This window comes from Choloepus didactylus, chromosome 2 (assembly GCF_015220235.1).
Source record: "Choloepus didactylus isolate mChoDid1 chromosome 2, mChoDid1.pri, whole genome shotgun sequence".
Taxonomy (NCBI): Eukaryota; Metazoa; Chordata; class Mammalia; order Pilosa; family Megalonychidae; genus Choloepus; species Choloepus didactylus.
In genome coordinates, this window is record NC_051308.1 from 115,212,892 (window position 1) to 115,283,675 (window position 70,784).

The window sequence follows — 70,784 nt, forward strand, 5'->3', positions numbered from 1 at the left end:
AAATTTAAACTATCTTTGGCACTCATGGCCTCTTTCTCTGCTCATCTTTCATTTCCGCTACGTGCTCTCTCCTCACAATTTGAACAATTTCTATTCTTCGGTGTACAATTTTTTAGCCTTCAGAATGCTCTCTCTTTTGTGTCCTACTGGATCATAACCAACATCTCTTATCATTATTATTATTAATAATTTTTTAACTTTATTTATCAAAAAAATGAAAAAACAATAAAAAATTTTAAACAAAACCAAAACAAAGGAATAAGAAAAACAAATAACCTAAAATAACTACATTGGTTCCAACATGTTCCTACCCTACCCCAAGAAAAATAACAAACCATAACCAGACAAAGGAATAAGAAAAACAACCTAAAATAACTACAATGCTTCCAACATGTTCCTATCACAGCCCCCAAAAATTAACAAACCATAGTCATTCCTGAGCATTCCCATAACATTAAGATTACCCTCCATAATTTAACTGTTATTAGATTATCGTTCTCCCTTCACTAGTTGCTATCGCTAGGTCCCCTACATTCTACAATATAAACTATTTATTTTACATTTTTCACAGAGTTCACAGCAGTAACATACAATATCTCTCTTTTTGTGTCTGGCTTATTTCTTACAGCATTATGTCTTCAAGATTCATTCATGTTGTCCTATGTTTCACAACCTCGTTCCTTCCTGCTGCTGGGTAGTATTCCATCGGGTGAATATACCACATTTTGTTTATCCACTCATCTGTTGAAGGACATTTGGATTGTTTCCATCTCTTGGCTATTGTGAATAATGCCACTATGAATATTGGTGTGCAAATATCTGTTCATGTCACTGCTTTCAGATCTTCCGGGTATATACCGAGAAGTGAAATTGCTGGATCGAAGAGTAATATTTATTTTTAATATAATCTTACTGAAATATATTCACATACTATACAATCATCCAAAGTGTACAATTGCCAACATCTCTTCTAAGACCTGGCTTACAATATTTCTGAGAAGACTTTCCTGCATTCATTCACCATACACTGTATGGTTACACCTCCTATATTAATTTAACTAAACTCCTCTGTTTCCTCAGCAATTAGACACCATTTGTTCTACATTTGTACATGCTACATGTTTTTAGCAGGTGTTTTCAAGCTATTATTCTTTATTCTGCCATCCAATTAAACCCTGAAGCAGTGACCCTCTTTTCGTCCACCTACTGTACTGTACCAGTAACAGTAGAATGGTACTATAGGAGTAATTGGTACTCTCTCTCCATCCTCACAAAACCCTGTAAGGCATTAATATTACTGCATCCACTTTGCAGACATGCAACCTGAGGTTCAAAGAGGATAAATCAATCATTCCAAATCAAGCAGCCTGGGAGTGGCAGGAAGGCGGCATCCACGATCTGGATTCAAATAACTAGCCTTCGGTGTAGAATATTAAGTAAGGCTGTACTAAGATTTGGGGAAGGAGGTTCTGAGGAGGGAGGAGGCTCTCAAATAATAATGCTAACCAGCAAACACACAAAACCCACACCAAACGTCCATTTGCAGGAGTGTTTTTATTTGTTGTATTATATGGTATTGTTTTGTTTGAAAGGAGGGATTGTGCTCTTCAAGTCTTTGTCATTTCACTCACCTCTTCCAACCTGGCCCTGTCCAGCCCCTCCCGGGAGGGCTCGACGTCCGGAAGCTGGAGGCCAAAGGCTGCCCAGGCAAGTGGTGACCTCGGAGGCAGAACCGCTGCCTCGAGTCGGGCGGCTAACGGCAAGAGACTGACGTGGTTGGGTCGTGCCATTCCCGAAGCGATAAAGGGCATAATCTTGGCGTCATCCTTAAAGATGACTAGGAAATGGGTAACGAGGGTGCCTATCTTCCCTGCCGGTCCTCCCTCATTCACCCCTCCCCTCTAGATCACCAGCGTCTATCCTACGACCTGACTAGCTTGAAAGTAGTGCGGAATAGGGGAGGGGGTAATGCCATGGAGAGTAATTACAGTAACTCGGTTGCCTACTCAAACGGGCTCATTTTCATACAATTTGCACGCTTATGTACATGTGGAAGTATGCAATATATCTCTTACTTCTCCTTTAACAAGGTACCCATGCCCGCTTGCCAGCCCCGCAACTCTGTGCTCACCATCGGGAAACCTTACCCCTTATTCTGCAAATTTACTTCCCTCTCGGCTTCCTTAGCCTCTGCAAACGCAGTCTCTTAGGTCCGCCTCACAGGGATTGGCCCCACCTCTCATCCGTAGGCTCCTCCCTTCGCCCTCTCCCCTACTCTAGGCTCCAAATATCTCTGCCCCGCCCCCTTTTCTTTTTCTGAACAGGCACGTTCCGGGCAGCTCACCCGACTTCTTAGGTTATTATGGGATCGGTAGGGTCCTGAGCATCGGGGCAGCAGAGAAGTATATCCCGGAAAGCAGAGTCTTGGACTCAGGAGAGGAATCTCACATCGAGACCGGCTGGGATTTTTCTTTTTGTCTTGGTTTTGCGGAGGGAAGAAGAGGAGGTTGTGTGGCTCGGTTGAACTTGAGGCAGCGTGAAGGCCCCCTCAGGCAGCGCCGAGGGCAGCCGTAGCCGGGGCCTGGTGCGGCCGCCGCGGCCGCTGTCAGGGAAGCGGAGGCGGCCAATGGATCCCGGGAGCGGTCGCTGCTGCTGAGGCAGCGGTGCCGGCAGCCCGACTCCGGCAGCCCGACTCCGACTGCCCGCACCCCCTCCGCGGGAGTCCCCAGAGGTAAGCGACTCTTCTCCCGTGAGTCTTCCTTACCGTCTGGTGGTGGTGGAGGGGGTCCCTCTCATATCCTGTCCCGCACAGCCTTCCCCCAACCTGGGTTCTACTACAAAACTACCCTCCTGGTGGCAGCTGCACCCCGGGTTCCTTCTCCACCCTTTCCTCTCAGGCCTGGGGGTCCTCCTCTGCTTTTTGGCTTCCTCTTCTGTTTAGCTCCTCCCCCTGCCCCGGGGATCCCCCCCACCCCCATCCCTGTTGCCTCGGTTCCGAATCATTATCTTTTACGTCTTGAACCCTTTCCACGTTAGGACGCCTACTATATATAATACCCATCCTTGTTTGTCGTTCCTTGTCGTCTGTGCTTCTGCCCAAAACCTTTCCCATGGACCCCGCTTTTATTCCTATTCCTGTTTTGCCCCTTTTCTCCGAAGTCGCTGTATAACCTTGGCATTGGGTTCCCATTTGCCTGAGCTTAAAATTGTGGCCCTCTCTTCCTCTGCTTCTTCTGATTCCATTACCTCACCGCCACCCACCACCCAATTCCTGGCTTCCAAGAGTCTTCTATTCTCCTCTCCTTAAGAGATCTCAGGTCCTTATCATCATTCCCAAAGTACCATTTGCATTCTACTTTGACCGTAATCCTTACCCTTCTTTGGGGTGCTGTATGACCCCTGTAACTTTCTTTAGCTTCACCACCCCCACCTCCGCCCCTAAATCTCCCTTCCTCTGGAGGTTTGTGTTCCTTACGGAGAGAGATCTGACAACGCCCCTTCCTGTTCGGGTTTCTTTGATGCCTTCTCCCTCAGGTTTCAAGGATTTTGCTGATCCTTGTGATACTTGGTTCCGTTTTTCCTGTGGTCTCTATGTAGTCTATGTCATACTCTATCTTCACATACCACTTATTTCAGGATCAAATAAGAAGAAAATGTGTTGGGAGGAGGGGGAGCCTCAGCTTTCTTAGGGTTTTCAGGACAGAAGGGTCTTTGAAGGATGGAGCAAATTTTGAAGATGTCCCTATCATATTGCACTTTGTTGATTATTCAGGAGCAGCCAGTAGGAGGAATGCACGGGCTCAGATGGAAACTGAATGAGGTGGCGAGAAATTTTGTTTTGGATTGTATAATTTTAGGCTTGTTTTAAAGGTTTCACAGAATAGAGTGTCTTCCCACCCCTATCGGTGTCCAAGAGGAATAAGTTGAGGTGTCTGTGACTTACTAGCATAGTTTTGGTTGATTCCATGAGAATACAGGCCAGAGATGGGGTTAGGGGTAACTGGGAAAAGGAACGTGAGACAGTGGAAAGAACTTATACATTCAGAATCAGGACTCCTGGGTTCAGCATGTGACTTCCTTATTTGACCTCTAGAGTTACCTTCTTGGGAAAATGGCCCACTCTTTAGGCATCAGTGCAGTAGTGGCAGGATGTGGGTTGGGGGAAAATTTGACTTGGTTTATTTGTAGAACGTTCTGTGTATTAGTAGTGGTTTAATAGTCCTAAGACTTCTCCTTCATCTTGGTCTGTCAAATCTTTCTAGTCTACAGCCATGGGAGTAAGTCAGTTTGAAAGACAAGCTCCAGTCCTGCTTCTTTCATCTGCTTTGCTTTTATCCCACTGCATAAAGCTGCTGACCACCTGTGGTAGTTCCTCCCCTGCTTGATCCATAGCTCCTGATTCTATAGGTGGAAAGTATGTTTGTGGGAAAGCCTTTTGAGGAAACTGACTGGAAAAGAAAACTTGTAGTGAGCTAGATCTTGGGAAAGTAGTTGCTGCCTTCTATGCTGTGTCTCTCTCTTGGCGTGTGAAAAGGGCATGTGAAGTTCCATTCATCCTCTGACTCTAGGCCTGTTCTGAAGTAGCCTTGTCCCACTTCTCCCTTGTCTCCCTCCTCTTTAAGAGTGTAGTCTCCTCAATTCATCTTCCTTTTTAGGAACAACTTCACTGCTTGGAACCATCCCCAACTAGAAATCATATTTCCTCTAGTTTGCCTGCTTTCTCCTTAGAGCTGGGTTCACACCTCGTGGTGAGAACATATTTGCTGAATACCTTGCAGAGCCACAAATTGAGATTCTTTGATTTTGGGAAGAGGTTTGGGAGGAATCTTTCAAGAATTATCATGGGACAAGGGAGGACCTAGCCGAAGTGCCTTTGGGGTTTGGGGAGGGAATGAGGAACAGTTCAGAGACAGGTGAGCATGCAGGTTGCTTTCTTTGCCATCTGTCTTTTTCAGCAGGAGCTCCCAGAGCTGGCTTGGGCTGTCTGGCTGGAATCTGCTTATACCAGCTCCATGGCCTGCATGGAGAGCTCTTAGACTGATTCAATATTGACTTAACTACCCTGAGACCACTGCCCTGCTTACCTTCCTGCTGGTAGTTTAAGAATGCCCTCTCCCCTATTAATTCTGCCCCCTTCCCTGGGGCCTTGGGAAAGCATTTATCTGGTTCCTGGTGGACCTTGGAGCCTGCTTGACTGCTTCCCTGAATTTCTACAAGGAAAAAGGAATACTCAAATCTCCACCTTTACCATTGAGGACAAAAGGGAAAGATGATCTGAGACCTCTTTAAAGAAAGGTTTGAGTTAGACCTTAAGACATGAGGAAGAACTTCTCAACAGCAGAACAGGCAGCCTAGGGTGATACGGAGTCTCTTTAGTATTAAACGAATACATGGTAACAAATCCAATGGTACTTAAGAGTTGATGAAAAGCAGCAGTCCCTTTCCACTCATCCTTACTCCTACTCCCTCAGAGTTAACCTCTTAATTATCTCAGGGTTTAGTTCTGAAAGGTATCACCATTATTTTAGATAAAATGCTTGTGTTTCCATTTCTTAGTTTATTGTTATATAAGAGGATTTAGCTTTAGAGAATTAATACTCCCTGTTTATAAAATTGTCTTTATTTTTATTTCTTCTACTGGATACCTATGTAATTTCAGATAATATATTTGAACCTCCCTTTCTTGTCCATTAACCTTTTTTTGTGGTAAAATATATAACATAAAATTTACCATTTTAATCATTTTAAGTGTACAGTTCAGTGACATTAATTACATTCACAATGTTGTGCTACCGACACCACCAAAACTTTTTCATCACCCAAAACAGAAACTATTTTATCTCCTATCCCTCCTCCCCCAGCCCCTGGTAACCTGTAATCTACTTTCTGTCTCTGTGAATTTGCTTATTCTAAATATTTCATGTAAATGGAATCCTACAATATTTGTTCTCAACTACCCACTTTGTAGGATGATGATATTAGCACCCCTATCATTTTTTCCGCCCCACATGATCCATCTCATAGGGATCTTTTTTTTTTAATTCATTTTATTTAGATATATTCACATACTATGCAGTCATACGAAACAAAGTATGCATTTGATTGTTCACAGTATCATAGGGATCTTTTAAAAGGAGAAAAATTGAACTCATCTGTCTGCTTGGAAGCAGATCTCTAGATCAAATGATCTTTCAAAGACCATTCTAAGAAAATACATATAAAAATATCAGGGCTAGTTAGAATCAATCCATAGTCCATGGAGAAAGATTTGAATAAGAGCATGGTGATTAGCTGGGTGAGGAGATTGATTTGGAGCTCATTACCATCCTGTCCTAACAAAGACCAACCTAGTAAGTCTTTTCATGGAGACCATGGGAAGACTGGTTGCTTAGAATCTTCCGTGATGGTAAGTGAGGAGCTAGATTAAGTGATAGCAGCCTCCTCTCAGAGTCTTTCCCTGCAGACAGGTACTTAAATGCTCAGTCACACAAAACACCTGCATGCTCTTTATGCTCTGTATGCTGTCCAACTGCTTCTCTACTCTGCTCTGACCTGTAACAAACTCCTGTTGCTCAGGCCAGGATTCCCTACATTGCCCAGACATGAACATGGAGCCTGGTCAGTCGTCAACACTCCCACACCCCCCTTTCTAGGAGCCAGCTGGTAGGCTCAAAGCAGGGAAGGCGCCATCAATATCCCAGTCTTACTGGAAGGTCAGTTTAGGCTCCCAATATGAAGTGTGGAGCTTCTTTGGGCACAGTTGTTTGAACATCCTTGTTAGGGGGTGAATGGAGGGTAATATTACCTGTGAGGGTCACAGGAACCATTTGATATTAAATGTTTGGATTTTCTTCTTTCACTTTTTTTCTTATTCTTCTCACAAGGGGAAGAGTGGTGAATGCAGAACCTGTTCCTTTACTCTTTGGCTTTCTAGCTCTTTCACTTTCTTGAGAATGCTTACCCGTCAAAGCTATACTTTTTTCTGCATTTGAAAATGAATTGATGTTGACCGTATCTGAGTTTAGGTTTTGGAGAATCCCTTTCCTATTTCTTCCTGTCTAAATTGCCAAAGCCTCCTTAATCCCTTCAGCAATCTTCCACCCCCGCCCCCCACCCCCAATAACTTACTTCAGATGAGGGCAGTCCCTGAATTCCACAGAGGCCAGGAGGGAGGCCCAGCTCCAGTTTAGTGGTTTCCTGTAGCAGAGGAGTCTGGTTGAGCTGCATCTTCTGGCATTGTCTGATTCCCTGGGGCGTGAAGGCTGCTGAATGGGTGGGGTGGGGGGGTGTCTTTTCAGTGGTAAAGTTCCCTGAATATTGTGATATGGGGTTCCTAACTGAGCTCTGGGAGGTTTTCTCCTTTCGCCTATGGGATAAGAGAGGTGACTTCAAAGTTTCTGAAATAGAGGAAAAGGGAAGGATATATCAAGTGTAGAGAAATTGAGACAAAAGAGAGTTGATTGTATAGAACAATTGAGAATTTTTGTAGGCTATCATGATTTTCTAAGCAGATCTAAAAGGTAGGTAGTCCCAGTTGCATTACAATGACTGGTGCAGAGTGCCCTGCAAAGGTGTGGCAGAGAATGATTAAAGCTTCCTTATTAATCCTTTGCAACCCACAGTTGCAAGTAGAGACAGATCCACCTAGGCAGCTGTGCTGTTTCTACTGCTCAGAGGGCACTGCCTAAGTTTTGGAGGGAGCATAGTGAAAAGGTTGCCACCTTCATACTGATAACCAAGCTCAGACTGCTTCAGGAAATTAAATTTAAAGATGAACTTCTTGCTTGACAGATTTGAGAGAGAAAGAAATGGGAATACACCATTTAGTGATCTGTGAGAACAGAAGAGTTCATGGCAAGACTTGGGTGGTAACTGATGGGAGGGAGGGAACTGGACTAGATGTTGGTCAGATCAGACTAAACTCTTAACATTTCAGAGGTACAAGAAGAGGCACTGGAAGGGTGGAAAGGGAGGCTTCCTAGAGATAATGAGTGACTGAATAATTCATATCTTGAACCTCCTTCCACCTACCCAAAATATATGCACCCAGGTCACCAGGGTCAAAGGTTATTACACTAATGGTTGAAAATCCCCTTCAGTCCAACTCTCCAAAAGCTTCCGCCTTGCTCTTGCTCACACTCTTGTGTGTGTGTGGTTGATGAGACGTTAACAGTGTGCCTCTTCCAGTCTCTGCCTTGAAATTTCCTCCTGTACTGCAATGATTCTCCTCATCTGGATCACTCTAAAATTTCCTTCTCTTCAGTACTAATTCTCCTGATCTGAATTTGGTGACACTCTTAAGAATAGTTCTTGGATGGCAGGGGCTTTTGTCAGCACTGAATTTCCTCCCAAGAGCCCCTCCAGGGAAGAGTTCTTAGTCTTGTGATTCCTGTTTCTCCCTCTTCTTTGGAAGTTCTAGACTCATGAGTCCCAGCCTGATTTCTTCTTGCCATCCCAGAGCCCCTCCAGTTCTTAGACTGTATGTGTATAACAGTGGGAAAAGTAGTAAACAATATTTATATGGATTGCATACACATGCACACACTGCATACTGGCCTTTTAGATGATTAAGATTCAACTAGCATTTATTGAGTACTACTATTGCCAGGGTCTGTGCTAGATCCACTATGTACATGAAGATATTTATTCCACACAGCAACAATGAGAAGTAGAAATGTTATTCCCAGTTTGCAGCTGAGGAAACAAACTCAGAAGGTAAATGACTTGCATAAATTTATGCATCTCATAATGGCAGAGCCAGAATTTTGAACCTCTGCCTGTCTGACTGCAAGTCCAGGGCTCTTTCCATTATACTTCAGCTGCCACGGCACTGGAGAGGGAAGGTATGACGTTATGAAATCAGACAAGCAGAGGTATGGCACAACTTCAGCAGAGTTGATGATGGTTGTTTTAGAACTGTTCTCTTCTAAGTGAAGCCTGCCATGGTGTTTGCTGGCCCTTATTCCCTGGGAACTTTGAGTCTAAAAGGCAAGGTAAGAATGTGTCTAACTAGAAAAAATACATCAAGATTTTAATGCTAAATTAAGATGTGGTGTCCAGGGCCTGTTGTGTAGGGTGTTATGTGAGTAAGGGAATACAGTTTAAAGGGGAAAAGAAAAAGGTTATTGCAGGCATCTAAAGGGAGACATGGGAAGGGCAAGAAGATAGAAATGTATCTGAAGAAGGACAAGGGAATAAGACCAGAATTGCTTCCCAGTGTGTCTGAAGAATTTGTAAATCTGTATAAACGTAACATATAAAGCAACCTTTTGCAAACACAAGAACAGAGGCTAAACTGAGTAACTAAGAACAGAAGGAATGAAGAGTAATGACAGTGATCAGAAATGGAGGTAGTCAGGGAAAACTTCCTGGGAGGAGAAGACTTGTCATCTGATTTTGAGAGGAGGTGCCTGGGAAGGCTTCATGGAGAAGGGAAGACCTGGGGATGGCACCGCTAACCAGTGTGTGTATGTGTCTCCCTTTCTTTTCCTTTCTTCCTCCCTCCTTCTGCAGCTTGGACGCTCGAAGTCTGGCTGTGGCCATGGGAGACACAATAGTGGAGCCCGCCCCCCTGAAGCCAACTTCTGAGCCCATTCCTGGCCCACCAGGGAATAGTGGGGGCTCCTTGCTAAGCGTCATCACGGAGGGGGTCGGGGAACTATCAGTGATTGACCCTGAGGTGGCCCAGAAGGCCTGCCAGGAGGTGCTGGAGAAAGTGAAGCTTTTGCATGGAGGCATGGCGGTCTCTAGCAGAGGCACCCCACTGGAGTTGGTCAATGGGGATGGTATGGACAGTGAGATACGTTGCCTAGACGATCCACCTGCCCAGATAAGGGAGGAGGAAGATGAGATGGGGGCCACGGTAGCCTCAGGCACAGCCAAGGGAGCAAGAAGGCGACGGCAGAACAACTCAGCCAAACAGTCTTGGTTGCTGAGGCTGTTTGAATCAAAACTATTTGACATCTCCATGGCCATTTCATACCTGTATAATTCCAAGGAGCCTGGAGTACAAGCCTACATCGGCAACCGGCTCTTCTGCTTTCGCAATGAGGACGTGGACTTCTATCTGCCCCAGTTGCTTAACATGTACATCCACATGGATGAAGACGTGGGTGATGCCATCAAGCCCTATATAGTCCACCGGTGTCGCCAGAGCATTAACTTTTCCCTCCAGTGTGCCCTTTTGCTGGGGGCTTACTCTTCGGACATGCACATTTCCACTCAACGACACTCCCGTGGGACCAAACTACGGAAGCTGATCCTCTCCGATGAGCTGAAACCAGCTCACCGAAAGAGGGACCTGCCCTCCCTGAGCCCAGCCCCTGACACAGGGCTGTCTCCCTCTAAAAGGACTCACCAGCGCTCTAAGTCAGATGCCACCGCCAGCATAAGTCTCAGCAGCAACCTGAAACGAACAGCCAGCAACCCTAAAGTGGAGAATGAAGATGAGGTAAAATTCTGGGGATGAACAGAGGGGCAAGGTGACAGAGAGCTGCATGGAGACAGGATGTCTGGTTATTCTGTCCTTTTCTCTCCTTCCCTCTGTTTCATTTCACTGTGATAAAAGCATGAAATGTTAGAATGGAAAAAGACCTTATAATTCATGTATTCCAACTGCCTCATTTTACAAAGGAAGAACTTGGAGACCCAGAGAGATAAAGTGACTTGCCCGGGGTCATATAGCTAGTTAATGACAAGGCTGATACTCCTGGCTCTATCCATTGTTTTTACTAAACTCTTCTGCCATTCTGTTAATTTCTTACTAAGAACTGTGGCAGAGACTCTCCCTGACTTGACCTGGGATATCTACCAGAGCCTCTTAGAGCAGCAATCATGGGGGAGGAAAAGAGACTGTCATCTTTGTGTGTGTCGGGGGAGGGAATATTAAATAGAACATCCGCTTCATTCTCCTGTCCACTCCTCCAGTAATCCATTTCTCCCAACCCCCACCGATGATCCTGCTTTTTGTTGACATAAGGTTAGGTAGGATTCATTCCCTATAACTAAGGTATCTGCAGAATGCCCTCCTGCATGTCTTTCCTCGTGGGAGGGGTGTCTTGCTGATATCTTTCCTATTTCATTTGGGACAAGGACAAAGAGAAGGAGGAAGCAGTCTTGGTATGGAGGAAATCTCAGGCATGCCCAGTGTACCTAGTCAAGGATCTGGTGGCTGGGAAGAACTGGAAGCTACAGCAACAGTTGTGGGTATCCACTTTAGGATACAGAGCAGGGAGCAGATGAGCACATCAGTAGATTACACCCACCCTCCACTCCACATCTGGGCAGATAGCTGAGGAAGTTGCCCAAGGGACAACCAAGTGTTGGTGACCTGGTGTCCCAGCTAGACAGTGGTGCCCCAGTCCTCCCCTCTGACTCAACACTGGCCAGGCTCTCATCCTGGCTGCCAGCCCAGCCTAGGAAGGAAGGGAGAAAAGCCTAAGGAATTTGCACTTGTTGGAAATCGCACATAGCCATGGTCCTAGTATCTGCCTCTGTGGGGCACATAACCCACCCACTTTTCTTGTACAATGAAACTTCTTTCAACAAGGGAGAGGTCAGAGTAATCAGGGAAGAGAAAAGGCAGGGAGGGAGAATACAGAGTCTGCACTCTCTGGAAATTAGGTATTTTATTATAATTTAGTCCAGTTGTTGACCTAGACTAAGAATAATAGTAAAGCTAAAAGAGTCAACATTTACTGAGTACTTATTATGTGCTGGGCATTGTGGCAAGTACTTTACATTGAATCCTCAACCGTAAGAGACAGATATTACTTTACCAATAAGAAAACTGAAACTTAGAAAGGTTAGGTGATTCCCCCCCAAATCTCTCAATTAAAGAATGTCAGACAAGACTCAGGCTCAGAGCTGGTGCTCATAGTAATTCAGCTGGGCTGCCTTGGCTGTTTCTCAGCATCTGTTTGCCCAAGTCCTCCTGCTAAGTTTTTCTGGGCCTCCTAACCATAAGAGGCCATTTAGGGAGAAAAGGCCCAGGCCTTGGCCATCTAGACTTTCACATCCATGCACAGGCAGAGCCAAAGCTGTCCTCAGAACTAGAATGGACCATTTCTATGTATGGTTGAACTTGGCAGGGGAAGCCAGGGTCATGAAGGTAGTTGGTTGCAGAGCAGGAAGAATCATCCAGATTCTGATGAAACTAATATCATGAAGGGTTTGGGAGCTGCTTCCTCTTGCCTGCAGCAGTGTAAGTGTAAGCAACTGGATGTGAATCCCTTGGTGCCTCTTGTCAGACTTGACTTTTCTCTGTATCTATCTTGTAGTTTTCATCTTAGGACTGGGAGAGCTGAGGCCTTAGAGCTTTTCTTAGGCTGTAATGATGTCCTTGGTCCCTCTTCCTCACATCTTAGTCCTGCACCTGGATGGGATTATGGAAGGCACTAAGAGACAGGTACTCTGTGAGTCCTACCATCTTCTAGGGTGTGTTCTCCAGCTGTCATTCTTGCCAACTTGGCTCCTGATCTTGGATCACTGTATCCAAGAAAGGAAGGAGATAGCACATCCCCAGGCACTCATCGGTTATCTGATGCTGGCAGAACTAGAAACTTGAATCTACTCTGGCTACTCAGGAAATGTGATCGTGAGAGAGAGAATAATTATAAATATCACTAGGAATCTAAGCATTGGAATCTTCAGCACAGGAAGGCTCTCTGAACCCCTTTGGAATTTTGAGAGTATGTTTGTCAAGGCCTCTGTCCCCCAAATACCAAGGAGATTTGTTTTCCTTCTACTCCTTCTTCTACTCTATCATGCAGCATTCATTCATTCTACAAATAGTTATTGAGCTTGTTCAGTGTGCAAAGCCCTGTGCTAGAATCAGTGGAGAATGGAAGGGTAAATGAAGCAGTACCTGCTCCTTAGGAACTTACAAGGTGATAATGGAAACACCGTAAACTAGGGAAGTGTTTAGTTTGTGATTCCCTTGAAAAGCTATTTCCTGTCCCTAAGCAGGAAACACACATCTTATTAAAACAAAGTACATAATTTTCTGAGGCCTGAGCAGAGACACTCTAGAAGGAGACTCTCTGGGTGAGACTGATGCTTGGCTCCCCATCTCTTGCTTTCCCTTTAGGTTCTGAGTTTAAACCTACATTCCTACCCTTGGTGGAGGAGCTCCGGGAGGATGAAGTAAGAACTCAGGGAAGCAGCCCAGGGACTGCTTGTACAGTTCTCTTCCTGCCTAGAGTCTCCCTGTAGAGCTCTTTTCTGCCCAGATCTCATAGAAAGTCTGTTTTCTTTCAGAGAGGAATCCTTTACACTCTCCCTCACAGAGAGCTCCAGCATGTATTTCTCCCATCTTTTATCACCCCCACCCCCAAAGCCTGCCCCCCTCAAAGTAGTTTTAGATCTGCCTAGTCAGGGAACTCTGCTCAGGTACTTTTTCCTTCCTATCTGTAACCAAATGGTAAATAGTTTGGCATGGCGTAGGGGTTCAGGCAACAGAGAATGATTTAGGTAACACCCCCACCCCACCCCTGCATAATAATCTCTTAGTAGATTGACTTTGTCTTTTCAGGACTATCACCTTTGTACAGAGGAATCTGCTGCATATCACACAGGAAGCCCCAGTGGGCCTTCTAGCCTGATATGATGTGACGTCAGCTGCTTGGTCTCAGATTTACTCCATGGAGCTGACTTAGTATGAGTGACTCAAGTCCAGGGATAAGGAGCAGGTCATGACATATATATAGTCATGATATACCTCCCTTCCCTGAAGGCTGTTAGTGAGTCAGACAGGGGTCCTGTCTGTGGAAGAATCAGCTGGAATGTTGCTTACGAAGCCAATGTCCTGCCTGCTGTTCCTTCCCAACCAACTCATGGGTAGAAATTGAACTACTAAGTCACAATAGACCCCGGCATCTTCACTGCCTCAATTTTCACTCCCACCTCTGCCCAAAGTGAAAGAGCTCCTCAAGGAAGGACCTAACTATGGGACTCTAGATAGAACAGAAATTAAATGATGGCATTGAATTAAGTAGATGCTTGAAATGCTGATTCCAGAGTAGAAACTCAATAATCACTTCCCTCCTGCCCTGGGAGCTCTCACGACTTTGTCTAGGTCCTCCTTTCCTGCAGGTTTGTGCACACATGCCGTTTCTCTCTCTGCCCTGGTAGACCTTATTGAACAGAGCCCAGCCTAGGTCCTGTGCATGAAGGCTACAGCAGAGCTGCTGAATGAGAGCTTGAACACCATCTCTTTCTCCTAGTAAGGCACAGGGATGGGGAGATGGTTAGATACATCTCCTGGGCTGCGATGGGGCCAGCTACTGGCCAGCTATTCAGTCTTCTTAGATGGCTTTAACTAGGACCTAACTCCCCAGCTTATGTCAAAAATTATAATTTCTTGTATGCCATATGAAATAGCCTGATAGGAAGCCTTAAGGAGGTTTAGTAAATATGAGATTTGTTCACCCTTTACTCCCACCAGCACCTATGCCAGAGGTTCAGGTTCATGGGTCTGGGGTGCCCTTTGTCACATAGGTTCTTTTTTTTTTTTTTTTTAATTCCGTTTCATTGAGATATATTCACATACCATACAGTCATCCATGGTGTACAATCAACTGTTCACAGTGCCATCATATAGTTGTGCATTCATCACCCCAATCTATTTTTTTTTAATTTCTTTTTTTTTATTAAATTCAGTTTTATTGAAATACATTCACACACCATACAATCATCCATGATATATAATCCACTGTCCACAGTATGATAACATAGTTATGTGTTCATCACCACAATCTGTCTCTGAACATTTTCTTTACATCAGAAAGAACCAGAACAAGAATAAAAAATAAAAGTGAAAAAAGAACACCCAAATCATCCCCCCATCCCACCCCATTTGTCCTTTAGTTTTTATCCCCATTCCTCCACTCATCCATACACTAGATAAAGGGGGTGTGATCCACAAGGTCTTCACAATCACACTGTCACCCCTTGTAATCTACATTATTATATAATTGTCTTCAGGAGTCCAGACTGCTGGGTTGGAGTTTGGTAGTTTCAGGTATTTACTTCTAGCTATTCCAATACATTAAAGCCTAAGAGGTGTTATCTATATAGTGCATAAGAATGTCCACCAGAGTGACCTCTCGACTCCATTTGGAATCTCTCAGCCACTGAAACTATTTCGTCTCATTTTGCATCCCCCTTTTGGTCAAGAAGATACTCTCAATCCCACGATGCCGGGTCCACATTCATCCTCGGGAGTCATACTCTGCGTTGCCAGGGAGATTTACACCCCTGGGAGTCAGGTCCCACGTAGTGGCGAGGGCAGCGAGTTCACCTGTCGAGATGGCTCAGTTAGAGAGAGAGAGGGCCACATCTGCGCAACAAAGAGGTACTCAGGGGGAGACTCTTAGGCACCATTACATACAAGTTTAGACTCTCCTTTGTGGTAATGAGCTTCATAAGGGCAAGTCCCATGCTCGAGGGCTCAGCACATCAAACCGCCAGTCCCAATGTTTGTGACAACATATGCTAGGGGATCAGCATCTCAAAGTTTAGAGATAGGCCTTACACTTCAGGGATAGAGTTAACTGCTGTAAGAGCTTACGATCTAGGGACTATTACAATTATTGTGTCCACGTTAGGCTATGTTCTAAGATTCAATTCTGAGTTTACACATTGTAGTTAGTCCATATTGGTGAGGCATCATCCCTCTCACCATGTTTTCTCCAACACTTTTACTCCTATATATATATTTTCCTACAATTTTATAGAGTTATATTCACATACCATACATTTATCCACAGTGTACAATCAGTTGTTCATGGTATCATCATAAAGTTGTACACTTATCACCACAATCAGCATTTGAACATACTTATTACTACAAGAAAAATTGTTTTTTTTGTTTTTTGTTTTTTTTTTTTAGCAATAAGAAAAAATGATAAAAAGAAAAATAACATGTCATACAATACAATATACTACTAAGGACAGCAAATAACACCACTACCAAGAATCCCATATTACTCCCCTATATCCCCTTCTCATATACATTTAGCATTGGCGTATTGCCTTTGTTACATTTAATGGAGGTATATTACAATGTTACTGTTGACCATAGACTCCAGTTTGCTTTGATTATGTTTTTTCCTGAATACCATCCCTTTTTCAAATTTCTACATGGTTGACATTCATTTGCTTTCCCACATGCAAAAACATTTTTATATTTGTATATTTAGTAACAGTCATTGGCCACTCCAGTTTTTGCCACGTTATACAGTCCCAGTCTTTATCATCTATCTTTACCTCTGGTGTCATACATTCTCCTATCCCACCTCTTTCAGCTTTACTCACAGACATCTTTGTTCAGTGTACTTACAGTACCGTGCTACCATCACACAGTATTATCCTGTCTATTTCTGGATCTATGCAATCAATCTTAAACATTCTGTAGTCCTTCAGCATCAAATGGCTGATCTCTGCCCTCTTTCTATCTCCTGGTCGCCTGTGTTGTCAGCTTTTAACTCCCAAAGTTTGTTCATTAATGTCTGTTCATATTAGTGAGACCATACAGAATCTGTCCTTTTCCCAATCTATTTTTGAACATTTTCCTTACACCAGAAAGAATAAAAGAAAGAATAAAAAATAAAAGTAAAAAAGAACAGCCATATCACCCCCCCATCCCACCCTATTTTTCATTTAGTTTTTGTCCCCATTTTTCTACTCATCCATCCATACACTGGATAAAGGGAGTGTGTCACGTAGGTTCTTGGAGCTGGGCCTCCCAGGGTAATAATGAAGCTGATGAGAGAGGAGAAGGTAGACCTGACACTGAAAGCTTAGCTCTTCTGCTTTCTCCCTGAGGTTTCCAAAAAACCAGAAGAGGATGGGGTTTCCAGTATGGAGGTCATGCAGCTTGTTAAATTCAATCTCTCTATGGTGGTCCCCACAGAAAGAGTTTGGTGGAAAGCATGTGAGTAGATAAAAAGCAGGGAAACTTGAAAGTGCAGAGCTGCTCATCTCTTTAGGGACCCAACTTTAGGGTTTTATCCTAGAAGGAAGACTCAGACAGGTGAGAATAGAAGGGAATAAATGAAAAACAGACGCTGTTTAATCTCTTCACCCTTCTGACTTCAGAGTCTGAGCTGGTCTTCCAGCATCTCCCATAAGTGTCGGCAATCTGGGCAGTTGGTGTTTCTGGGTTGGCTTTTCTTGCATTAGAGCAGGAAGGTAGAGCTAAACAAGAGAAGCAGTTATAATCCAAGTTGGAGCTAAATTCTTTGCCTTTGTCTCTCTCCCCCTCCCTTCCTGCCCCCTCCTTCTCCCCTTGCCCTCTGGCCCTTTCCCAGGAGCTCTCCTCCAGCACCGAGAGTATTGATAATTCATTCAGTTCCGTAAGTGGGGCCAGGCTGGGACTGGGTGGCAGGCTCCCCTCATGGCCGCATTTCCTCTCCGTTCCCAGGTCTTCTGAGCCCCCAGGTCCAGGCTGGAGTTAAAAAGCCTCTTTCCTTCTTGGCCTCCCAAGCCTCCCTGACCTGGAGGAGTCCCCTGCTTTTTGCTGCCATTGCCCTGATTCCAGGCTGAGTTGGGTTCAGTGAATCCTTCTCTCAGAGACAGCTGAGATGCAGTGATTCTCGGCCTCTCTCTCTTGGTTCTCTGGAGCAAACACCTAGGAGAGAGGTGGAATTTACCTCTGGATTGGAGTCAGAAGCTGGTTGGCAGAAACCACCAGGATTCTGTTTCTCCCACCCAGAACCCCTTCCCACATGGCTTCTGCCATCAGACTATCAAGTGTTTATTCAGTGTCTTCTAAATGCTAGGTTCTGTGCCGGGTGAGCTGACTCCAAAAGACAGCAGGACTTGGCCTGAAGGAAATATTTATTTCCCCACAGCCAGTTTTCTTTTTTAACCTAAACCACATTTCTTCCAGGTCTGAGTTCTTCCCTTTTCCCAGCTTATTGCCCAGGATGTTCCTTAATCCCCATTCTCTTTTGTGTTCCCTCTGGGTAACCTCTAGACTAACCGTAATCCTCTGGTCCCACAGGGTCTCGGACCTTGTTGCTGGGCAGAGACGTGAGAGGAAATGCTGGACCCTCTGGGAGTTTGGATGATTTTTTCACATTTTATTTTTTATTTGTCTACCCAGTCAGTTTTCTATGTCCTGTGCTGATCCTGTTTCAATCATGATCCCTATCTCCTATGTGGTAGAGCTTCTCTCTTGAGGCCTAAGATCACATTTCCAACATGCTCACATAACTTGGGGCCCCAAACACAATTGCTCATTTGAGGATGGGAAAGAGTTCCCATCCTCAAATGATCATTTGCCACCTGAGGTCATGGATTGGGGGATCAGGATGAAGAAGGAGTGAGTCTCCAAATTTCCTCTTCCTTTCCTTCTGTTCTCTGTTAGGCCTCTGGGGTATTTCCAGGGACCCTAGAAGCCTAGTTCTATTGTTCCCCTTTCTTAATCTCTTCAACCTGTCTCCCCAAAGTATTCCTGACTGATTCAGACACCCTGTTTCATTACTTGTGTGGGGCTCTGAGCCAGCGCTCTGTGGAATAGTCTGAGAGGTGAACTGTTCCTCTGAACCCTGGTTCTTTTGCATATGCGGAGGAGGGTCTGTTACTGCCCAGCTTACAGAAGCAGCTCTTTTTTTGCAGTATGAGGGAGTGAGGGTAGAAATTCACAATCAGGAAACTAATCAAGACAGAGAGGGAAAGAAAAGCCTGGTGAGTGAAAAACTATTTCTGTAAGAGGAGGAGATATTGCTCTTGTCTTGCTGAAGGGAGATAGGATGGGGAGCTGGGTGGCTATCTTGATTAAAATGCCCTTTATGGTAGAAGTATGTAGGCTTCTTCATGTCTAAGTCCATCTTTTTCCCCACCCCTACCTTTCTCCCTAGACTGACTTTGCTCTTTCTCGGGATGACTGAAGTGCCCAAGTTCCCAGCGGGAAATGAAGATGGGGAGCATAGTCCCTGAGAGGACCCAAGGAAAAGTCCAGAAAGAGACAGGCCTTCAACAAGGGCTAAAAGAAGCTATTCTTTTTACATCCACCTACCCCAACTTGCTCTCTCCATCTTCCTTTTCTTTCCCTCTCAGTTGTCCCTTTATTAACGCAAAGTCTACTCATCCTCTTCTCATCTCCTGCATGTGCATTGATCTCTTTTAAGAGATTGTGGGGTGGGAAGGGGAATTCCACAGAAAGTAGCAAGTCATTGAATGAAGAGAGTCTTCCCTCTTTGAAAGGAGCAATATTGACCTGGAGCCCCTATCCCTAGCCTCGTAGGCCCTGTAGAGCTCCTCCGCAGAGGTCTAGCTGAGGGTTCAGGTAGGGAGAGGGACAAGTCTGTGAGATGGGTAAAGCACTTCAGATGTAAGCAGCTCTTCTCTCTGGGACCCTGGCTAACCTGTCTGGATGCTGCCCCTCCATCCATTCTGAAGCCTTGAGACAGCCTCTGAGGAACTCAAGTCTAAGAAGAGGGTGCATCTCAGTGACCTAGCCTAGCTGGATTCATAGTCCAACTTACACTTGAGAAATATCCTGTGAAGGATTGTGCTGGCTGTTCTACCTGTTCCTAAGAGGGCTGGGGTGGGGCCTCCTACTAGGGCCCAAAGGTAGTTCTTCTGGCAATGGGATCCCTGGTCCACATGGCCAGGAATAACTGAGTGGGTGGGCCAACTTTTTCTATGGTTTCTTCACCCTCTTCTGTTTCATCCCAATACCCTGTAGCCCATCAGACTGGCTCCTGAGCGAGAATTCATTAAGTCCCTGATGGCGATTGGCAAGCGGCTGGCCACACTCCCCACCAAGGAGCAGAAGACACAGCGCCTGATATCAGAGCTCTCTCTGCTCAACCATAAGCTCCCCGCCCGAGTCTGGCTGCCCACTGCCGGCTTTGACCACCACGTGGTCCGTGTGCCCCATACCCAGGCTGTTGTCCTCAACTCCAAGGACAAGGTAGGTGGGATCTAGCCCAAACCCTGTCCGTGACCCGACTCTACTCCCATGACTGTCCAGGGTTTGCGTATATGCCCAAGGATGCCCCCGCTAATATCCTAGACTTCCTTAATAATTCATGGTGTATGTGTCAACCATGACTTTCCCTTAGTGCTGTTGTGGTTTTGAGAGCCCACCTGTTCCCCTTCTTGGGCTTTGGTTTCCTGGACCAAAACAGCAAGCTTGCCTCTTGCTGTATTAGGAGAGAGTTGCTCTCCACCTCCTTTTTACAGTCATTTTGATGGCTCTTCTCCAGCCCTTCTGTAACTCTCAGACTCTCCAGGTACAGCAACATCAATGTAGAGAAATACTCTGTTTGTTTCTAAAACCTTTTCTCATTAGAATGGGCAGAGAGAATGAGAGAAGGGTGTGTGATTCACATTGAGAGAATTAGCTGAATTGTCTGCTGGTTGTAAAAAGCATCAATGGTTCAGATTCTTCTTACAGAAGAAGTATGGAAGGATAGAATTGTCCTTGGGACCGTTCCCAGCTTTTCCCCATGCTTTCTGTTCATGGCAGCTGTCTGGGCCCTGTCAGCCCACAGAGGCTTCCAGGCCTTTTGTATAGGCTGTAATTGATAGATGGGAGTGATTTCGTCCAAGTGCATCATCTATGCATTTGAAGCTCAGATGAAGTGTTTTTGAAGACTTGTATACTCTCTCACACAAATTCTTTATATAGGTGTTCATAGGACAAGTTCCTGCCCTAAAAATGGTATTCATAGTGTCAGGGGTCTGATGAATGAGGGTTGGAGCTAGGAGGGGGCAGCAGGACAAAGTATGTTAACAGGCTTGAGATTTGGGTGATAGTGGTGGAGGTGAGCTGCAAATACTGTTCTCACTTTTCCTCCAGGCTCCCTACCTGATCTATGTGGAAGTCCTTGAATGTGAAAACTTCGACACCACCAGTGTCCCTGCCCGGATCCCCGAGAACCGAATCCGGAGCACTCGGTCTGTGGAGAACCTGCCTGAATGTGGTATCACCCATGAGCAGCGGGCAGGCAGCTTCAGCACTGTGCCCAACTATGACAATGATGATGAGGCCTGGTCAGTGGATGACATAGGCGAGCTACAAGTGGAGGTGAGGGAGCTCCAAGGAGGAATGGGGGCAAAGTACCTAAACTCCAGAAGCTTTTGATAAATTTGAGACAAGACAACATACCCTGAGGCAGGCTAAGGCAAGTGCCCAAATGAGTAGGGTAGGTACTAAAGGTTATGAAAGGGAAAAGCTTGGGACAGCTCTAGTCTGGAATAGATTCAGGTGGGTCTTTTCCTACAGGAGGAATTCAGGTTAAATATCAGGGGGATCTTTCTAGGCATGAGGAGTGGAAGAAATTTAATCAAAATATTTACTGAATATCTACTATTTAAAGTTGTGTTAGGATAAAAGACAGTGATCAGTTATACATTCACTGATTAAAGAAATACTGTGTGCCAGACCTGAGTACAGTGTGTCGGTGAATAAGGAATTCAAGGAATTTGTGATCTAAGAGGAGAGAGAATAAGACCGGTAGTCAGGTAGTTGCAGTGTATGTTGTATGATCCATGTTGTAATGGAGAGGATGGGGCATTATGGGAGCACCTGAGGGTGGAGGTAACACTTAATCCAAACTTGGGGTGGGAGTCACAAAAGATTTCCTGGAAGAAGTAACATTTCAGCTGAGGCCTGAAGGATGGGAGGGATTAGCTGGGCAAAGAGTATTTCAGGTAGAGGAAATAGCATGTGCAAAGATTGGAAGGTAAGAGAGAGCTTGGCACATTTTGAGAACTGAAAGAAATTTTGTATGGCTGCAGTGTTATTGGTTTTGGGGTGGGAAGTGATGAAGAAAAAGGTTTGTGAGGTTAGCATGGGCCAGATCATAGGAAGGGTCCTGTAAACTGTGGAAAGGAACTTGGATTTCTTGTTTTAATTCAATTTTATTGAGATATATTCGCAAACTGTACAGTCATCCACAGTGTACATCAGTTGTTCACAGTACCATTGTATAGTTGTGCATTCATCACCACAATCAATTTTTGAACATTTTCATTACCACCAACAAAAAAGAGTAAGAATAAAAATTAAAGTAAAAACGAACACTCAAAACATCCCATTCCCCCCTCCCTCCCTATTATTCATTTACATTTTGTCCTCATTTTTCTACTCATCTGTCCATATACTGGATAAAGGGAGTGGGAGCTGCAAGGTTTTCACAATCACACGGTCACACAGTGTAAGCTAGTTACACAATCATCTTCAGGAATCAATGCTACTGGGTTGTAGTTCAACAGTTTCAGCTGTTTCCTTCTAGCTATTCCAATACACAGAAAACTAAAAAGGGATATCTACGTAATAGGTAAGAATGCCCTCCAGAATGACCTCTTGACTCTATTTGAAATCTCTCAGCCACGGAAACTTTGTTTCATTTCTCTTCCCCCTTTTGGTCCAAGAAGGCTTTCTCAATCCCACGATGCCAGGGCCAAGCTCATCCCTGCGAGTCATGTCCCACGTTGCCAGGGAGATTTACACTCCTGGAGTCATGGCCCACGTAGTGGGGAGGGCAGTGAGTTTACCTACAGAGTTGGCTTAGAGAGAGAGGCCACATCTGAGCAAAAACAGAGGTTCTCTGGGGGTGACTTTTTTTAATACAGTTTTATTGAGATATATTCATATACCCTATAGTCATCTACAGTGTATAAGCACTCATTCATAGTACCATCATATAGTTGTGAATTCATCATCAAAATCAACTTTTGAACATGTTTCTTACTCCAAAAATAAACAAATAAATAAATAATAAAAGTAAAAAAAGAACACTTAAAATATTCCATCGCCCCCCATCCCACCCTATTTTTTTTTAATTAAATTCAGTTTTATTGAAATATATTCACATACCATACAGTCATCCATGGTGTACAATCAGCTGTTCACAGTACTATCATATAGTTCTGCATTCATCACCCCAATGTATTTTTGAACAATTTTCCTTACATCAGAAAGAATCAGAATAAGAATAAAAAATAAAAGTAAAAAAGAACACCCAAATCATCCCCCCATCCCACCCTATTTTTCATTTAGTTTTTGTCCCCATTTTTCTACTCATCTGTCCATACACTGGACAAAGGGAGTGTGAACCACAAGGTTTTCATAATCACACAGTCACACCATGTAAGCTACCTGGTTATGCAGTTGTCTTCAAGAATCAAGTTCAACAGTTTCAGGTATTTCCTTCTAGCTATTCCAATACACTAAAAACTAAAAAGGGATATCTATATAGCACATAAGAATGCCCTTCAGAGTGACCTCTCAAGTCTATTTGAAGTCTCTCAACCACTGAAACTTTGTTTTGTTTATTTCACTTCCCCCTTTTGGTCAAGAAGAGTTTCTCAATCCCACGATGCTGGGTTCTGGGGGTGACGCTTAAGGCACAATTTTAAGTAGACTTAGCCTCTCCTTTGCAGTAACAAACTTCATAAGGGCAAGCCCCAAGTTTGAGGGCTTGGCTTTCTAGATTGGTAGTTCCTGGTGCTTGTGAGAATATCATTAATTCCCCAGATGGAGAACTTTGATATTTCCACATTTTCCCCCAGTCCCTCAAGGGGGCTTTGCAAATGCGTTTTTATTCTCTGCCCAGATTACTCTGGGATGTATCTGAGCTTCACAAACCAACCAGATTTCACTCCCTATTCAAAGTTCCATGTAATTATGGTGTTTGAATAAGCTGACCATACAAGTTAAATTATATAGTGTGTTACAAAAAAATATAGATTTTGTGCCTTTGGTCTCACACAGAAGTTGAAGTTTTAAAACACTGTCAATATCATCCTTTACCCTTTAGTCTGATTTACCTTAGTCCTAACCAAGTCCATTTCATTCATACCTCTAATTGAAGTCTGATCGCTTTTTTCAGACTCTTTAACATTTGCTGTATGGGGTAATGCTGACATTCATAGCTGCCAGACTCTGGCTCTGAGTCTGCGGTGTCACACAGATACCCAAAGTTTTAGGGACTGACCAGGTTATACACAAAGAGCTCAGCATCTCACAATTTAGAGATTAGAATTTAGAAATAGGCATTACAACTCAGGAATAGCTGTAACTGCTATAAGAGCTTACAATCTAGGAACTTTTACAGTAAGCCTTCCCCTGAAAACCTATGCTCTCAGATTCAATTCTCAGAGTTTGCACATTATAGTTAGTCCATATTAGTGAGGCATTATAATGTTTTTCTTTTCATTTCTCGTTTATTTCACTCAACATCCTGGCCTCAATGTCAATTCTCCTTACAACTTCTTTCCTTCTGGTAGCAGTTCAATATTCTATTGTATGTATACACCACAGTTCACCATTCCATTCATTAGTCAATGTACCATTTGGCCACCTCCATTCACTGCGAATCATGAACACTGCCGTCATAATCCTCACTGTGCAAATGTCTATTCTTGTTCCCATTTTCAGTTCTTCCAAGTCTATACCCAGTAACAGATTTGCAGGAACATATGGCAACCCCATGCTTAGCTTCCTGTGGAACCACCACACTGCCCTCCACATGGGCTACACCATTCTACTTCCCTGCCAACAGTGGTTAGGTACATCCCTTTCTCTGCATTTTCTCCAGCACTTGTGTCCCTCTGTTTATTTTTTAGATGTTTTGGTTCACACACCATGCATTCCATCCTAAGTAAGCAATCAGTGGTTCCCTGTGGTGGTTCTCCACCACCATCTATGTGAAGACATTTTCATTTCTTCCACAAAGAAAGAGGAAGTGGTGAAAAAAGAAAGAGAAAGAAAAAAAATGATGACTAAAAAACAACAAAATTAAAAATAAAAATAAAATACAATAAAAGAGTCAGAAAACAACAGCAACACCAAGAATCCCATATCCCTCCCTTATATCCTCCTCTTATAGACATTTAGCCTTGGTGTATTGCCAAGGAAATTGGATTTTATCCTGGGAGCAGTAGAGCAGGATTTTATGTCAGGCATGTACACAACCAGATTTCAACTTTGTGAAAAGACAGAATCTCTATCTTTGAGCTTACAGTCCAGTTGGGGAGATTGGACACAGATATTAAAAACAGAAAAGGATTTAAGATATGTAAGACAGTATGTAATAAGTGACAAATGAATGGAATTGAGGAGAAATCCTCTGGTACAAAGGTAGGAGAGAAGGAGAGTCTAGCTATGAGCCTTGGGGTTTGATAGAATATTCTGTCATTTGAGAGATGGAGGGGAGGTGGTATGTGTGGATGGCCTAGATTGAAGAACTGGCCAGAGCAGTCTAGTCTGGAGAGGGTTCTGGACCCTACGGAAGAAAGTATCCCTAGCTTTGGAGAGTTCTCAGTAAGAGGCTGATGTTCAGTTTTCTATCATGGCCATTGTAATGGTTTGCAAACTTTAGTGTTTTGGACATCTTCCAGAGAACTTGTGAAAAATTCAGATTTCCAGGTCCCATTCCCAGTAATTTGAATTGAGATTGAGGATGGGGCCTGGGAATCTGCATTTCAGCAAGCATTCCAGCTAATTCTCTTGCAGATGGTTCACACTTTGAGAAATACTGTTACAGGGCCTATTAAGTACCTAAGCAGTTTGGGGTCCAAGTAGTCAGGATGGTGTGTAACCGGGGAGGTTTTCTGAAGCAGTTGGGAAGGGAGGGATGAGCATGATGTGGAGATGATAAGCAAGCAGGAGGTAATTGGAGGAGGTAAAAGAAGTGAGACTGTGCTTGGCGCTTCTGACCCGCATTCCCTTGCTCTCCCTAGCTCCCTGAAGTACACACCAACAGTTGTGACAACATCTCCCAGTTCTCTGTGGACAGCATCACAAGTCAGGAGAGCAAGGAACCCGTGTTCATTGCAGCAGGGGACATCCGGTATGGTCAGATCAAGTCGCACTCAGCTTTCATCCATCCTCAGTCACTGTCTGTCTCTCTGTCCTCTTCCTCTCTCTTTTTTTTTTTTCCTTTAATTTTTTATTAGAGAAGTTGTAGGTCAACAGAAAAGTCTTGCAGAAAATGCAGAATTCCCATTGACACGCCTGTTGTTAATACTTCACATAACTGTGGTTCACCTAAGAATGGAAACACATTTTTATAGTTGTACTATTAACTATAGTTCATGGTTTACCTTAGGGTTCACTGTATGTATTGTACAGTCCCATGAATTTTTTAAAAAGTTTTATTCCAGTAATACACAATCTAAAATTTCCCCTTTTAATCACATCCAAGTACATAATTCAGTGCTGTTAATTACGTTCACAATGTGCTACCATCACCGCCATCCATTACTAAAACTTTTCTTTCATCCCAAATAGAAACTCTGTACAATTTAAGTGTTAACTCCCTATTCCCTACTCCCACCCTGTCCCCTGGTAGCCTGTATTCTAGTTTCTGGCTCTGTGAGTTTGTGCATAGTTATTTCATGTCAGTGAAATCATACAATATTTGTCCTTTTGTATCTGGATTATTTCGCTCAACAATTTCAGTGTCTTCAAGGTTCATTCATGATGTCACATGTATCAGAACTTCATTTCTTTTTATGGCTGAATATATAAGATTTCATTGTGTGTATATACCACATTTTGTTTATCCATTCATATGCTGATGGACACTTGAGTTGCTTTCATCTTTTGGCAATTGTGAATAATGCCACTATGAACATTGCTATGCAAATCTGTGCTTGAGTCCCTGTTTTCAATTCCTTTGGGTCTATACCTAGAAGTGGGATTGCCAGGTCAAATGGTAATTCTGTTTAACTTTCTGAGGAACCACCAAACTCTTCCACAGTGGTTGCACCATTTTACATCCCAACCAACAATGAATGAGTGTTCCTATTTTTTTCATATCCTCTCCAACATTTGTTTTTTTATGTTTGTTTACATAGTAGTCATTCTATGGGGTGTGAAATGGTATCTCGTTGTGGTTTTTATTTGCATTTCCCTAATGGGTAATGATTTTGAGCATCTTTTCATGTGTTTTTTGGCTATTTGTAAATCTCTTTTGGAGAGATCTCTATTCAAGTCTTTTGCCCATTTTTAAATTGGGTTGTTTGTCTTCTTGTTGTTGGGTTGTAGGATTTCTCTATTTGTTTGGGTATTAAATCCTTATCGGATATGTGTTTTCCAGATATTTTCTTCCATTGGGTAGACTGTGATTTTACTTTGATGATGAAGTCCTTTGAGACCCAAAGTTTTTAATGTTGAAGAGATCCCATTTATTTAGGTCTTCTTGATTTTTCTGGCAAGGTTTTGTAGTTTTCTGTATATAAGTCCTTTATAGCCTTGGTTAAATTTATTCCTAGATGTTTGATTCTAGTTGCTATTGTAAATGGAATTTTTTTTCTTGATTTCCTGTTCAGATTGTTCATTAATAGTATATAGTAACAGTACTGAAATTTGCTTATTGATCTTGTACCCATCACTTTGTAGAATTTGTTTATTAGCTCTAGAAGTTCTGTTGTGGATTTTTCAGAATTTTTTGTATATAGGATCATGTAATCTGCAAATAGGGAAAGTTTTACTTCTTCCTTTCCATTGCCTTTTATTTATCTTTCTTGCCTAATTGCTCTAGCTAGAACTTCTAGTACAAATGTAGAATAGCATTGGTGGCAGTGGGCATCCTTATCTTGTTCCTTATTTAGAAGGAAAGCTTTCCAGTCTTTCACCATTGAGTATGATGTTAGCTGTGGGTTTTTCATATATACCCTTTATCATGTTGAGAAACTTTCCTAATATTCCTAGTTTTCTAAAGGTTTTTTTGAAGACATGGTGCTGGGTTTAGTCAAATGTCTTTTCTGCATCATTTGGATGATCATTTGTTTTCTTTTCCTTCATTCTATTAACATGGTGTATTATATTGATTGCTTTTCTTTTGTTGAACCATCCTTGCACACTTGCAGTAAATCTCACTTGATCATGGTATATAATTCTTTTGATGTGCTGTTGGATTCAGTTTGCTAGTGTTTTGTTGAGAATTTTGTACCTATATTCATAAGGGATATTGGTCTGTAATCTTTTCTTGTATCTTTATCTGGCTTTGGTATGAGAGTGGTGTTGGACTCAATTAGGGAGTGTTCCTCCCTAACATTCTTCTTTGGATGTTTGTTAAAAATTCACCAGTTGTTGGGCTTCCTCACCTGGATGGTTGCTGATGTTCTCACAAACATTGAGGACTGATGGTTTGATGTGCCAAACCCTCTATCATGGGTCTTGCCCTTAAGAAGCCTGTTACTGCAAAGGAGAGGCTAGGCCTGCTTATAATTGTGCCTAGGAGTCTCCCCCGAATCCTTCTTTGTTGCTGGAATGTGGCCCTCTCTCCATAGCTAAGCCAACCTGGCAGGTGAAATCACTGACCCCCATCACCACCACCACCATGTGGGATCTGACACCCAGAGGTGTAAATCTCCCTGGCAACACGGAATATGACTCCCGGGGAGGAATCTGGACCCGGCATTGTGGGATGGAGAACATCTTCTTGACCAAAGTGGGGGATGTGAAATGAAATGAAATAAAGTTTCAGTGGCTGAGAGATTCTAGATGGAGTCGAGAGGTCACTCTGGTGGGGATTCTCATGTACTATATAGATAATCCTTTTTAGGTTTTAATGCATTGGAATAGCTAGAAGTAAATACCTGAAATTATCAAACTGCAACCCAGTAGCCTCGACTCTTGAAGACGATTGTATAAAATGTAGCTTGCAATGGGTGACAATGTGATTGGGAAAGCCTTGTGGATCACGCTTCCCTTTATCCACTGTATGGATGGTTGAGTAGAAAACTGGGGGCAAAAAACTAAAGGAACAATAGGGTGGGGGGGATGGTTTGGGTGTTTTTTTTTTTTACTCTTATTTTTTTATTCTTATTTTCACTTTTTCTGGTACAAGGAAAATGTTCAAAAAATAGATCGGGGTGATGAATGAACAACTATATGATGGTAATGTGAACAATTGATTGTATACTTTGGATGATTTATGGTGCATGAATAAATCTTAATTCAAAAAAAAAAAGAAAAAATATTAAAAAAAAGGTTCATCCTGGAATGGGAAACAAGAAGCTTACTAAAGACTATTCTTCAATCTCACGTTTAGATATTGTGTTAGAATTAAGAACAGAATTCATTTCTTATTATCGAGAGAGTTCAAAGTGGCATCCAGAGATTATCTGGTATTTAATCTCCACATCTTAATCTTAGAAGCATTGCTATGAATTTTCTAATTTACCTCAAATTTTGACAGCTAGTTTACTAATAAATAATCTCAAAACTATTATTTTATAAACTAGAATCAGAATAAATATTTCCAGTTGATAAGTGTATATATGAGGCACTTTATGATACCTATTAATTATCACAATACTAAAATTGATTAAAAGAAATTCTAATTTTCTTACTAGGGATGCAGCTAAAGAGTTTGGCAAATCATTACAACGTAAATATTTAAGGCATCTGGCTATAAGTTGATGATCTTCCTCTCACAAGAAAATCTGTGTATCTTTCCAGCAGCAAACGGATTTTCTCATAATTTGAACAGCTATACTTAGATCTTTTGAAATTTTGCCTAGTTAAAGAAACAAGGAAATTGATGTAGAGTACCAAAAATAACAAATGCTTAATTATGCATGGTAATCATCTAGGCAATCAATTAATCTGATTAAACTCATGATTTAATTTTACTTTAATAGAGGTTTTAGAGCATAAAGGACTAAAACTCATGATTAAATAAAATTAGTACTATATCTATCCCTAAAAAAAAAAAAATTCACCAGTGAAGCCATCTGGTCCTGGGCTTTTCTTTGCTGGGAGATTTTGGTTACTGATTCAGTCCCTCCATTTGTTATTAGTCTGTTGAGATCCTCTATTTCTTCTTGAGTCAGTTTAGGTAATTTGTGTGTTTCTAGGAATTTGCCTCTTTCATCTAGGTTATCTAGTTTGTTAGTGTACAGTTGTTCATAGTATCCTCTTATAATCATTTTTATTTCTATGGGATTGGTAGTAATGGCCCCCTTTTCATTTCTGATTATTGTTATTTGCATCCTGTCTTGTTTTCTTTGTCAGTCTAGCTAAAGTTTTGTAAATATTATTGATCTTTTCAAAGAACCAACTTTAAAAATTTTTTTTAAATTTTTTAATGCAATTTATTGATACATTCACACATATAATCCTTCCAAAGTATATAATGAACGGCTTACTGTATCATCGTATAGTTGTGCATTCATTGCTACAATCAATTTTCAAACATTTTCATTACTCCAAAATAAAGAGAAAAAATATATATATATAGAGAGAGAAATAAAAAGAACACCCAAACCATCCCATACCCCTTATCCCCCTCTATTATTTGTATATTTTTGTCTTTATTTTATTACTTATCTGCCCATACATTGGTTAAAGGGAGTGCCAGTCACCAGGTTTTCACTATCACACAATCATACAATAAAAGCTATATGGTTATACAATTAACATCAAGAATCAAGTCTTCTGGATTACCATTCATCAGTTTCAAGTTGTTTCCTTCTAGCTATTCTAATACACTAGAAACTAAAAAGGAATATCTATAGAATGTGTAAGAAAAACCTCCCGCTTGACCTTTCTGCTGTGTTGGAGATCTCTCAGCCATTGAAGCTTTATTTTCATTTCTTTACCCTCTTTGGGTCAAGACAGCATTCTCAATCCCACAGTGCCAGGGCCAGGCTCATCCCTGGGAGTCCTGTCCCTTGCAGAGAACCAACTTTTGGTTTTATTGATTCTATTGGGTTTTTTTTAATTCTCTATTTCATTTCTCTCTAATTTTTATTTCTTTCCTTCTGCTAACTTTGGGTTTAGTTTGCTCTTCATTTTTTAGATCCTACATTTGTGAGGTTAGGTCTCTGATGTGAGATCTTTCTTTTATCTTTTTAATGTAAGCATTTTGAGCTATAAATTTACTATCGGTTCTGCCTTTGCTGTATCTCATAAGTTTTGGTGTGCTGTATTTTTGTTTTCATTTGCCTCAAGATGTTTTGTAATTTACCTTGTGATTTCTTTGACTCATTGGTTGTTTAAGAGTGTAAATTTCCACATATTTGTGAATTTTCCAGTTTTCCCTCTGTTATTGATTTCTAGCTTCATGCCATTGTGTTCAGAGAAGATGCATTGTATGATTTCAGTATTTAAAAATGTACTGAATTTGGGAGATCTATTAGATTAAAACAAAATAGAAGTTTAAAAAAATTATTAACTTGTTTTGTGACTTAATATATAATCTATACTGAAGAATGATCTGTGTGTACTGCTGCTGTTGGGTGAAGTGTTGTATATATGTCTGTTAGGTCTACTTGACTTACGGTATCATTCAAGTCTTCTATTTTCTTATTGATCTTCTGTCTAGATGTTCTGTCCATTATTGGAAGTTATGTATTGGTGTGTCCTACTATTAATGTAGAACTGTCTATTTTCCCCTTCAACTCTCAATATTTGCTTCATATATTTTGGGGCATATATATTTAAACTGGTTAGGTCTACTTGTTGAATTGACCCTTTTATCAGTATAATAATGACCGTCTTTGTCCTTCGTACTATTTTTTTTACTTAAAGGCTATTGTATCTGATATTAGCATAACTACCCCAGCTCTCTTTTGGTTAGTATTTGCATGGTATCTTTTTTTTCCACCCTTTCACTTTCAACTCACTAGTGTCTTTGAATTTAAGGTGAGTCTCTTGTAAACAGTATTTAGTTGGGTCATGCTGTTTTACCCCTTCTACCAGACTCTGAGTTTAATCCATTTACATTTAAAGTCACTCCTGATGGTGCAGGACTTTCCTCTGCCATTTTGATACATCTTTGTATGTCTAATCCCATTTTGTCCCTCAATTCTTCTTTAAATGCCTACTTTCATATTTATTTGATTTTTTTGTTGTACCATTTTTTGCACTGACCATCTTAGATCATTTTGATTCCCTTCTCATTTCTTTCTGTATATACTTTTCATATATTTTCTTTGTGATTACCCTGGAGCTTTAATTTAACATCCTAAATCTGTAACACATTCGATTTGATACCAACTTAACTTCAATGGCATACACAAACACTGTTCCTATACCTCTCTATCCCCCCACTTTTTTTGTCTTGTTACAGATTATATCTTTATACATTGTATGTCTAAAACAATAGATTTATTATTTTATGCATTTGCTTTTTAAAACCTATAGCAAGTGATAAGTGGAGTTACATACCAAAAAATACAATACAGTAGTACTGGCATTATAATTACTCATATGGTTACTTTTACCAGAGGTCTCTATTTCTTTATGCTACTTTGATCCATCAGCTACCATCCTTTCAATCAGAAGAACTCTTTCTAGCATTGCTTGTGGGGCAGATCCAGTGGTGACAAAGTCCTTTCAGCTTTGGTTTATGTGGGAGTGTCTTAATCTCTCCAAGACAGTCTCGCCAGATATAAAATTCTTGATTGGCAATTGTTTTCTTTATCACTTTAAATATGTGATGTATTCTTGCCTCCATGGTTTCTGATGGGAAATCAGCACTTAATTCTTATTGAGACCCCCTTGCACATAACACATTGTTTTTGTCTTGCAGCTTTCAGAACTCTCCTTGTCCTGGGCATTCAACAGTTTGACTACTCTGTATCTAGGTGTGGTTCTACATTATCCTCTACATTATCCTGTTTGGGGTTCATTGGGATTCTTGAATGTGCATGTTCATATCTTTCATTAAATTTGGGAAGTCTTCTGACATCATTTCTTCAAATATTCCTTCTGCTGCTTTCTCTTTTTATTCTCCTTCTAGAACTCTCATAATGCGTATATTGGTACACTTGATGGTACCCCACAAGTCTTTTTTTATTATTCTTTTTTCTTTTTGCTCCTCAGCCTGAATCATTTCACTTACCTTGTCTTTTAGTTCACTGATTCTTTCTTCTGCCAGCTCCAGTCTGCTATTGAAACCCTCTTTCAAAGCATTTCAGTTACTTGTGGTCTTCAACTCCATTATTTCTGTTTATTTTTTATGTCTATCTCTTTATTGATGTTCTAATATTATTCATTGTTTTCCTGATAGTCTTGAAGTTCTTGCTCTGTGTTTTCCTTTATCTTCTTGAACATATTGTGGATCATTTCTTCAGTGTCTTTGTCTGGTATATCCAAAGCTGTTCATCTTCATTGACAGTTTCTGGATTTTTATCTTGTTCCTTTGGATGGCCATCATTTCCTGTTTCTTTGTTTGTCTTGTACTCTTTTGTTCTGCACTGTACATATTAATATTTTAAAGTGTTAACGCTAGGATTTAATCGCTAAGGTATCTGTTCCTTAAGTTTGCATCCGCTAGTGATATGATAGAGATTTCCTTGAGTGCCAGGAGCTAGCAAAAACAAATTTCACAGTCTTTGCAAATTGGTTCTTGATAGCTGGTGCTCTTCTTCAGAGTTTAGCCCTCCTATCAAGAAGACCGCCCAAAGAGACTGTGAAGTGCAGGGCCCTCTCCATCTTTTCTGAGCCTGCATCTTTTTCTGGGCTTGTGCTTGTTCCTGGCCTTAGGAATTCTTCCATTTACAGTAATTCAAATGCCCTCTCTAATCCCTATAAAATAGACTTTCTTCTCTTCCCAGGTGCTCTGTTTTATGCCTTAAAACAGGTAATCCTTTGTCCCAGTCCACTTTGGTTTAATTTTCTTATACTGCTTTAGCTGCCCACAAGCTGCTTTTGCCTGCAGTGCAAGTTCTGTGTGGGAAAGCCCAAGATGAGTTTCCTGGGTAAGTCTTTCAGGCTGCTACTCAGTAGATTGTCAGAAACATACAGGCACCCCAGAATGCATATAGGTGTACTCTGCTGCCTCCAGAACAGGACCAGGGACTCAGAATGGAAGTGCAGGCTGGCTCCACACCATGCCAGGGAGGGTATGAGGGAGTGGCCAGCAAGAGTATCATGAGCTTCTCCTACCATTTTTAAAGCTGTGTGTTCCTGATTTGGCATATGCCCAGTCACTGCAGCCTTTTAACTACTTTCCAGTTTTAAGGAAGATGGCTCTGCCAATTTTGCTAGTTGCTCAGAAATTCTGTAGAGGAACAGAATGTCTTAAACCACCATCTTGGTCAACCAGAACTTTCCTTTCAGTCTTTTTTTTTTTTTTTTTCTTTTTTTACATTATAAACCGTTTATTTTATATTTTTCAATGTTCACATTAGTGGTAGCGTATATTTCTCATTTTGTGCCTGGCTTATTTCGCTCAGCATTATGTCTTCAAGGTTCATCCATGTTGTCATATGTCTCACAATATTGTTCCTTCTTACTGCCGCATAGTAGTCCATCATGTGTATATACCACATTTTATTTGTCCACTCATCTGTTGAAGGACATTTGGGTTGTTTCCATCTCTTGGCAATTGTGAATAATGCTGCTGTGAACATTGACGTGCAGATATTTGTTCATGTCACTGCTTTTAGATCTTCCGGGTATATACCAAGAAGTACAATTGCTGAATCGAAGGGTAACTCTATACCTAGTTTTCTAAGGAACTGCCAGACTGTATTCCAGAGTGGCTGAACCATTATACAGTCCCACCAACAATGACTAAGAGTTCTAATTTCTTCACATCCTCTCCAGAATTTGTAGTTTAATGGCAGCCATTCTAATTGGTGTGAGATGGTATCTTGTTGTGGTCTTAATTTGCATCTCTCTAATAGCTAATGAAGCTGAACATTTTTTCATGTGTTTGTTGGCCAATTGTATTTCCTCTTCAGAGAACTGTTTTTTCATATCTTTTGCCCATTTTGTAATTGAGGTGTCTGTACTATTGTCATTGAGTTGTAGGATTTCTTTATATATGCAAGATATCAGTCTTTTGTCAGATACATGGTTTCCAAAATTTTTTTCCCATTGACTTGGCTGCTGCTTCAACTTTTTGACAAATTCCTTTGAGGTACAGAAACTTCTAAGTTTGAGGAGTTCCCATTTATCTATTTTTTCTTTTGTTGATTGTGCTTTGGGTGTAAGGTCTAGGAAATGACTGCCTAATACAAAGTCTTAAAGATGTTTCCCTACATTACCTTCTAGGAGTTTTATGGTACTGTCTTTTATATTGAGGTCTTTGATCCTCTTTGAGTTAATTTTTGTGCAGGGTGTGAGGTAGGGGTCCTCTTTCATTCTTTTGGAAATGGATATCCAACTCTCTCAGCCCCATTTGTTGAAAAGACTGTATGCCCCAGTTCAGTGACTTTGGGGGCCTTATCAAAGATCAGTTGGCTGTAGATCTGGGAGTCTTATCTCTGAATTCTCTATTCAATTCCATTGATCAATATGTCTATCTTTGTGCCAGTACCATGCTGTTTTGACTACTGTGGCTTTGTAATAAGCTTTAAAGTCAGGGAGTGAAAGTCCTCCCACTTCGTTTTTCTTTTTCAGAGTGTTTTTAGCAATTCGTGGCATCTTCCCTTTCCAAATGAATTTGATAACTAGCTTTTCCAAGTCTGCCAAATAGTTTGTTGGAATTTTGATTGGTTACATTGAATCTATAGATGAGTTTGGGTAGAATTGACATCTTAATGACATTTAGTCTTCCTATCCATGAACATGGAATATTTTTCCATCTTTTAAGGTTCCCTTCTATTTCTTTTAGTAGAGTTAGGTAGTTTTCTTTGTATAGGTCTTTTACATCTTTGGTTAAATTTATTCCTAGGTACTTGATTTTTTTAGTTGCTATTGAAAATGGTATCTTTTTCTTGAGTGTCTCTTCACTTTGTTCATTTCTGACGTATAGAAACATTACTGACTTACGTGCATTAATCTTGTATCCCGCTACTTTGCTAAATTTGTTTATTAGCTCTAGTAGCTGTATGGTCGATTTCTCAGGATTTTCCAGATATAAGATCATATCGTCTGCAAATAATAACAGTTCTACTTCTTCCTTTCCAGTCTGGATGCCTTTTATTTCTCTGTCTTGCCGGATTGCCCTGGCTAGCACTTCCAGCACAATGTTGAATAACAGTGGTGACAGCCGGCATCCTTGTCTCATTCGTGATCTTAGGGAGAAGGCTTTCAGTCTCTCACCATTGAGTACTATGCTGGCTGTGGGTTTTTCATATATGCTCTTTATCATATTGAGGAAGTTTCCTTCAATTCCTAGCTTTTGAAGTGTTTTTAAAAGAAAGGGATGTTGGATTTTGTCGAATGCTTTTTCAGCACCTATTGAGATGATCATTTGATTTTTCTCTTTTGATTTGTTAATGTGTTGTAATACATTTATTGATTTTCTTATGTTGAACCATCCTTGTATGCCTGCAATGAACCCCACCTGGTCATGGTGTATGATTTTTTTAATGTGTCTTTGGATTCGATTTGCAAGTATTTTGTTGAGAATTTTTGGATCTATATTCATTAGGGAGATTGGCCTGTAGTTTTCCTTTGTTGTAGTATCTTTGCCTGGTTTTGGTATTAGACTGATGTTAGTGCCATAAAATGTGTTAGGTAGTGTTCCATTTTCTTCAGTGTTTGAAAGAGTTTAAGTAAGATTGGTGTCAGTTCTTTTTGGAAAGTTTGGTAGAATTCCCCTGTGAAGCCATCTGGCCCTGGGCATTATTTGTGGGAAGTTTTTTGATGACTGTTTGGATCTCTTTGCTTGTGATTGGTTGGTTGAGGCCCTCTGTTTCTTCTCTGGTTAGTCTAGGTTTTTCATATGTTTCCAGGAAATTGTCCATTTCCTCTGCATTATCCAGTTTGTTGGCCTACAGTTTTTCATAGTATCCTCTTATAATTTTTTACATTTCTTTGGGATCCGCAGTAATGTCACCTTTCTCATTCATTATTTTGTTTATATGGGTCTTCTCTCTTTTTGATTTTGTCAGTCTAGCTAGGGGCTTGTCAGTCTTGTTGATCTTCTCAAAGAACCAACTTTTGGTGTTATTTATTCTCTATTTTTTTTGTTCTCTGTGTCATTTATTTCTGCTTTAATCCTTGTTATTTCTTTTCATCTACTTGGTTTAGGCTTAGTTTGCTGTTCATTTTCTAGCTTCTTCAGTTGCTCCATTAGCTCTTTGAGTTTAGCTCTTTCTTCCTTTTTGATGTAAGCATTTAGTGCTATAAATTTCCCCCTCAGTACCGCTTTTGCTGCATCCCATACATTTTGATATGTTGTGTTCTCATTTTCATTGTCTATATATTTAGCAATTCCTCTTGCTATTTCTTCTTCAACCCACTGATTGTTTAGGAGTGTGTTGTTTAACCTCCAGGTATTTGTGAATTTTCTAAGTCTCTGATGGTTATTGACTTCTAATTGTATTTCCTTGTGGTTAGAGAATGTGCTTTGAATAATTTCAATTTTTAAAAATTTATTGAGGCTTGTTTTATGTCCCAGCATATGATCTATTCTGGAGAAAGTTCCATGAGCACTAGAAAAGTATGTGTATCCTGGTGATTTGGGATGTAATGTCCTGTATATGTCTGTTAAATCTAATTCATTTATCAGATTGTTTAGGTTTTCAATTTCCTTATTGGTCTTCTGTCTGGTTGATCTATCTATAGGAGAGAGTGATGTGTTGAAATCTCCCACAATTATTGTGGAAACATCAGTTGCTTCGTTTAGTTTTGCCAGTGTTTCTCTCATGTATTTTGTGGCACCTTGATTGGGTGCATAGAGATTTACGATTGTTATTTCTTCTTGTTGAATTGCCCCTTTTATTAGTATGTAGTGGCCTTCTTTGTCTCTCAAAACATCCCTGCATTTAAAGTCTATTTTATTTGAGATTAATATTGCTACACCTGCTTTCTTTTGGCTGTAGCTTGCATGAAATATTTTTTTCCATCCTTTCACTTTCAGTTTCTTTGTGTCCCTGTGTCTAAGATGAGTCTCTTGTATGCAACATACTGATGGTTCATTTTTTTTGATCCATTCTGCGAATCTATATCTTTTAATTGGGGAGTTTAATCCATTTACATTCAACGTTATAACCGTGAAGGCATTTCTTGAATCAGCCATCCTATCCTTTGGTTTATGTTTGTCATATTTTTCCCCTCTGTCTATTAATATCCTTTATTGTACCCATACCGAATCTCTTTAGTACTGAACCTTTCTCCAAGTCTCTCTGTCCTTTCTTTGTTTCTCTGTCTGTAGGGCTCCCTTGAGTATCTCCAGTAGGGCAGGTCTCTTGTTAGCAAATTCTCTCAGCATTTGTTTGTCTGTGAAAAATTTAAGCTCTCCCTCAAATTTGAAGGAGAGCTTTGCTGGATAAAGTATTCTTGGCTGGAAATTTTTCTCACTCAGAATTTTAAATATATCGTGCCACTGCCTTCTCGCCTCCATGGTGGCTGCTGAGTAGTCACTACTTAGTCTTATGCTGTTTCCTTTGTATGTGGTGAATTGCTTTTCTCTTGCTGCTTTCAGAACTTGCTCCTTCTCTTCCGTGTTTGACAGTGTGATCAGAATATGTCTCGGAGTGGGTTTGTTTGGATTTATTCTATTTGGAGTTCGCTGAGCATTTATGATTTGTGTATTTATGTTGTTTAGAAGATTTGGGAAGTTTTCCCCAACAATTTCTTTGAATACTCTTCCTAGACCTTTACCCTTTTCTTCCCCTTCTGGAGCACCAATGAGTCTTATATTCGGACGTTTCATATTATCTATCATATCCCTGAGGTCCATTTTGATTTTTTCAATTTTTTTCCCCATTCTTTCTTTTATGCTTTCATTTTCCATTCTGTCATCTTCCAGGTCACTGATTCATTGTTCAACTTCCTCTAGTCTTGTACTATGAGTGTCCAGAATCTTTTTAATTTGGTCAACAGTTTCTTTAATTTCCATAAGATCATCCATTTTTTTATTTAGTCTTGCAATGTCTTCTTTATGCTCTTCTAGGGTCTTCTGGATCTCCTTTGTGTCCCGTACTATGGTCTCATTGTTCATCTTTAGTTCTTTGAGTAGCTGCTCTAGGTGCTGTGTCTCTTCTGATCTTTTGATTTGGGTGCTTGGGCTTGGGTTATCCATATCGTCTGGTTTTTTCATATGCTTTATAATTTTCTGTTGTTTTTGGCCTCTTGGCATTTGCGGAACTTGATAGGGTTCTTTTAGGATTTGTAGACCAATTGAGTCCTTATCTCTAATTTATCAGATCTACAGCTTTGTGGCGTACACTTTCTCTAACTAACCAGCAGGTGGTGTCCACGAGCCACCTGTTCTCCACAAGCCAGTTCTCCCCTGCTTAGCCTTTTTGGTGAGTGGGGGAGTGAGTCTTGTGGGGTCCAATTGGTGTACCAAGCTTGCGTGTGTAGTTGGTGTTGCCTGCCCTGTATATGGGGCGTGTTTCTGGGCCGTCAGGGAGGGGGGGTGGCTCTAACAATCAAATCTCCCTGGTGATCCTAGAGTTTTAAAGCTGCTGCAATAGTCTAATCCTTCAGTTCAGTCCTGCCACAGTTTGTCTCTGCCACTGACCCACAAGTCCTTGGTATTGGCGTATGGCTCCTGAGACTTGCAAGTGGGCCCCTCTTCCAGGCTGTGCACCCCGGGTCCTCTGTTGAGGGATGACTGTGCTATGTCACAGGTGAGGCAGTTCTGGGCTGCTGGGCTGTGTAGGGAGGCTCCCAGTCTGCTGAAATGATGGCTGAATGGGGCTTTGTTAATTCACACTGCTCCACCTTCCCAACTCTGGGACAATCAGCTGAGGTTGCAGGGAAGGCTAATGTCCACACCCAGTTTTGTGGTGTGTGCCTGTTATTTGAAGCGCTTCCGTCCCACTGGGTTGTCTGGGGCAGGTCTGGGCTATGGGGCTGGCGATGGGCAGGAGTGTTTCCTGTCCACCAGGATGATGTCTGTGAGCAGACACCCCCCTTTTCTTGGGAAGTTGTGGTGTTTAGTGAATTTTCTCAGCCACTGGATTATTGCCTTTTGTCTCAGAGCTCTCTTAGTTCTACTCTTGTCTTGACCTGCCCAAATTGCAAGTCTTTGAAGCTTTCTGTATTGGGCTTCTTAAAGTAATTGTTTTAGAAAAAGAAAAAAGGATTAAAAAAAAGGGCCCACCTCAGAGATCTAATGGGTTATTGAAATGCTAAGAGACAAAACAATTAGGGCCATTAAGGAAAGGTCCACAGGGCAGAGAGATCAGCTTTTCTTCAGGATTTGCATATGAGCCTCAGGGCCTGAGCTCTGCCCTTCCCCTTTCTATGTTCACCAGAACTCCAAAAATCCTCCGCTTTTATTTTGGAGTTTTTCGTGTTGTTTTTTTCTATGCCTGTCTTCTCTCTGCTGGGCTGGCTGCTCTCAGATTCTCTGGTGTCTCATCACAGTCTATCTATGGTTGGAGTTTGGATCAGTAGAATGAGTTTCTGATAAGGGCTGCCACTGTAGTTCTCCCTTCTCCTTCCCGGAGCTGACAGCCCCTCCTCCCACGGGACTGAGCCTGGCAGGGAGGGGTGCGGGTCCCCAGGCCACAAAAACTTACAGATTTCGCTGATCTCAGCAGTTCCACATTTTCATGAGTGTTGTATGAAGTATGCCCAAAGTCAGATTGCTCTGTGGTGTCCAGTCCACGCAGTTCCTGGCTTTCTACCTACTTTCCTGGAGGAGTAACTAAAACATACAGCTCACCAGTCCGCCATCTTGCCCTGCCTCTTATCTTTTAATTGGGGAGTTTAATCCATTTACATTCAACGTTATTACTGTGAAGGCATTTCTTGAATCAGCCATCCTATCCTTTGGTTTATGTTTGTCAGATATATTTTCCCCCCCTCTTAATGTCCTTTAATGTATCCATACTGAATCTCTTTAGTACTGAACCTTTCTCCATATCTGTGTCTCCTTTCTTTGTTTCTCTGTTGATAGGGCTCTCTTTAGTATCTCAAGTAGGGCAGGTTTCCTGTTAGCAAATTCTCTCAGCATTTGTTTCTCTGAAAAATTTAAGCTCTCCCTCAAATTTGAAGGGGAGCTTTGCTGAATAAAGAATTCTTGGTTGGCAATTTTTCTCTTTCAGAATTTTAAATATGTGATGCCACTGCCTTGTCGCCTCTATGGTGACCACTTAGGAGTCACTACTTAGTCTTATGCTATTTCCTTTGTAAGTGGTGGATTGCTTTTCCCTTGCTGCTTTCAGAACTTGGTCCTTCTCTTCAGTATTTGACAATCTGATCAGAATATGTCTCAGAGTGGGTTTATTTGGATTTATTCTATTTAGAGTTCGCTGGGCATTTATGATTTCTGTATTTATGGTGTTTAGAAGGTTTGGGAAGTTTTCTCCAACAATTTCTTTCAATACTCTTTCTGGACCTTTACCCTTCTCTTCCCCTTCTGGAACACCAATGAGTCTTACATTTGGATGTTTTATATTATATATCATATCCCTGAGGTCCATTTTGATTTTTTTTATTTTTTTCCCTGTTTTTTCTTTTGTTCTTTTGTTTTCCATTCTGTCATCTTCAAGGTCGCTGATTCACTGTTCAGCTTCCTCTAGTCTTGTACTATGAGTATCCAGAATCTTTTTAATTTGGTCGACATTTTCTTTTATTTCCATAAGATTGTCTATTTTTTTATTTACTCTTGCAATTTCTTCTTTATGTTCTTCTAGGGTCTTCTTCATGTCATTTATATCCTGTGCCATGCTCTTGTTTGTCTTTAATTCCTTGATTAATTGCTCCAGATACTGTGTCTCCTCTGATATTTTGATTTGGGTGTTTGTGTTTGGGTTATCCATATCAACTGGTATCTTCATATGCTTTAAAATTTTCTGTTGTTTTTGGCCTCTTTGCATTTGCTTAACTCAATAGGGTTCTTTTAGGATATGGAGGCTTATTCAAACACTTATCTCTAATTTGTCAGATCTACAGCTTGGTGGCATACACTTTCTCTAACTAACCAGTATGTGGCATCCGCGAGCCACCTATTCCCCTCAAACCAGTTCTCCCCAACTTTGTCTTTGTGGTGAGTGGGGGTCTGAATCTTCTGGGGCTCCAATTGGTAAGTTGATGCTGCCCGCCCTGAATGTGGGGGATGTGTCTGTGCGGTTAGGTAGGGAGGACAGCTTTAATAATCAAACCTCCCTGGTGTTCCTGGAGATTTAAAGCTGTTGCAAGCGTCTAAACCTTCAGTTCGGTCTCGCCACAGTTTGTCTCTGCTGCTGACCCACAAGTCCTTGGTATTGGCATATGGTCCCTGGGACTTCTGAGTGGGTCCCTCTTCCAAGCCATGCCCTTCTAGGACCTCTGCTGAGGGAAGGTTGTGCTATGTCACAAGTGAGCGCCATCCCCCAAGGGAAGTTCTGGGCCGCAGAGCTGTGTAGGGACGTTCCCAGGACTGCTTAAAGGATAGCTGAATGGGGTGTGTTAATTTCCCCCTTTTTTCACATCCCTCTGCCTTTCTAGCTCTGGGACAATTAGCTGCAGGTGCGCAAAAGCTGTCGTCCCCGTCAGGTATTGGGACATGTGTGCATGTTGCTGGAAACAGTTCCCATTGCACTGGGTTGTTTGGCGCAACTCTGGGCTGCAGCGCCAGCACTGGGCAGGAGCGTTCCTGGTCTGCTGGGAAGATAGCTGTATGGGGAGTGGTTATTCTTCCCTTTTGGCCAACCTCTGCCTTCTCAGCTTTGAGACAACTAGCAGCAGGCGCGCAAAAGGCTATCATCCACACCATATATTAAGGCGTGCCCGCAGGTTGTGGGGCCACAGTTCCCACCGTACTTCAATGTGTGTTTCTCACTGCTGTATCCGCAGCCCCTTTTGGGTTTTTTAAGCTAGTCCAACACCAAATGCCAACCCACAGTTTCTCCAGACCTCAGCGTGGCTGCTAGTTATTCAGCAGGCTTTCTACTCATTTCAGAATGCAGACTTCCAGTTTCACCAGGTGCATGGTCCCTGTGGATTTAGCAGACCTTGTCCAGCTGGTGCATCGCTGGAACTGGTGTTCTGGGTCACTTTCTGTCTTTTGTCTAGTATTTTTCACGGAGATGTTTTTTTGCCCTGTCTCTCCTAACTACAATCTTCCGGAAGCCTCTCCTTTCTGTCTTAATCATCTCCTGTCAGCCTGTATCTTTCTCTTTTCTCTCTCCTTACTCTATCCCTGTCCTGAAGGCCATCGAGCTTCCGGCAGTGAAGGTGCAGGTTGAGAAATTACTTGCACTATTACAGAAGGAAATCCAATTTTAAAAGGACTGCAAAGTTGCAAAGTGAGAAAAGCATCAGAAGAAGGAATTAGAGCAGTGTTTCTCAAAATGAGAAACACATGTATCAGAAGTAAGGGGAGGAATACTTTGTTTAAAATGTAAACTCTGGAGTCATACCCCATTCTGAATCAGAATCTTGGAGGAATGAGAGAGGACCTGGTAATCTGCATTTTAACATAATTGCAAACCACAAGGTTAACAAAAAGTTGTCACCTTATTTCCTTCCACGAATCTCCCTTAGCCCAGGTTCCTACCTGTGTATGCCTAGAATCAAGGAACAGCACGGGAAATACCAGTATAGACATAGGTGTATGTGGCTCTGGAGTAAGTCCCCCAGGCAAATTATGTATTTTCTTCCTGCTAGACGGCGCCTTTCAGAACAGCTGGCTCATACTCCCACGGCCTTCAAACGAGACCCAGAAGACCCTTCTGCAGTTGCTCTCAAGGAGCCCTGGCAGGAGAAAGTACGGTGAGTTGGATGGTCTCTTAACTCCTCTCAGAGCTTGGAGGCAATTGCAAGTGCTCATTGTATCATCAGCTTCCCAAAGGCCTTATACATAGAGATAAACCAAAGGGCAAAAAATGACCTACTGTGGAACACAGGCAGTCTGAGTCCTTGTCACATGAGAAGTTTGATTTGGATTTTTAGTAGAAGCTATGTCTGTGTTCTCACCCTGGCATCACCCTTTGACATCCTTAACAGGCGGATCCGAGAGGGCTCCCCCTATGGCCATCTTCCCAATTGGCGGCTCCTGTCAGTCATCGTCAAGTGTGGGGATGACCTTCGGCAGGAGCTGCTGGCCTTTCAGGTGTTGAAGCAACTGCAGGTAAGAGAAGGAGGGGTGAAAGAAGGAGAACTCAGCCCAGCTGCAGCGCAGCAGAGGTGACCACACAGCTTGTTTTGCAGGGAGCTCTGCTGGGGATTGATTTCCTATCTAGGTCTAAATTGAATGCAGATTAATCTCAGGTTGGTGCTCTGGAAGTGCAGCCCCAAGAACAGCACCACAGCGACCTCTTTCGGCCCTTTTATGAACCGCATCTGCCCTGTTCTGAGCTCTGAACTTCAGAGTGCTATTTCTCCTTTAGATTAGAACTTCCCAACCAGTCTGCAGCAAGTGGGTTACAGATGTGCTGTTTTTGAACCCCTGAGCCCCCTGGATTGATCACCTACAAGCAACTTCATCTGTTTAATTCTGTTCATTATATAAATATTTCCATTTTCTTGAGAAGCTTTCTCTAGACTGAGAGAAATCCTTTTTTTTCTTTTTATTCTTTGAAGTAGTTCTAATAGCTCTCATTCTCCCTGCTTGTGACGCAACCATGAGATTTCCTGTATTCCCTGCTTTTTTTACTTTCTGCTTGTATTATGTCTTTTCCTATGTGGTTTTTTTATGTCTTTGTCAGGCCCTGGACTTCCTTTCAAAAGTCCTTGGTCCTTAGTAGAATCAGTGGGCCTAGAATCCGAGGCCACCAAGGAGAGAAGTTGGGGGCAGAAAGGAATTTTAGCCTCCTCCCCCAGTTTGGAGAAAGATGATAGTCCCAATACCTGTCTCTCCTCACAGTCCATTTGGGAACAGGAGCGAGTGCCCCTTTGGATCAAGCCATACAAGATTCTTGTGATTTCGGCTGACAGTGGCATGATTGAACCAGTGGTCAATGCTGTGTCCATCCACCAGGTGAAGAAACAGTCACAGCTATCCTTGCTCGATTACTTCCTACAGGAGCATGGCAGCTACACCACTGAGGCATTCCTTAGTGCCCAGCGCAATTTTGTGCAAAGTTGTGCTGGCTACTGCTTGGTCTGCTACTTGCTGCAAGTCAAGGACAGGTAGGTGACTTCCTGCCTCTCATCCTAACCTTCCCTCCTCCCCTTCATGTATAGTTCTCATTTACTCTTTACTGCCTTCATCAACAAGACATAAAGATGAAGCAGACAACATCTTTAATGTTATCTGTTCAGGTGGCATTAAGCCATGAAGGCAGATGGACAAGTGCTAGGGTAGGTAAGAGACAAAAAAGAGAAGGATTTATGGGAAGAGTAAGAATTTGCATGAGAAGGACCTTGAAGGACAGAGAGGATGAGGACAGAGAAAGCTGTGGGTGAAGTGTGTTCCAGGCAGGGGAAACAATTCAATGTGATTAAAGCTTGGGATGCACTACATGGCAGGGAAGTAGTAAATGGTGACATCAGAAAGTCGAGTTGAGGACAGATTTAGAAGGATCTTCATTGTGGGGCTGAGGGGTTTTATGTTTTGCAGGCAGAGGACCAACATGATCTGGTCTGTGTTAAGGAAATATACTGTGTGGCACTGAGGGTGAAATTGGGCTTCAGGCAACAGACTGAGAGGTCATGGGGCTGGACCCAAGGGCAGCATTAGTGGCTGAGATCAGAAAAAAGATGGATATGAGAGACACAGAGGAGAAAAAGTTGAAACCCCAGCCCTGAACCTACCTTCCTTCTCATTCCAACATGATTTCTAAAGATTTAAATACTGTTTCTTTGCCAGAGCCGTGATTTCTTTCAATGTCATAGGACCTTGTGAGCCCTTATTACACCTATAGGTGGATAGTATGTTGTACAAAAGTAATTACATCATCTAGACCCTGCTTCCTAAGAGTATCTCCAGATTGTGACAACTCAGAGTGTATATCCTGAATGACCTGGGAGTTGAGCTTTTCACTGGGTACAGGGCAGTTGTCCTGGGAAGGCAGAAATGCAGTGACCTATGTTTCCAGGGCCCCCAGTGCCAAGAGGCAGCATGGAGATCTAGCTAACGGAGCATCTTATCAGCAGTTTTGCATCTATTAAGTGCCTACCTTGGCCTGACATTCTCGTATTTAAACCATATACAAACCCTGTCAGACAGATGTTTCCTCATCCACATTTGGAGATGAGGGAAATAAGGGTCAGAGAGCTCTCAGAACCTGTGCTCATCCTATCCTGCCAGCCCTACAAATGAACCCTCTGTAGGCTCTGCACTTGAGAGCTGAAGGGTATAAGAATTGGATTGAAACCTTTAGATATCCCTGATTAGTCAGGATTTTGAACCCAGGGCCCAGAGAGCCTAGATCTGAGCCCTGGGATTGAGTAAAGGAGTGGTGGGGGGCAGTTTGATGCTGGTCAGCGGCCTCAGGGTCCTCCTTTAGGAGAGGAATATGTTTGGAAGATGAAGGGGAGTCCATCCTTTAAAAAAGGAGGGGGGAGGGCAGGCAGCTGATAAACCTTTTATAAGAACTCAAAAAATAATAGATGTAGTCATGAATGGAGTAAGTCACTGAAAAGTGTCAGTGAATGGGTCCCAAACTGGAAGCAGATTTAAGATCCCTTTAACTGCTTCAGAATATGTCTCAAACAGCTTTCCAGCCAGAGTTAATTCCAGTAATTAAGCAAAGAGAGAAACTGTCCCTCTCCAACCTTGGGACCTTGGGCAAGTAAGTCACTTCCCCTCCCTGGGCATCTGTTTCCTTACCTGTATAATGATAGTTGAACTAGGATATCTCTTAGAGCCTTTTTGGCTCTCAAGATTTGCCTGTGTTGCTGAATCTTTAATGCTTTCCCAGAAGGGAAGGGTAAAGATGGGACTATTTCTGTCCCTCTCCGTAGGCCAGTCAGATCAACCCCAGAGAAGGTGGTCCTCAGACCGTGAGCTCTTAGCCTAACAAAGCCTCTATTGACACTGAAGAGGTTGGTTATGCTGAATAGGCCTGGCCTCACATGCTTAGCATGTTAATTGTTCCTTCTTCTACAGGCCATTCATGTGGGAATCACAAAGACCTGGGATTTATCTCCCTTTAATTCTTCTTCCTACAGCTGACCATTAGTGATTGCCTCCTGAAATTTTTTACATTAGTGATTTTACTGGATAGTTAAAACTTAACCCCTTGAGCCCCACACTGTTTTACATTTAAATTCCACTTGGCCTACTTGCTTCTGTTTATTGCTCCCTTCTGGTGGGGCTTCTGATCTGTAGTGGGCTGATAGGAATTATAAAAATAGGTAAATAGTCTTTGAATGGAGGCCTGCCACTGAGCAAAGTCTTGACCTCTGTGACCCCTGACTGGAACTCTGAGGCCTTCTCTCCTTGCTTTGGGTTCTGTACTATATTGGGATCAGCTGACGTGATAGAAGTGTGTCCGAAAAGTTGGGATAATCTTACACTGTTTTTAATAAATTGTTAGTAATAGCAACTTCAGACCCCTTTGATAGCAGTTTTCTTTTCTGGCTTCCTTTCTTTCCACTGATAGCTTTAAGTTTTAGAAGACTGGATACAGAGTTACAGGCAGCAGGAAATAAGGCAGGGTACTCCTCTGCCTCGTGTCATGTGGCCAAATGTATTGCAGTTTGAGGTTCCGGCCCGTCTGACTTACAACTGCCTCTTCCTCTCCTCTCCCCTCCCTCCTCAGACACAATGGGAACATCCTTTTGGACGCAGAAGGCCACATCATCCACATCGACTTTGGCTTCATCCTTTCCAGCTCACCCCGAAACCTGGGCTTTGAGACATCAGCCTTTAAGCTGACCACAGAGTTTGTGGACGTGAGTCAGGAAGGAGAGGTGTCTTCAGGGTCACTGTGTTTTTTCTCTGTCTGGGACGGGTAGCTGATGGGGCTCCTCCCTAAATTAGGGAGAAACAGAAAGAAATGACAGTAAGTCAGGATTTCCTGATGAGGCAGTGGGGAAATAAAGGAGCCTGGTTTGTTTTCCCCAGGTGGGGAAGGGGAGTTCTAGTAGGCCTGTTTGGAGACTGGCTGTTCCTACACTGAGGCCTTTTATGCACAACTCTCTCCTCCCTCCCCAGGTGATGGGAGGCCTAGATGGAGACATGTTCAATTACTACAAGATGCTAATGCTGCAGGGGCTGATCGCTGCCCGGAAACACATGGATAAGGTGGTGCAGATCGTGGAGATCATGCAGCAAGGTGGGACTGGGGAGAGACCAGGTGTTTGTGTAGAGGGCAGTGCCTCAGGATTCCCACTTATCTTGGAGCTCTGGAACATGGAATTTCAGAAAGTTCATTCATCCCAAGGCTTGGGTGGGAGGCCCACAGAGGGTTTCCAGCTCTGATCCAGTGCCTTGTTTCTCCTTCAGGACATTTCTCCTGAATCCTGGCAGAGCTAGGTCCTAGGGGGCAGGAGAAACTACCTCCTAGGTGTTCCTACTTGGTGTCCTCCAGCCTCCTTGTCCCTTCTGATCTCCCCATCCGTTGTCCAGCTCTGAAGGTCTTCTTCCATCTCTTTCAGCTCCCATCTCTTTGCCAACTCAGTGTCTCTGAGCACCATTTTTCTCCCCATTTCACTTCAATATCTGATTCTCCTGTCCTCAGCCACACTACCCCAAGTTACCCCTTCCCTTTCCCACTGTTCAGCTCTCCTGCTTTGAGCTGAGAATTATTTCCTCTGTCCATTTTCATTTTCCTCTACTAGGCTGTTTCCTCACTTCCTTGCTACCCATAGTCTTTTTTTTTTCCAGGATCCCCTCCTTTCCTAGTTCCTCACGGCCCTTGTCCCCAGCCCCTCTATTTAAGGCTCAGGCATACAGTCTGAGCTGCCAGTCTCCTCCTCCCCACCCCTGCCCCAACCCGCAGGTTGTCGCCGTTGCTCAGGAGCATCCCCGTCTGGCCCCATGATGACGGTGGCCCAGGTCATCTGTGAGTGTCAGACATAGCATAGGCAGAGGCCTGCAACCAGATAAGTGCCCAGATCAGGGCTCATTCCCCAGAGCCTCTTCCCATTCTTCCCTCTGGACCCTAAGATCCTGCTCCCTCAGCCCTTATAGGGGGAGTCACGGTGTTGGCCCTGTCACCTCCTCTGCCCTCACCTACAGGACTTAGGAGCGTGGGATGAAGATGGGCTCAAGACAGGGCCTCCCGCCTTCCTCCCTTCTCTCTGTCCACGCAAAATTGCATCCACACCGTCAGGGCTCTCTCTGAGGTGGGGAGGGGAAGGGACCTTTCAGATACCCCTGGCTCTGCATTTGCTGTGGCTACTTCTCTCTTCTATTCATCCATGATCCTCTATCCCCACTGCTTCCCTCCAGGTTCTCAGCTTCCTTGCTTCCATGGCTCCAGCACCATCCGAAACCTCAAAGAGAGGTTCCACATGAGCATGACTGAGGAGCAGCTCCAGCTGCTGGTGGAGCAGATGGTGGATGGCAGCATGCGGTCTATCACCACCAAACTCTATGATGGCTTCCAGTACCTCACCAACGGCATCATGTGACACCCTCACTCTCAGGCCCAGAAGCGGTGGGGGGGATCCAGGGGACCCTCCCTGTGAGAGTCCTTGTCTGATAAACCCCAAACCAGGAAACCCCACCCACCCACCCATCCACCCAAGGGAAATGGAAGGCAGGAGATACAAAGGATCATGTGGTAACTGTAAGAGCTTGCTAGGGAGGGGGTGGGGGGGTGGGAGGGTTAGGAGAGCCAGCCATGGGGGTCCAGACTTGCTGGGGCTCCGCTGTTCCCCAGCTGTGTCAGTATTACCACCTGACAGATGCCAGGACTCACTGCCCTCCAGAGAACAGAGATGATGAATGTGGGACCTTTCTCTTCACCAGGGTCTAAGAGGCTCTTTCCACAGGCTCTCCTCTCAATCCGTTCTGGGTCCCAGGAAGGGGAGAAAAGAGCAGGTTCTTGGTACTTAGGACTTGATCCTGTGGTTGGCCTTTGGCCATGCTGCTGCCCGACTGTCTGCTCCCAGGACTGACCCCTTGCCCGAGTTCACCTTGATAGGTAGGCTCTGGCACAGGGTCCTGCACTTGCTGAGGTTCCCCATCACAGGCATGAGGAAGGGAATTACCACAACCCTTCCAATATGTGGGGGTCTTGGCCTAGCCATGGGGGAATTCCTTGCTCTGATCCCTTCCCCACACCCAAGGAAATAGCTCTCAATTTTTTAATTTGTTTGTTTGAAATAAAGTCCTTAGTTAGCTATCTGTGTCTTCTCTGAATATTTGGGGGGAGAGGGGCCACGGGTGGTATGGAGTTAACAGACGCCTCAGTGTCCAAGTTATGAAAGGCATCACACAGAAAGGTGTGGAGGAAAGCTGCTTTTTCCTTGCCTTGGCCCAAACTCCATCTTCCCAGAGAAGGACCGCCCCAGTTTTGACTCCTGCCCCCTCCTCTGTCAAGTCCACATTGACCAAGTCACATAAAGAGAGGAGCCTGAATGGGGATTAAACCATGAGCAATTTTAATGATCTGGTTTTCTCCCTCCCGTTTCTCCCACTGTTAGTATTACTATTATTATTACTACAAGAATAAAGGATTCCTGAGAGCCTGTCCCCTCCTCTCCCTGGGCCCCCTTGACAGGACTCGTCCCCACCAACCCCCCTGTGGATTTCTGGAGGGGGAAAAAAAGTGAAAGGCACTGCAGGGGTAGGGGCTTGAGTGCCAGGGACTGTTGGGGGGAGGTGAGGGGTGCTAGGAAGGATAGGGACAGGCCCAAAGGAAAATGTCACCTGTACCTGAAGGAGAGGAGGAGTGTGTCCATAGCATGCCCCCAGCATTGGTCCTTCCTGCACCTCTGTCTAGTAGGCATAAGACAGTCCCTTCCTCCTACCCCCAATCCCAAACTGGGGGTTCTGCAGGAGGATAATTAGTGTTGGACTCGGAAAAGAGGAATAGAGGGCCCACTCTAGTAGGACCCAAGTGCCAGACCCAAGGAGGGGGTTGCAAATAAGTATAATCCTCAAAAGCTTTTTTTTTTCTTGGAGGGGTGAGGTGTTGAGGTGGAGAATGTGAATCTTAAAATTCCCCAAGCCCAGGGATCAGGCAGCAGCAGTGAAACTCAGGCTCCTGGGGAGGAGAAAGGGGCTGGTCAGTCCCGGGCCTGGGGCCTAGTTGTCACCAATGCCCCCCTGCCGAGCCCTGATGAATGCCATGCCATGCGTGCGGAAGTGGGTCTTGAGATTGAGAGGACTGTCGCAGCTCTTGCCACAGACCTTACAGGTCAATGGGCCTCCAGAAGCAGGCAAGGGTGAATCGCCACCCTCTGGGTCAGACCTTGATGGAGGGGGGGCCTCTTCCTCCCCATCCCCCAGCCCCAGGGCACTGGCACTACCCGCACCCCGTCTCTTCTTGTGGCTGATGAAACGGTGCCGGCTCAGGGAGCCAGGGGAGGCAAAACACAAGCCACAGTCGAGGCACTGCTGGGCACCACCATCCACCCTCAACCCCACCATGAGGCTTTGCTCTGCAGAGCCACTGCTGCGGTGGCGCAAGGGGCCATGGCCTCCAGCCCCAGGTCCACCCCTGGGGGACTTGGCCGGCGGTGTTGTGCTATCAGGCTCCTCACTGCAAGAGTCAGAAGACTGGCGGCGTTTCCGTCCTGGCCCCTGGAGAAGACAGTGGAAGTCACAATGGGCTGCATCATTACCCACCCCCACCCTAACATCCTGAGGCAGTTTCCCACACAGCAGGTTGGGCCTCTGCCTACCTGGGCTCTGGCACCGGGGCCCCGAGCCAGAGCACTCCCCCGGCCAGGGGACTGGGCCCCAAGCTGCAAGCCGTGCCGGACCTGGACATGTTTCTCCAGGATCAGACGGCTGCTGAAGGTGCGTTTTCCCTCTGTGCAATACCTGGAAGGGAGAGAATGGGCAAAATGGGCACCAGGGGCACAGTCCAGACCAAAGCCCATGGCTCCTTAGAGGAGGGAGCTACCAGAGCAAAGCGAGGCCTCTACCTTCGGTCCACTTAGACAAGAGGCAGATGGGAAGGAACTTTGGAGGGAGGGAAGGAGGGTCACCTGCTGGGCAGAAAGAGGAAGGGGGTGATGGGGCAAGGGTTACCTGCATGGATAAACTCGCTTGATACCCTCGTGATTGACCCTGACGTGGCGCCTCAGGCTGGGGGCGGAGCAGAAGGAGCGCTCACACAGGCGACAGGGAAACTTTTTCACTGACTAGGAGAGTAGGGGTTGGGAAATTTCAGAGCTGGGCTCCAGGACCCCATTCCCATTCTCACACAGGCCAATCCCAATGCTGCCCCTCCAGCCCCTCGTGCTCCCCTCAGGGGTCCCACTCACCTTGCCATGCTCCTTCTTCATGTGAGCCACATATTCATCACGCTCAGGGAACCAGGAGTGACAAAGGCCACATGTCCAGCCTCCAGGCCCCCCACCCCCGCCCTTGATGCCTTTGCCCCCCAGTTCCCGCCGGGGTCGCTTGGTTGGACGGGGGGGCTCAGGGGAGCTGGGTAGTTCCTCCTCTTCTGAAGATGAAGATGATTCTTCAGTGGGGGGAGCTGCCCCTCCCCGAGACACAGCCAGCTCCTCGGGTTCAGTCTTAGGGGTCAGAAGGGCACCCCCGGCCCCCTTCCCAGTAGTCTCCTCCCCTAAGCGCCCAGACTGATGAGTGTTCTGTGAGAGGGAGACAAGGGGGGGTGACTGTTGTGGGTGAGAGTCTGGCTTTGCCAAAGTCCTCATTTCTCCCCTGCCCCCACTACTGAAGAGTTGTGTGATCCTAGCCCCAGGTCTCTTATCAGCTGAGTCCCCCACCTCTGTCCCTTGACTCTTTTACCTTGAGATGTTCTAGCATGGTCCTTTTTTGGGCAAAGAGCAGAGGACAGGATGGGCACTTAAAGACACTGACACGCTGGGGCAGCAAATGCTGGTCAAAGTGTGAGGAGAGGAGGGGTTTGTGAGTGAAGACTGTATCACACATGGCGCACTTGTAGATCAGCCTGTGAAGGTGTAAAGGACAGTGTGGACATCAGGCAAGAACAGGGAGCCCCACCCTCATTCAGCCCCCTTCAAGGCCCAAACCCTCCCCCAACCCACATCCCTCCTCCTCATGCTCCCTCCCCGGGTCTCACTTGGCCTGCTGAGTGTGGAAGCTAGGATGCTGGGTGTAGAGGTGGGCATGGGCGCTGGGTGCAGACTTGAAGGCCATGGGGCAGATGGGGCACTTGTGGAAAACCTCGCAGTGCGACGTCTGGATGTGAGACTTGATAGAGTTCACACCCCCAAATACCACTGAACAGCTGGGGCACCTTGGGGAGGAAGTGGGAGGTGCTGTAGTGAGGAGGGACCATCTCCTCCATTCCCCCATCCCACACATTCTCAGGGACTATGTGGACTCTGAGGTCTAGAGGAAATCAGCAGTGGAGCATGAGCAAGGTGGAGAAACGAGGGAACTGCAGACTCATTTCCCCAAGAAGGCCCAGTGAGGCGGAGCCTGAGCTCGAGGTGGCCCTGCTGTTCCCCATCTCCATGGGGAATGATGGGTAGGAAGAATATGATTTGTCTGACTGAGTTTCCCAACACAACAGGCCTGGGGGATACAGCAGGAAAGAAGGGGGCTCTCCTTGAAAGGTGATCTAGGCTGATGCTAGAATACATAAAATGCATGGGGGGGAAGTGTCAAGGTAACAAGGGAGGAAGGGTGTGAGACACCTGTATCCTACGCGGCGAGAGAAATGCAGACAGGCCTCCCGGAGATGGGTCTGAAAATTGGCTTGCAGGAAGTTGCCCCCACACTCAGGGCAGACATGGGGGGGTCGATTCTTATGCATGCGCTGATGGGCACTGAAGCTGCAGCGATTAGAGAGCATCATGGGGCAGGTTGGACACACCTGTTGGAGGGCATTGGAACAAGGTAAGTTGGTGAGGAGTGACCTGTCCCCCATTACTTCTCCTAACCAACCTCCCAACCCTTCCTAGGTCCCCTTCCCAGGGAAAGGCTGTGAAAAGCCACTCACATTGCTGGTAGCCCCAGGTGCAGGGGCCCCGAGCTGCTGGAAGTGGGCGGCCATGCCAGCCTTGTCCCGGCACTGCTCCTTGCACTCCAGGCAGCGAAAGCAGGTGTAAGCAGAGGTGGCAGGGGCAGTAGGTGGCTCAGCTGAGAGTGGCAGCACGGGGGCCTCAGCAGCAACTGTAGTAACGGTGGAGGAGGTGACAGCCCCCTCGCCCTTGCCCAATGCAGACAGGACTGGAGGTCCAGGGGCAGGTGGGACAGTCACAGGCAACAGGGGTGTGATGTCCGGCTGCCCCACCATCTGGTCAAGGGCTACAGGCCTCATGACCAAATGTGAGCACTGCATGACGAGCCCCTTGTCCTTGTGCTCTCGTGCATGCAGCAGGAGGCTGCACTTGTTGAAGAAGACCAGGCGGCGGGCACAATGGTTGCAGGTGACCTCAATGCGCATGCTCCGGCGGTCATAGTGCCGTGCCAGGCTCTTCTCCAGTGAGAAAGCATCCCCACACTCAAGGCAACGGTAGCCCGTGGGAGGCAAGGCCAGCCCGGCCTCAGCTGGTGGACTCAGGTTTGGCCTGTAGGCAGGCAAGAGGTTCTTGCTGTTGAGGATCTTGTTGAAGGCCTCCACCAGGCTGGACTGGGTCCGTGAAATCACCGTGCCACCCCCTGCTCCGGGCCCAGTGGCCGGCTTCGAAGGCTGTACCATTACCACTGAGGCACCGTTCACTTTCTGCCCTCCTGTCCCCAGCCCTGCCCGCCCGTCTGCTTTGGGCAGGGCTTGAGGCACCAGGCCTAGCACATTCTTAGCCATCGTCTTTGGGCTAGTGGCATTCCCCCCAGGCAGAACCACAGCTTTGCGGGCCACACTGGCCGCCATCAGCATGGCAGTGCTGGCGTTCTGGATGGTGGCCACAGGCAGTACAGTGCCCTTTAGCCTCGTGCCATCACCCAACTGGACACTCACTACCTTAGGACCCTCAGGGGTTGGGAGTGCTGGAGACAGCTTCAGGAGGTTAGTCTCAGCCAAGAAGGACCCCTCGGCCCGAGGAGCAGGGGGATCAGGGTCTGAGGGAACCCGGGTTACAGTCCTTGTGATATTCCCACAGGACGTCTTAATGGTCTTGATCCGCACCTTGAGGGGCCTAGAGGAGCTGGAGGAAGCAGGGGAGTCATTGCTATCCTCGTCTGCTGCTTCAGCCCCACTAGAGGGACTCTGAGGGCTTCCTGGGGGAGACTTGTCCACTGGCCCCTCATCATCTTCTTCCTCTTCTTTTAGAGGCTGACAGCCGGGCACTTTGGGAGAGGCAAAAGGGCTCTGGTGTCCTGGAGACTGCTTGAAGAAAGGTACCTCAGCAACCCGGGGAGGTGAGGCGCTGGCAGGGATGCCCGTGGCCTCAGGGCTGGAGCTTGAGCCTAGCCGGGCTAGGCCCTGGAGATGGATGGGGCTGCTGCTGCCCTGTTTCAAGGCCCCCAGCGGTGGGGAAGAATCAGATGGCAACAGGGCTGGGCCATTCTCCCGGGCCAGCTCAAAGGGAGAGGGGAAAGGAGGGGGAGTCATGGCCCCTTCCCGAGGTGGGGAAGGTGCAGAGGGAGGCAGGGGATCAGGATGCTCCCCTGGCTCAGGCCCAAAATGAGCAAAGAGATCCAAGGGAGCTTTGCCTTCTATGGCTTTTTCTTTCCAGGTACCCACACTTGAAGGAGTTGGAGAGTGGGGAGTTCCTGGGAGGGATGGCTCAGGGCCCCCAAAACCATTTTGTATCAGACGATGCCCCACAGGTCCTTCCTTAGTCACCCCTCCATTCCGGGCCCCTTCCCCTCCTGAACCCCCAGCCAGTGTCTCAGACTGCTCAGGACATACAGTGTTCTTGACAATGACGCTGACTGCCGAGATGTCTGGCGGCGGCAAGCCATGATCAGAGACCTGGGCTGGAACCCCAGAGCCAGCCCCACCAGCTGTTGCATCTCCAGATTCACTCCCTACACTGGATTCTGGCTTTCCTTGGCCTCCTGGTCCCTCATTTTCTTCTGGCCCAGAGTGGATGGCTTCATTTGCGTCAATGTCAGGGATATCAAAGGCAGCAAGGAGGTCATCAAAATCAGGGGTTTTCATGTCCCCCATGGCAGCAGGTCCCACACCTGATGAAAACAGGAAAAAGAGGGAGAAACTGAGACCTCTGGAAGCAAGAACCCTAGACATCCTCGCACAGGATCTCCAGGTATATCCCCTTTCAGAACCAGACTTGGATACAGCCCTACCACAGCCTGAGAACTGGTGGAGGTGGCTGGTTTGCCAAACCCTAGAATTGGAAGGGGGTGGTATACACAGACTAGAGCAGACACCTGGATCCAGAGGAAGCAGAGAAAAAGAGACTTCTCAGAAATACAGACATGGATACTAGAGGTAGAGTGAGTTCAGTGAGCATCTTGGTTGAAACTGCCTCACCCTGTCCTGGGCCCAGCACAGAACCATTTAACTCATACTATAACTAAAGAGGAAGATGTACATGATGCTCTAAGTTTAACGGCTTATTCACGTCAGCATAGGATCAATTAATATTCTTCATGGATCCTCTGGGGTACACAGAGATCTGAAAGGCCACGTATTCACAGGGCCAGTGATTTAATCCTTAAGAAATGACTTTAGTTTCAGTTTTATCACTACCCTGTTTTATAAGCAAGTTACTTCATTGCCTTACTTTTGCTGTTTAAAAGAGGGGGCAAGTAATCCATACATCAAAGGGCTGTTTTGAACATGATATGAAATTATAAATGTGAGACTCAGAACCTGAAATATAATTCATTATCATAGCTGGGTCAAACAAGGGTATGTCAGGTCAAGGAAGAGCTGAGAAGGAATAAACGCTGGAAATCTAGGGCTGGGGTCAGAGAGAAGAGTCAAAGTCATGTAAGATTAAGTCTGGGACAGTTGGGGTCATCCCTGGCAGATGGAGATGTAGAGCTTGGTCAACAAGGGGAAATGGACCCCGAGAAATTACCCAAGAGACCAAGAAGGAAAGAAAAAGACACAGGAACAGAAAGAGACAAAGAAAAGAAAGATAGAGGGGAAAACAGTAACTGCAGCCTGGTCACAAAGGCCCAGCCTATGCCTATCCTGTCACAAACACCTGCTGCTCGCTCACCTACCTTCCCTAGAGTACCTCAGCCCTCCCTCATCTTGCTCTCTCAGGGCTAAAACTCCAGGGTAAAAGCTTATCCACCACAGCCAGCACAATAGGGAAAAGCCAGGCTCCCTCAACCCTTTCATTTTTGCTCTGAGCTCCCCAACCCAGTTTATACATTAACCCAAACTCCTCACCCTTTTAAGTTTCCTTTGGCAATAGTAGCCCAGGAAATCTCACCTAACCCAACCTGGAACAGTACCCAAAATTCCCAAGACTTATGTGGACCTTATGTGGCACTGAACCAACAAGAAAGAGAGCTTAGAGTTTGTAAGGGACCAGTTCTGCCAACCTACCAGTTTCTCCCCACAAGTGTTTCTTTAACTAGGGGAAGAAACAACTTTAAAAATCTCTATACTTACACACTCCCTGTCCAGGATACAAGCAAGCAAGCCATTTCCCAGGGCCAATTCTATCACCTCTTTCCAGCCTTCAGACTGTAACTGGAGATAGTCCCAGCAGGTGGCAGCTGGCATTGCTGGGACCAAGGTGGGGGTGGGGGAAAGGGTACCAACTAGAGGCAGAAAGGGGAGTTCTCCCCCCCCCCTCCCCCCACTCAATTCTGCAGATGGGGTTTTAACAAAGCCCTTCACCCCTGATGGACAGCAAGGGCCCTCCTCAGTCTGGCTCTCTCCCAACCTGGAGAAGCCTGAGCTAGCTTCCACTCAAGTCCCTAGAAAAGTGGGCTGGTGGAGCACAGACCAGTAGACACTGAGAAAACACCTGCAAACTCGCCTCCCCCAACCACCTCTCCCTTTGATGTCCAAGCGACTTAGAGGTCATGCAATAGCAACCCACAGCAGACAGACGACTAAGCTCAAGGCCGAGGAGGCTCTCGCACCCCATTGCTCAGGTTCGGACAAGGCCTTACTGCAGCTGCAGCGCCCTGTCTCTTAGGCTCCCGCCCACTCCCACCTCGTCTTTCCCTGTTCTTCCCCCAAAAGCCAAAGGAAGGGGCTGAATGAGAAGACGATGAACTGGCGTGGGTTGTGTGAAGGCTCCACTGCCCTATGTCTGGGCTCCGGGCCTGCTGCGCAGTGAGCGCTGACAGAGGAGGGCGAGGGGCTGGGGCTGGGACCAGGGCCGATTAGCCTGAGGCCAAGCTGGGCAGCGGGCGGAATTAAGTCCCTGCCATCTGCCGAGGGCCGGCGCACTAAGCATTTCCAGAGCTGCTGGGAGAGGGGCGGGGTATGTATGGGAGAAGCTAGGGGGGAAACTGAGGCACGCAGCACTTCTCTCGCTTCCACCAATGTGCGAAGGGAATGACGGGCCTCCAACAGGCCAGGCCCTTTGGAATGCCGCGCAGCACCTGCGGGCCCAGGACGATACCAGCACGGGTGCAGGAAGGGGGTGAGGGGTGGGGGGTAGGCGATCTCTGCGTGACTTGCAGCCCTCCAGCCGGGATCTGTCCCAACTCCGACCTCCTCTCCTCCCCTCCCAGCGCAGCACAACCTCCTCCCCGCCCGGACTCTGGAGAGTCGGAGTGATCAGAAGCCGCGCGGCGGGACCGGGGTGCGAGCCTGAGTCCTGCCCCGACGCTGACCCGCGCCCAGTCGGAGAGCAGGATCCACTCCGGCCTGGCCCAGCTCCCCCGCCCCCACCCCCTGCGCACGGACACCATTTTAGGTCGCGACATCCCGCAGCCTCCACTTCCCGGGCCGCGCTTTGGGCGCCTCTCGGACTGGAGGTACCAGCACTTGGGGTCCCGACCCTCCCTCCATGTTTATCCTACTGGGGGCTGTGCTTTCAACAGGCTGGCAGTTTCGACCACCCGCCCAAGGGATGGAGGCGGCGTCAGGGCCTTCCTAGAAGCCGCCCCAGGGGGGCGGTGCGGAGAAGGGGGTAGTTAACCAAGTGGGGGAGGGGCGGGGTATCTGGCCGCCCCCCCGGGGGGCGGGGCCGAGGGCGGGTATTTACCACAAGCAAGCTTACTTGTTCTGCTGGTAGCTCGGGCCAAGACTCGACGGTCTGTCCCCTGCTCCAGCCGCCGCCGCCACCGCCCTCCCCGCGGCCGCCGCTACTTCCTGCTTCTCTCCCGTTCAGCCTCCCCCTCCCTCAGGTCCCTCCGCGCTCCTGGCCTGGGCTGCCCGCTTTCACACTCGCTATTGGACAACGCCCTCGTCGTTCACTACTGCGCCCCTCCCAGCCCCGTACAGGGTTGGCCTTAAGTACTGCCACTCGGAACTAGCCCCGCACAGTCCTCTTATCCTCATTGGGCAAGGGGCTTAGGCCCTCTGAAGACACCTCTCCCCATTGGTTGCGCCCGGGCCCACCTGCCCCGTCTGTGCGTCTCAAAAGCTATTGGTAGATGCTACTGTCTCTTAGGAAGAAGCCAACCTGATACCTGCTCTCCAATTGGAGGAGGTAACTATCCAGGTGCGTCCCCGCACTCTCACTCCCTATTGGCCGCGATCCTTTAACCCCGCAGTCCCCTTATGCAAATTTAAAGAACTCTCAGCTCTTTCGTAGGCACTTTGAAGAGAACCAAGACGATTCTGAGTGGAACCCGGATGTGTAGATCTGTTTGCGCTATTTTTCAAGCTAACCCCCAATCATGCCGTGAAGTCACAGAATGAGACGTCACCCAAAACATTACGTAATCCAGTTGACCGTTTCCTCGCGGTTTTTCCACTGTCGAAATCGTCATATAAACTGGATGGATGAGGTCTTCCTTCCCTCCGCCTCGCGCGGGCCAGCTCCTGGACGATGGCGTCACCCCATAGCTCCTCCCTCTGCGGGAGGGCTTGGAACGGGGGCGGGGATTTGGAGGGTGGAAGGGACCAGGACCTGAAGCCTGGGATGAGTTTGTAGACCGGAAATGGGGAAGAGGTTACGTTAGGATTGCTGGCGTGGCCTGGGCCATTTCCAAAGGGGTCTTAAAGCGGTGTACTGGTAAGCTTCTTAAGCATGGGGCGGTGGGGGGGGAACACACCCACATCCATTTCCCGTTTAAGAGCTCTCCTTTTCCCCGCCCCCAGCACCGGGTCGAAGGGGGAGGGTTCGAGGCCGGGTTTTCCCGCGCTTTGCTGCCCCGCCCAATGGAGGCGGGGAAGAGGAGGGGTTGCTCTGAAGATAAATCGCCTTTATCTTCTCTGATCAGCCCTCATTTGCAGAATTCCTCCGCAAGTCGTGTGCCACCTCGCGCACATTGTAGCCCGCCCGCAGACCCCCGCAGTCGACCCCGCACGTAGCCGCTTCTAATCTCGCGCGTGGTTATTAGAAGTGGTTTTGTTACCCTGCCCGGGGTCCCAAGACTGCTGGACCCAGGACTCTGGTTTACCCTGAAGACTGCATTGAGGTGTGAATCAGGGCTCCGGATTAGAATCCTGGAGTGACTCGAGGTCTCCTAGAACGACCTCGGGCAAATCGTTCGACCTTCTTGAACCTGTTTTCTCATGGGTAAAAGGAGGATTAGAATACTCACCTGACAAGATTTGTTTTTGTGAGGATTAAGAGTTTAGAAAGTAAAAGTGCTTTGTCAAGTGGTTGGCAAATGGGATTAGTGCCCCCCATTCCCACGCAGCCTGCCTTCTTTCTTTAGGCTGCCGGCGGTTGCTTCACCTCCCTGCCCTCTTCCTTCTCTGAACTAGATAATAATAATTAGAGCCCAAGTATAGCTGATTGGCATTCCATTCCCACATCCTACCTCTCGGTCTTCCTGTACTGAGTAATAACAATGCCTTTTCATAGTCACATACTATGTACTATTAAAAGAACCTTATGTATATTAACTCATTTAATCCTTCCCAGTACCCTGAGGGAGGTACTGTTACTAGCTCCACTTTACTGAGGAGGAAACCGAGGCACAGACAGTTTAGGTTAGGTGACTTACACAAGGTCAAAGGCAGTGGAATTGAAATTTTAAGGGTGTAGAAAGCGAAACACTGTATTTCATAGAATCTCTGGTGGGAGGGATCTGAATAGATGTTTGCTCTTCAGTTGGATGTACTGTTGGTTCGTTTAAGAAATATTTTAATTCAACCAGTATTTCTTGAGCACCTTCTGTGAATCAAGTAGTGCTGTAGGCACTGGGGATACAGCAGTGAACAAAACACACAAGAATCTCTAGCCTCGTGAAATTTACATTTCTGTAGAGAAGACAGACAATAAGTATGATAACTAAGTAAAATATTTAGAAGCATGCTAGCCAGTGATAATTGCCAAGGAGGCAATTAAAGTAAGGAAGGAGAACAGAAAGTATGGGGAGGGTTGCAATTATAGATAGAATAGACAGTAAAGGCCTTTCAGAAAAGAGGCATTAAGTAAAAGGCCAGAAGGAGATGAGGGAATGAACTATGCAGCTATATGGGACAAGAGCATTCTGGGGTGACAAAGCAGTGAGTTCAAATGTCTTGAGGTAAAAGTGTGTTCCAGAGAGGTAAGGGGGTTAGAGGAGTTGATCAGGTAATAGAGTGCTTTGAAGGCTGTTGGAAGGAATTTGGCTTTTTCTCAGAGTTAGTTGGGAAGCCATCAAAAGGGAACCAAGTGCCTTACCTTTGGTGAGTCAAATGGTGGCCTGAGTTACCTTTTAAAAGTACTGTGTGGAAAATAGACTGAAAAGGAGCAAGGAGACCAGTTGAAAGACCTTGTAATAATCTAAGCAAAAATTATATTGGCTTGGGTCAGGGTGGCCAGGGTCGCAGTAGCTGGGTGACTGATTCTAGATAGATATTGAAGGAATCATCAGTAAAATTTAGCCAATGGGTTGGATGGGGGTGTGAGAGGAAGAAACACAAAGGTTTGGGGCCTGAGGAGGTAGAAAAATGATGTTGCCATTTCCTGACTAGGAAGACTACAGGAGAAGCAGGTTTTGGGAGTTAGGTCAGTAGCTCAATTTCAGTCACATTGTGTTGTTACACATTTGAGTGGAAATATAAATTTGGGTGTCATCAGTTTATAAATGGTGTTCAAAACCCTGATCAAAATAGATGAGATCACCACGGGACTGTGTGAGGATAGGAAAGGGAAAAAGTCCAAGGAGAGAGCCACAGGGAATGCCAACATTTCAAGATCAGGGAGAAAAGGGGGAACCAACAAAGAAAACTGAGAAGGAGTTGCAAAGAGAGGAAGGAGGGACCCAGGAGAGTATTTTGTCCTTGAAGACAAAACAAAACAAGCAAACACAAAAAACTCTTTCAAGGAGGAGAGAATGATAAACTGTTAAATGATACTAAAAGATCAAATAAGAGAAAGCCTGAGAATTGGCCAATGGATTAAACAAAATGGAGGTCATTGGTAATCATGGTAAGGGTGGATTGACAGGGACAAAAGCGCACATGGTTCAAGAAAATGGAGGAGTAAACAAGAAAAAGGAGACAGTGAGTATAGACTTCTCTTTCAAAGGAGGGAAGAAGATAAATGGGATGGTAACTAGAGGGGAAAGAGGGCTCAAGAAAGGGTTATTTCAAGATAAAGAAATGGAAGTGTGTTAGTACATTGGTGGGAAAAAATCCAGTAGAGAGGAAAAACTGATGTTGCAGCAGAGAGAGTTCCTGGAGCCACATCCTTGAAAAGGTGAGATGCGGGGTCTAGTTCACAAATGGAAGGGTTGCCGTAGATAGTGACAGGGCAATTCACCTATAATAACAGGAGAGAAGGCCAAGCAAGTGGGCATGTGGTGAGGGAACTGCAGAAGAACTCTCCAGTTGTTTCTGTTGTCTCACTGCAATAAGAAACAAGACCATCCTCTAAGAGTAAGGATGATGGAAGAGAGAAAGACATTCAAGAGAGAGGAATGGACAAGGGAATACAATCTGATTGCCAGGCAGTCTTCAGGGCCCATTGATTTAAAGTGAGTGCTGTTAACTTGATGGTATGTTTTTCTCTAATAACATTCCGTTGCATGGGTGCAGGCATGGAATAGGCAGAGAGCTGGATATTACTATGGAAATGGTTGTGCCAAACAAGTACAACAAAGTGGGAGAAGGGCAAAGGAGTTGTGGGTGTATGCATTATATGCATTATAATGACTGACCATGGATTAACTTGGGCCAGGAAGGACATAATCAAGTCAAAGGATTGTTAGAGCCAGAATTCTAGGGAAAGTGGACTGAAAAGGTGAGGGGGAAGGTCAAAGAGGGAGAGGTTTGAAATTGAGATTGTGGAAGAGCTGCTGTTATTGAAAATGACAAGATGTAAGGTATGACCATAAAAATGACTGAGATGGTAGAGGACAAGATGTTTGGAGGAAGGCCAATGGACTGAGAGGCCAGGGGATTGGGAGGCTCATTTACACAGATAATGAGTACATCAAGAATTATGGTAGGGTTAGGGTAGGAGAGAATGATGGTGTGGGAGGGGCAGATGGTTGCAGCCAGGGGGATGGTGGGTCATATAATCAGAAGGTACTGCTTAATGTATGTTTATATATATATATATATATATATATATATATATGTTTATGTTATATAAAAGTATGTATATAGATGAAAATAAAGAACATTTCTAACACCCCAAAGTTTCTCTCTTATCCTTTCCCAGCCAGTACCCTCCCCCAGAGGTAACCATTATTATGCTTCTATCACCACTGATTAGTTTTGTCTGTTCTTGAACTTCATATAAATGGAATCATACAGTAAATACTTTTTTTGTAACTAGCTTCTTTCAACATTGTGTTTGTGAGAGTTAATCATGTTGTAGCAATAGTTTGTTCTTTTTTGTTGCTATGTAATATGTTGCTATGTAGTATTTCAGTTTATGAATAAACCACAATTTATTAACCATTCTACTGTTGATAGACTTTCCATTGTATCAAGTTTGGGGCTGTTATGAATAAAACTACCATGAATATTCTTGTACATGTATTTCCATGGACAGATGCACTAATTATTCTTGGGTATATATGAGTCATAGGCTATGTGTATGTTTAGTTTTAGTAGATACAAAGTATTCCAGTTTACACTCCCACCAGCAATGTTTGAGTATCCCAGTTGTGCTACAGTATCCTCATCAACAGTTGGTATTGTTATTCCTTTTCATTTTAGTTATTCTAGTGGGTATGTTGTGGTACTTCACTGTAGTTTTAACTTGCATTTCCCTGATGAAAATGATAAACACCTTTTCATTATTCTTATTGGCTATTTGGATCTCCTCTTTTGTAAAATGCTTTTTCAAGTCTTTTGCCATGTTTTTTTTTAATTCAATTTTATTGAGATATATTCACATACCATACAATCATCCAAAGTGTACAATCAGTTGTTCACAGTACCATTGTATAGTTGTGCATTTATCACCCCAATCTATTTTTTGAACATTTTTCTTATACAAGAAAAAGTGAAAATAAGAGTAAAAAAATAAAAGTCTAAAAAAACACCCAAATCATCACCCCCTCCCACCCTATTTTTCATTTAGTTTTTTGCCCCCATTTTTCGACTCATCCATCCATACACTGGATAAAGGGAGTGTGATCCACAAGGTTTTCACAATCACGCTATCACCCCTTATTAAGCTACATTGCTATACAGTCGTCTTCAAGCTTCAAGGCTACTGGGTTGCAGTTTAATAGTTTCAGGTATTTACTTCTAGCTATTCCAATGCATTTAAACCTAAAAAGTGTTATCTATATAGTGCATAAGAATGCCCACTAGAGTGACCTCTCGATTCCATTTGGAATCTCTCAGCCACTGAAAATTTATTTCATTCATTTCGCATCCCCCTTTTGGTCAAGAAGATGTTCTCAATCCTACCATGTCAGGTCCAGATTTATCCCCAGGATTCATATCCCTCATTGCCAGGGAGATTTACACCCCTGGGTGTCAGATCCCTTGTAGGGGGGAGTTTTGTCCATGTTTGTATTGGGTTGTTTGGGGTTTTGTTTTTTTTTAATATATTCTGGATATAAATCCTTTGTTAACTATATTAGTTGCAAATATTTTCTTCCAGTCTGTTGCTTGCCTCTCCACTCCCTTAATTGTGTCTTTTCATGTACAGAAGTTCTTAATTTTAACAAAGTTCAATTTATCAATCTTTTCTTTTATGGTTATGGTTAGCGCTTTTATGTTCTGTTTAAGATCAAGGAGATATTCTTTTTCTCTTATTCTAGAAACATCATTTGTTTTACCATTCACATTTAAGATTATGATCTATCGCAAATTAATTTTTGCATATGTTGTGAGGTTAGAAGTCAAAGTTCATTCTTCCCCCTTGCGGATAATCACTGTTTATTTAAAAGACCATCTTTGTCCCCACTGAATTGCAGTGGAGTAGTTTGTGTTCTTGAACTGGATATTTCCAGTAGCAACCTCACGATGCCATTCCAACTTCCCGATCATGGCAAGATAGCAGCCTCCCTGGCAGACCGGTTCTACAGTGTTCTGAGAATCATTCCTGGGTGCATAGACTAGAGCCCTCTCTTACAGCCCTTTCAAAAACTTTGTAAGCACCTAATTCATTTAATTAAATTCCTTTCTTCTTAAAAGGCCTACAGTGAATTTTGTTTCTTGCACTGAGCCTGAATGCAGTTCATCTGGCCTCTCCCAGTGCTCTTTGTGGCATATATTGAGGCCTATAGGTTAAATGCCTTTTATTTCCCCAGCAGCTGCCTTAGCGTAGGGTAGTTGAGACTGTAATGACAAAAAAGGCAAGAACTTCCCTGTGGATTATTTTAGATTGTCACCACCTAAGGGAGACATGAGCCACTGAGACCACTATGTGTGAGTAGGCAGAGCCTGGCCTCAAGTCCCCTCCGCCTCCTTTTCCCCTCTCTCCCACATTCCCTTCCAGGGAGACTTCCTCTCCAGAAACTGGGAAGTCCTCATGCCCTTGAACCCAACACTCCTTCCCCAGTCCACACCCTCTCCCTGGACGACCTCACCCACAAACATGCTCGTCTATCACCTTGACCCAACAACTCAGACCTCCATGTGCCTCCAGAAAGGATACAGTCACTTCCAGGTCCCCATGACCAGAACTGAATTCACTGCTTTCTATCAAACATTTTCTTGTTTCTGGATTTGACATCTCAGGAAAAGTCACCACCACTAACCCACACGCAGAAACGTAGGAGTCGTCTTTTACTAAACCCTCTCCCTTACTACTTGCAATGACCTATCAGTCACAAGCCCTGTCAATTGTATCTCCAAATCCCAATTCCACCCCCAAGCTCACAGTCACAACCCTTGTTCCAGCCACCATCATCTCTAGCCTGGCTGTTTGCGAAAGCTTCCTCACCCTCGCTCCACCCCAGTTGAGAATTTTTTTCCTGTAAAACAAAATCAAACATGTTCTGATTCTAAAATCCTCCACCACCTCCCAATTGCCTGCAATATAAGGGCCAAACTCCAGGCATTCCATGAGCTGCCTCTAATCAGCCTCGTACCCTGCCGCTCCCCACACCCTGAACGGTATACCAGACTGCTTGGCGGGTCCCTGAACACACCTTGCTGCGTGATGCCTTTGCAGTGCAGTTCCTTCGACACGGACGTCATTTCCCCTTTGTCTGCCTGGAAAGCTCCTCTTCTTCCTTTAAAGCTGCAGTGGATCCCACTTCTGAACTAACACCTGCTGCATAAATAGCTCTTGCCACAGCACGTGCTGTGGCATTATAATTCCTGATTGGCTGTCTTTTTTCTCTCTCTCTAGACTGTGGCATTCTTAAGGCCAGGACAGCATCTTCTTTATCTTTGTACCCCTACCTCAGCGCCTGACCCAGAGGAGAACAATAAATGTCTGTTAAATGAGTGAATGCACAAATGAAGGAATAAATACGAAGCTGAGCAAGTAATTTCTCTCTCCAGGGATCAGTTTTCTCATTTGGAAAATGGGAATAACACCTGTCTCCCAGGACAACAGGTCCTGCCATAAGGATCAAATGAGATTACGGGTGTGATAGGTCTCTGTAAACTGAAAAGAGCTAGGCCTCACAGGCAGCCTACACAGTGGTTGGAAGTCCTTAGGAACAGACTATTAGTCCATTTTCTAGGGCAAAGACAACACACTATAGGCCCATGGGCTGAGCCTAGATTATATTCAAATCTTTTTTGAAGAGCCTCCATTTCTGGTAATATTGCAAATGGAAAAACACAGAAATCCCGCTTGGTACTAGTGGGCTTAAATATGCTGGATAAAATATTTAAAATATCTTTTCTTCAGACTAAAAATTTTTTTAATATTGTGAAAAGTTTCAAACACAAACAAAAGAATAGTATAATGAACCCCCAGGTAGTAATCAGCCAGCTTCAGCTATTATCAAATCAGGGCCAGTATTATTTTATCTGTACCCTGCCCACTCCCCTCATTTTATAATTGTGGAAAAAATGGGACAAATTGAAACTATGTGCCACCTGATACATTGCTATGAAAAGAACAGAGAATCTCTTTGTTCTGTCCCCACAAAGATGCATAACCTGAATCTAAACATGAGGAAATATCAGACAAACAAAATTGAGGGACATTCTACAAAATAACTGGCCTGCAATATTCTAAAGTGTCAAGGTTATAAAAATCAAGGAACAATCAGGAATGATTCTAGATTGAAGGAGTCTAGAAAGATTGACAACTAAATGCAATGCGAGATTCTAAACTGGATCCTTTGTCTATAAAGACCATTATTGGGATAGTGGGTGAAACTGTAATGGAATAGTAATATATCAGTGTTAATTTCCTGATTTGGATAGTTGTCTTGTGAGTATGTAGGAGAATGTCCTTTTTAAAATTATTTGTTTTTTAATTAATAGATTTATTTTTTAGAACATTTTTTGATTTACAGAAAAATTGAGCAGATAGTACAGAGAGTTCCCATATGACCCCCTCCCACATATACAATTTCCCATATTAGTAATATCGTGCATTAGTGTGGCACACTTGTTTCAATTAATTAACCAATATTGATACATTATTATTAACTAAACTCCATAGTTTACATTAGGGTTCACTGTGTTGTAAAGTTCTATGGACACTGATAAATGCATAATGTCATGTTTCCACCATTACAGTATCATACAGAATAGTTTTACCACCCTAAAAATCCTCTGTGCTATACTTATTCATCCCCACTCTACCCCCAAGTCCCTGGCAACCACTGATCTTTTTAAAGCTGTCTCTTAGCTTTGCCTTTTACAGAATGTCATATAGTTTAAAGTCTTTAAAGATTGGCTTCTTTGGCTTGGCAACATGCATTTAAGGTCCCTCCATGTTTTTTCATAGCTTGATAGCTCACTACTTTTTCTTTTTCTATTTGTTTAAGGTATAAGTAGTTAATAAAGTTTACTATATTGCAATCTTCCCAAAGGTACTTACCTTTTTTAAAAAAAAAAATTATTGTGGTAAAATATATATAACATAAAAGTTTCCACTTTAGCCATTTTTAAGTGTACAATTCATGGGAGAATAATGATCTTGTCCACAAATGGTGCTGGGACAACTTGGATATCCACATGCAAAAGAATACGTTTCTAAGTGGCATTAATTACATTCACAAGGTTGTGATCATGGCTCTTCTGGGGTCCATAATAGTTTCAAACTGGCACATGGTGTTTGTTAAATTAATAAGTAGCTTCATATTTCTTTAAAATATTAACCAAAATAGATTTCCAATTTGGGGAACAGACAAGAACTAATGCCATTTGCCACCACCCCACCCCACCCCCAACCCCCCACACACAGTTCTATGGATTTTTTAAAATCTGGTAACATATATACAACATAAAACTTCCCATCTCAACCATTCCCAAGCATATACTTTAGTGGCATTAATCACATTTGCAATATTGTGTCACCATTACCACTATCCATTACAAAACATTTCTGTTATCCCCAAACCAAAACTCTGTACCAATTCAGCATTAACTCACTGTTCCCCACCCCAATTCTGCCCCTAGTAGCCTATATTCTGATTTCTGATTCTGTAGAAAGAAATAATCTGTTCTAATTATTTTATATAAATGAGATTAAACAATATTTGTCCTTTTGTTTATGACTTATTTCATGCAGCAATGATGTTTTCAGGGTTTATCCATGTTGTAACATGTATCAGAACATCATTCCTTTTTATGGCTGAATAATATTCCGTTGTATGTATATACTAATTTTGTTTACTATTACCTTTAGTTAAAGGACATTTTTAAACAAACAAAATCTGAGAGTGTTTACTATCAACATATCTACCCTGAAAAAAACTTCTACAAGATTTATTCCTGGAAGAATGAAAGTTATCCCAGAAAGAAGTTCTGAAGCAAGAGTTGATGAGAAAAAAAACTAGTAAATTTGTGGATAAAGCTAAATAATCATTTCTGTACATGGCAATGATGATAATAAATCATTTATTTGGTTAAAAACCAAAACAGACTTTTGGGTAAAGATGGTGGATTGTTTACACTCACTTGTATTTGCTCCTTCCTGATATCTACTGAAACGACAATAAATGGTTGTTTTTTTTAAGGGCATAAGCTCGCAGAGACAAAGAAAATGGAAGAGACAGCAAGAATGAAAGCTTGGAAGCTGTAAAGCAGATGGATATGTGGAAATAACTAGGTAGTCCAAAGACAGCTGAATCCTAGGCCAGTGGGCAAAGCTGAAAAACAAGCTAGTTATACTCCCATAAGCATCAGGAACCAGCAATACCAGGTACCTCTGGAAGGAGACACTAAATTTGGGGTGAAAAACAGAATTATTTGAAAATCTGTTTAAAAATGGTTTTATCTTAGATCTCTTGCCTCCACACCATGCAGCTCTTTGACAGCCCCTCCTCCACTAGGCATTAAAGTGGAAGTTCATGCTCCAAAGAAGGCAGGAATATTCTGAAAACAGGAGAACTAAAAGAACATTTACATCCTAAATTCTTAGTATCCTGGAACACTGGCAATCAGAACTATACTCTCCAAGTAGGATATAGGAATGTTTGCTTTGGAGACTTTAACCTAAAGATACTGATATCGGGAGTTCTCCCAGGAAAAGGTCTGGCCAGACCATCCTAGAGAGAACCTTACAGATGACAGCTTCCCAGGAAGGCTTAAAAATAGTGCTTCTCATATACCCTGAGATAGTAAAACTTAGATCTGACTGAGACAGTAATATTCTACCCTGCCATTTACCAAGTTGGGATAACAGCACAGATAAAAGCAGCTGCAAAGTTAACAGGAAACAATATTTCTCCTAAGTTATGCTGCAGTAAAGTTCATAATGAACTCCCTTCCGTGAATGACTACTGCTTTCTTATTCCCTGAGAAACTTTGCCCTCTAAAATGATGGACTATTGGGAACATTGCTCTTTGAAGTCATATCAATAAGAATGAAGCATTCCACTTGACTGAAGGATACAAGTCACTTTGTGACAGAAGCTACCTTGATTTACAATCCAGGTGCAGGACTTCAGATAAGGGATTTCTGTACACAATATCTATTCTACATCAATCTTGACTTCACCGTCCAGACCTGATAAGAAGCTCTTCACAGATTCCTATCTTCTTTGAACCTGTTAAACACACCATTTTGTTTAAATTTCACCTAAATTCCAAACTTGCTCCAAATCCTATAGTACCCTCACCTCTTCCTTTGTTTGGTGAGAAGCCTTAAGGTTCCTCTCGTATATGGTCTCCCTCATGGCAACAAGCCAGTAAACCAGGGGTGGTCTTTGGTTGATTGGGTTAGGACAACACTTTCAAAGAAAACTGGAGGCCTTGGTCCACCAAAGCAAGAGAATAAATCAAGAACAAAGTTCAGTGGAATGCAGGAAATAGGATGCAACACAGGCAGAAAGGAAAGGAGAATCCCCAAGATAAGAGTGAAGGGAGATCACAGGAAAAAGACAAACAGGTAAGAAAGAGGAACCAGGAGGCTCCAAGAAAGACTTCTTTGAAAGGTGAAATTGAGTGGGAGGAGATACAGACAATTGGAGAATAGTTGGGAGTCAGTT

General features: G+C 44.2%; 2 protein-coding genes across 11 annotated transcripts; one reads left to right on the plus strand and one right to left on the minus strand.

The window, feature by feature from the left end:
- Positions 1-2,313: 2,313 nt before the first annotated feature.
- Positions 2,314-49,995, plus strand: PI4KB (phosphatidylinositol 4-kinase beta). 5 transcript variants are annotated; one of them, XM_037826013.1, is made up of 13 exons: positions 2,314-2,731; positions 9,514-10,450; positions 17,310-17,354; positions 19,694-19,921; positions 20,813-21,040; positions 25,702-25,811; positions 43,424-43,528; positions 43,763-43,886; positions 44,781-44,887; positions 47,464-47,596; positions 47,859-47,979; positions 48,646-48,708; positions 49,098-49,995. In XM_037826013.1, the coding sequence occupies exons 2-13, from the start codon at positions 9,542-9,544 to the stop codon at positions 49,277-49,279; spliced, it is 2,355 nt and encodes a 784-aa protein (XP_037681941.1). In that variant the 5' UTR covers positions 2,314-2,731; positions 9,514-9,541; the 3' UTR covers positions 49,280-49,995. The 5 variants fall into 5 exon arrangements, with proteins under 5 accessions (XP_037681941.1, XP_037681937.1, XP_037681938.1 ...); XM_037826009.1 differs by having other exon boundaries at positions 2,316-2,731; positions 44,622-44,887; XM_037826010.1 differs by lacking the exon at positions 17,310-17,354 and having other exon boundaries at positions 2,317-2,731; positions 44,622-44,887.
- Positions 47,208-59,661, minus strand: ZNF687 (zinc finger protein 687). 6 transcript variants are annotated; one of them, XM_037826004.1, is made up of 9 exons: positions 59,520-59,661; positions 53,761-55,892; positions 53,456-53,634; positions 52,876-53,052; positions 52,581-52,743; positions 52,088-52,420; positions 51,852-51,964; positions 51,500-51,641; positions 47,208-51,398 (listed from the first exon to the last, which is right to left on the minus strand). In XM_037826004.1, exons 2-9 carry the CDS (start codon positions 55,873-55,875, stop codon positions 50,901-50,903), a joined length of 3,720 nt encoding a protein of 1,239 aa, XP_037681932.1. In that variant the 5' UTR covers positions 55,876-55,892; positions 59,520-59,661; the 3' UTR covers positions 47,208-50,900. The 6 variants fall into 6 exon arrangements, with proteins under 6 accessions (XP_037681932.1, XP_037681930.1, XP_037681931.1 ...); XM_037826002.1 differs by lacking the exon at positions 59,520-59,661 and adding an exon at positions 58,868-58,980; XM_037826003.1 differs by lacking the exon at positions 59,520-59,661 and adding an exon at positions 58,868-58,930 and having other exon boundaries at positions 53,761-55,886.
- Positions 59,662-70,784: the final 11,123 nt, after the last annotated feature.

Excerpts from the sequence above, each read along its gene's own strand:
- ZNF687 (XM_037826004.1), bottom strand. The coding sequence starts at position 55,875 with ATGGGGGACATGAAAACCCCTGATTTTGATGACCTCCTTGCTGCCTTT. Across the intron at positions 53,053-53,455 it reads TCTCGCCGCGTAGGATACAG|GTGCCCCAGCTGTTCAGTGG; the intron begins GTGTCTCACACC and ends TTCCTCCCCAAG. Across the intron at positions 52,421-52,580 it reads CCATGCTAGAACATCTCAAG|AACACTCATCAGTCTGGGCG; the intron begins GTAAAAGAGTCA and ends TCCCTCTCACAG.
- PI4KB (XM_037826009.1), top strand. The coding sequence starts at position 9,542 with ATGGGAGACACAATAGTGGAGCCCGCCCCCCTGAAGCCAACTTCTGAG. Across the intron at positions 19,922-20,812 it reads TCCTCAACTCCAAGGACAAG|GCTCCCTACCTGATCTATGT; the intron begins GTAGGTGGGATC and ends CTTTTCCTCCAG. Across the intron at positions 43,887-44,621 it reads AGGTGTTGAAGCAACTGCAG|TCCATTTGGGAACAGGAGCG; the intron begins GTAAGAGAAGGA and ends CTCTCCTCACAG.